Source organism: Cricetulus griseus, assembly GCF_003668045.3.
Source record: "Cricetulus griseus strain 17A/GY chromosome 1 unlocalized genomic scaffold, alternate assembly CriGri-PICRH-1.0 chr1_1, whole genome shotgun sequence".
NCBI lineage: Eukaryota > Metazoa > Chordata > Mammalia > Rodentia > Cricetidae > Cricetulus > Cricetulus griseus.
In genome coordinates, this window is record NW_023276807.1 from 1,893,385 (window position 1) to 1,965,473 (window position 72,089).

Below are 72,089 nucleotides of genomic sequence, written 5' to 3' on the forward strand. Positions count from 1 at the left end.
CACACATCCTAGACAACACACATTATTTTCCTGATAGGAATCCTGTGTTAACTTCCTTAAAAGACTGGTGAGGTTGAGTGTCTCCTCACCTGCTTATAGCCATTCCTGGTTCCAACAACTTGCCCCCCTCCCTTTCACTCATAAAGCCTGTGGTTTCTGGTTGGGGACCGGCCATTGTACAAAGTCACCTGGGACTACAGACTGCACTCATGCCCAAGGTACCTGTCTCTAACTGCCAGATGGTCTCATCAGAGCATCTCAGGAGGCAGGCGCAGGCTGGTATATATCTTATATTAAGTTCTTAATATAAGACATATATTTTCCTTTTAAATTTATATAGTTTTCTTCCTAATTTCTAATCTAGTTGCCAGCACATTGTGACAAAACCATTTTCTGGCCTTGAAATCCCCATTTCCCCTGTAGAATTTGTTGCTCATGTTAATTGGTGTGGGGGTGGGTGGGGCTTTAGTAGTGGAACGGAACCCAAGTGCTCACACATGTTGCTCCATGTCTGAGCTGCACCACCAGCCTATAAGTTGTTCTGCTTGTCTGTTTTTGAAACAAGATCTCTCTATGTAGCCCTGGCTGACCTAGAACTTACTATGTAGACCAGGCTGTCTTTGAACTCAGAGATCCTTTTGCCTCTGCCTTCCAAGTGCTGGGACCAAAGATGTGGGCCACCATGCCCAGCCTGTTTGTCTGTTTTAAAGTATCTTTGACTGCAAAATCAGTGCCGAACTTACTTCTTTGCTAAAATCTTTGTGATGGAATAGTTCATTTTAATACCTACATTTAATTTCCCTGAAAATTAAGAAGAGTCAGAGCCTTGTGTGAATGAAGAATTCCCTCAAAGATATCAAGACCACAAACAGGCTTTTGAATAAGAGAAAGCGTGAGTATAATTATTGCTAAGACTCATAATCACAGCAAGACTGTCTCTGAAGAAAGCGGACTTTCTGTTAGTGTCTCATAGTCTGGAGTGGGCCAGGCAAGCTAGACCCCAAGGAAACGTATTTTGATTGACTAAATGTCTAACCACAAATACTAACCCTAAGCTCTATGTAGTAAAGGAGTAATGTATATTAACCTGTGAGCACTGTTGTTTTATATTTGAATTTAAACATGAAAATACCACACAGAAACATTTTTTAAAAAAGATTTAAGATCATAAATAGGTCACTGTTATAACACGTTTCAGAATTAAAAAGAAAAAAAAAACATTTTGGCTTTTTATAAAAGAGATTTCTTTTTAAAAATCAACTCCCTCACTCATCATTACAAGGACCTGTACATTTTAACTCCCAGTCTCCTAAGGCACAGTGTTTACTCAGAATGCCAACACTACCACCTGCTGTGGTAGGCACAGGGTACTGGCACTTGGAACAACAAGTCTCTGGACATGATCAGTCATTGAAGAAAACGTCTAAGTCTGAGCATCTCAGCTGTGAGGGGCAGTTCTGCTATGCAGGACTTTTTTGAACAAAGTAGTTTTCTCAAACCAGTTGAATTCACCAGTGGTGAGGAGGGAAATTTGGTAAAAATAGTTTCTTTAAATAATAAGAATTATGAACGTGGAATAATAGATGGAGGCAAACCCCTTGGGCCCAGACTAGAGTCCTAGTATATTACTGTCTCAGCAATCCCACAAAGGGAGAGCAGGAGGCTAGGCGTCTGCACCATGCACAGCCTCGCTTGGCCCACCATCTACTGAGAGGTGGCAAAATCTACAATTGGTCGTTGTCGTCTCTTCTTTTTGGTTAGATTAAAAAAAGTCTTTTAAACAACAAAATTAGGATTCTTCATTTTAAATGTCCTGTATCCTGTGATAACTGAACTGCAAAATTTTACATAATGTGATCGTTAATTAAAAAACAAAAAAACCCCACAAAATAAGTGATTGTCCACAGTCAAAACACAGGATGAAGTTCATGACCAAATTAATAATGGAGTGTTAGTCAGCTGTAAACTTCTGAAAGTTATAATCAGCAATTGTGCCAGGCGGATTAGAGAACAACAGGAGCGAGGAGGGGAGCTTGTCTGTCATTCCAATTCTGACAGGGTGCATGGCCTTCGAAATTCTTGTCCACGTTCATGCAGCCATTTGTTGGATACTGTGAAAAGAAAAACAAAAAAACAGTAAGAATCTTCTCTCATCTAAAAGCTAGTCTGTAACAGCTTCAACATGCATTAAAACCTTAAGATAAAGGCAGATATAGGATAAGCATCAGATTTCGTGTATATACACCTAATGTGGCTTAAAATGAGCTACAAATGGAACAGCATGGATCGAACAGAACAAGTCTGCTGCTTCCAAGTACTACCTCCAAACCCCAAAGACAGTAAAGTGAACACATTCTCTCATCAGTGGTTGCCATCACATACTCATACAGTTGTCTTGGTTCCAAAATGTCTTGTTTTTGAGACGGGTTTTTCTGTGTAGCTCTGACTGTCCTGGAATTCACTCTGTAGACCAGGCTTGAACTCAATCTACCTGAACCTGCATCCTGAGTGCTGGGATTAAACACATGTACCACTACATCCATAATATAATATATATCTTATGGGTCCTCTCCCCCAAATTTATTTTCTATCACATTTCTGGTATTATAGAATAATAGAAACTGCTGTGTGCTGAGGAAACAAAAATCAGAGTACGGCTTAGGAAAGCCCCACCAGTTCAGGGAGATAACATGCTCTCCTCTTGCATCTTGGTTATCAGTCTGCACTGTGCCACATTCTGACTGTGCCACATTCTGACTTACCCATGAGTACAAGGTCTCAGACTGTGACCTTTCCAGGGGAAGATCCTAACTTCTCAACCTGGAAGTCAACTAATGTAATGCTTCTTGGAAAATCAGGTGAAATGGAGCACCTACCCTCAAAAACAATCTCACGAAAATGCTCATCCATGGATGCAAATTTGCATTCAGATCAGGGACAGGCTTAGCTGAATCCCTTATAATGTGAAGCCATATGGCAAGTCACAGGAGGAGGCATTTTAGTTTTAAGGCACAGGTTATAGTTTCAAAGTGAAATAAAGAGTTCCTTTGTCAGAGAATACAGGAACCATTTACCCCATTTGTTTCCAACTAGCACGGGACAGGCTGCATGCCGTGTACTGTAATCTCCTTCTCCACTGGCAAACAGATTATACCAGAAGACAGCAGTGCCCTGTGGAGAACAATTCAAAATTATCACCAAGTAAAATGCTGGGTTTTCACTTTTCACAGCACTTACATTTTCCTGTTAGTGTTCTCTAATTCTGCGAGTCTATCGCTTTGAAATGTTTTCTTGATCAGATGGGAGTTAATACCATAAAGGTGGTTGACAAAAGAGTGTTTTAGAGAATAGTCCAGCAATTCAGATAGAATTATATGAAAATCAAATCTTGGAAATTAGAACTCAACTATCACCCTTGTTCCTTAAACCGTGCTTTACTTGGAGATGAATGTAGTCTGAAAACGTATGTAGGGAGACACCCTAGCCCCGCCCAATAGTCCTGGGACAGGTACCAGGTGGACCCGGGACTCGCCCATAAGGGCGTGGTGAAGGAAAGCCGGGGTGACGCAAGGGAGCTTCTTAAGGGCTACAAGTGGGGACCCTATCTCTCTTTCTGGCCACGCTTGCTGGGTTCCTGTAACCTCTCTCTGGACTGCGTTTTGCCCTGGTATTTTCTTGAATAAAGAAACTTTACTAACAAACGTAACTCGGGGCTGGAGAGGTGGTCCATAGGACCCAGGTTCAATTCCCAGCACCCACATGGCAGCTCACCACTGTCTGTAACTCCAGGATCTAACACATACATACAGACAAAAGACTAATAAAATAAAAATAAATAAAAGAAAATGTAACTCACTCCCTGGGCCACAAACTGCAGGTACAACTTACTTCAGGAGAAAAAGACCCAACAAAACCAAGCCCCACAAACAAACTAAGCTTACCTTTTTGGGCCAAACACTGGCTCCTACTTCAGGAAAAACAGTAGCTCCTCCAGCAGACACATCACTCATCTACAAGAGCAAAATTTATCCTTAGATAAAATTTAAATGAAAAATCAGAAGATTAAAGAATGATAAAAGTTATCATAAAGGTAACCTAGACTAAAAACACAAACCTTAATTAACTGAAACAGCACACACACCCAGGAAATCCATGGTAGTGTGAAGATTTTTATATATATGTACAAGCACACAATAGCAAACAAAGCCCAACTATGTACTGTGTATCATAATGCCACCTCTAAAATAAGTGACTTAAAAACACTGTGCTACCATGCCCCGCTAAACCACATATTTTAAAAATGAGAGTTACACTACTATAAAATTGTATAACCAAATGTAATAACATCCCAACTACATAATCCTAACTACATGGGTGGGTTGTTTGTTTTCACTTTGTGTCCGTCATGTTCAAAATTCAACCCAGGATTATGAGTTACAGCTTCAGTCACTACCTGCTCTTTTTATATGACTTGGAATTCATTTTACGTGGTGCAAGCCAATGTTCCCTCACCTCGATGCTGTGCAGAACTGAGGCTATAGCTCAGAGGTGGAATGCTTCCCTAACAGGTGAGATTTAAAAACAGAGAAAGGATACTATATGACTTCTAAAGACAGGCTATAAAAATGTCATGTCCATGAAAAAAATTTCTTTGGGAGGCTGACTGCTCTCAAAGCGTGAGGATGCGCAGGCCACATGGATGACTAGAACTATTAAGTATGGTAGCCAACAGAGACCCATCTACCTAAGTCTTCCAGAAGATCCAAGTGCTGGACAAATGACTACAACTATATTGAGAGATCTGAATAGATACCTTGGTGTTATAAACCCAATTAACATCTCTACTCTAGAAGGAAATAGTAACTATTATTTAAATCCATTTAGAACATGCATGAGACCATGAGTTTGACACCTCCCCCCAAGGAAAAATTATTTGGGAGTGATTTGTCCTGTAACAGAAAAGCTTGACAAAGTGAAACAAATGTTAATTTTGGGGTTGGGCATGTAGCTCAGAGGCAGAGTGTTTGCTTATATTTTAGGACCTGAGTCTAATCCTTGGCACACACACACAATTCTAACAAATGTAATTTTGCTGTTTTGAAACTTTAACCATGTTATGTTATGTCCTAGTCTGGGTGCTGATTACCAGACATGTTCAGTTTATGAAAAACTGTAAAGTTACACACATTTATACTGTGTGCATTTGTAGATAATGTATATATGGAAATAGCCCATATTCTAAAATACTGAACATCTCCAAGCACTAGGACTATCAGTAATTTCTTGTTGTTGGGTTTTGTGTTTTGAGATGGGGGGTTCTCTGTGTAATAGTCTGACTGTCCTGGAACTCACACTGTAGACCAGGCTGGCCTCGAACTCAGAGATCTGCCTGCTTTGCCTCCTGAGTGCTGGGATTAAAGGCAGGACCACCACCACCACTGGGAAATTTTTAAACAACACCCCTTCCCCTTTGATACAAGGTTTCATAGTCAGTGTTGGCCTCAAACTCATTATATACCCAAGATGACCTGATCCTTTTGCCTTCCAAATACTGGGACTGCAGGTATGTTCCCTCATGCCTGGCTTACATCAAATCCAGGTCTTCCTGCTTGTTAGACAAATCATGGAGCCATACTCCCAGCCCTTTTTCTATTTTTGAGACCCAGGCTGGTTTTGAACACACTATGTAGTCAATAGGAGTCAAATCAACTTCACATAACATACCAAAATCAATGAGTCATGCAATCAAATGTTAAAGCAAAAATTTAACTGTAACTTACATAGAACAGCCATGTAGCAATTCTATTTCCTGTCCCAAGCTCTTGGAAAGCATCTGGCTCGTCTTTCTGTGGATAAAGCAGTTAATGATATAAAACTCAGTAATGTGAATAACCCCAGGGCACAATAGTAGTAAGTTAAAAGAATATACCCCAATACTGCCAGTGTGCTGTGTCCACACTAGCCTTAAGTGCTCAACACAGCCTACATGTTGGATACTTTTGGCAAAATTATTGGAGAAAACAAACTCTAGCTCTGTTTTCAGAATGAATCAATAGTATGTTTTTCTATGTAATGGTGTTACAGAAATTAAAGATGGGGGAAGGGAAGGTGAGTGTAAGAACAGAACAGTATTGCAGGGAGGCTGTAACACAATGATAGCCTCGAACATGACAGGAATTACATAAGTCACATGTATCAGAGTGCAGAGCCATCTGCAGAAATAAGCAGAATTGGTAAAGCAATAGTGCGTGCTGTGTGAACACACCGATGGTGCGCTTCTGGTTTGGAGCTGTGCTACAGTCATATAAGACATCAACCTTGGGGTGAGGAAGGTACATGTAAGTGTCCTGTACACTTATTTGCTACATCCTAGGAAACAATGATTATCTCAAAATAATACGTTTAGTTTTGTAATGTGGGGTTTTAACCTGACACCACCAAAAGCCCTGACATGTTTCAGTATTGGGAATAAGACAAAAGGAGACAAAAGTGTTTTTGCAGAATTCCACAGAAAAAGCTCATGGGACTTGAGATAAACCAGTAAAGAGCTACTCCAGACAGGACTGTTTCTACCCTGGAGAGTGATGTAGAGGAGTCTGTGGAATCACACAGCATAGTGTTGGAAGTGTCAGCGATTATAGTCAGACCTGATTAAATGAAGAACAGTCTCATGTTTGCTCAGCTCCTGGACTCCAGTTTGTTTCTCTTTGTCAAATGTGTTCTGTTTCACACTTACTGCCCAATTCAGTTCACTAATCTCTCATCTTTTTTTAAAAGTTAGTGTATTTTTTTCCTATTTAGAATTTGCCTTTGCTTATCTTTTAAGGACCTCACATATGATATACAGTGATCCGATTCAGTGTGTGTCTGCCTGCTGCTTCAGCTGCACCTTATCCACTGATTTTTTTTTTTTTTTTTTTTTTTTTTTTTTTTTTTTTTTTGTGGCAGGGAGAATACAGTTTGCTTCTGCCACACTGTGGAACATCACCAAACCGAGTGACTTTAATCCTTTTCATGAGGCCAGATATATGCTTTCATAAAACTCCCAGAGAACAGCTCCCCTCCCAAAGCAGGTATTTCAAGCTACTCTTTTCTGCACTGACGATGGAATCTGACCACAGGTTTATGGCCACCCTCTCTCTGAGCTGTAACCCAGAGCTCTAGCTGACAGCAGTGCTGCTGCCTTCACGCCTCATCCCCACTGTCAGTCTCCAGACACACAGTTCTGTGTGTCTGTGGGGAATGAAGAACCTTTTGATTCTTCCGGGCTCACCAATGCTTTGAACTAAACGTCTTCAATGCCTTTTTTTGTTTGTTTTTTTGAGTGGTTTTGTTTTCTGCAGCAACTTTCCAGGATCTTCTGGCACAACTTTCAAGGAGGCAACTGGGTTTTTATGTGAAGACAGAATCAACAAAGGTACTTCCTGACCCCATTTAACCAAGTTCCTCTGAGCTCTCTCTTCATCTGGGCCCCGATGACTGAGTTTTTCATGCTCACCTCCCTACCCTCAGTATCTCATCTCTCATCAGGCTCCTGTCCCTACTTCAGTGAGTCAGTCAAATTACTGCTCAGTTATCGTCTACATATTGCCCACTGCTCCATAACCTGGAGTTTAGTTTTGTCTCTCACTGAAATCCTCATTACAGTTGCACCCTCCCCACTCACCAATAGTCTGCCTATCTTAAGCATCATGAAGATGTGTCTTTAAACACAGAACACCTAAACTTAAGTGGATTTTGTTACAATTTCACATACCCGTGCAAAGTCAAAATGGGGTTCATACTGTCCTCCAACTCCATAGTTTGCTACCTGAAGGAAAGAAATAAAATATGAATAAGAACTATTAATATTATCACTCAAGGGCCCAGAGTTTGCAGAGCATGGCTGAGGTTCTGAGTCCAACCCATAGTATCAAAAAGAAGGGGGTCGGGAAACAAGATTACCATACAAAAAATTCTTAGGAGGCCTAATTTTGACCTCTTACATAGTAAGGTAGAGAGAGAGTGTGTATGTGTGTGCGCCTTCATGATATTTGCATCACATGTGCTGGAACCTGTGGAGGCAAGAAGGTGGCATCAGGTCCTCTGGAAAGAGTTACAGGAGATTGTGAGCCGCCATGTGGATGCTGGGAACTGAACCCTGGATCCTCTGGAAGAGCAACAAGTGCTCTTAATCACTCAGCCTTCTCTCCAGCCCAAATAAGTTTTTTACATAACTTTTATCATTTTATTTAAAGGGAAGAAGGCCACACCACTGTGTATTCCTGCAGTAGAGTCCTTCCTAGTACTTCAGATGGTCACCATGACACCCCAACAAAGGAGGCATCTGGTCTAAGTCCATGTCACAGGTTCCAACACCCATGTTTGTAAAAGCAGGGCACAGCTGGGTACAATGTAAGCCCAGCACTGGGAAATAGGGGTTTGCAGCAGGGACAGGAGGATCACTGGGGCTCACTGGCTAGCCAACTTAACCTAGTCAGTGAGCTCTCCAGCTTCAGTGAGACCCTGTCTCAAGGGAGTAAGGCCAAGAGTGAGAGAGCAGGACACCCAACACCTTCTGACTTCCTCATCGGTGTGCAAATACATGAACCACACATGAATTAAAACTTGTGTTAATGGACACCACTAAAAAGTAAAGACGGGGCTGGAGAGATGGCTCAGAGGTTAAGAGCACCGACTGCTCTTCCAGAGGTCCTGAGTTCCAATTCCCAGCAACCACATGGTAGCGGCTCACAACCATCCATTATGAGATCTGGTGCCCTCTTCTGGTGTGCAGATATACATGGAAGCAGAATGTTGTATATGTAATAAATAAAATCTTTAAAAAAAAAGTAAAGACAGGTTACAGAACAGAATTTAATATCTACAAGTCATTTATCTGATAAGGGACAAGTATCTAGAATATATAAAGAACACAAATTAACAGAATAGAAATGATCAATAAGTCTGAACAGATGCTATTCATCTGGAATTATTCATCATTATTCATCAGGAATAAGTGAACCCAGGAAACAGCAGTTTAAACTCACTGTGCATGCTGCACTAACGCTGGGAAAGGGAAGTGTTAGGGAGGCGAAGGGCTTTGAACCTTCATGGGTTGCTACCACACCCACTTTGGAAAACAGCTTGAAAGCTTTTCAGATGTTAAGTGCAGGGCTACCACATGAGTCCACTCTCATTTGTACATACACTCACAAAACACACATGGGAACTTCCCATGTTTGGTCGTACAAAAACTTGTATGCAGAATTAATCACAGTAGCAAAAAAGCAGAAGTAACTGAGATATCCACCAACTGATGAGCAGACAGATAAAAGGTGACTCCATAAAAGGGATCATGCTGTAAAAAGAAATAAAGTAGGGATACATACTTCAACATAAATAAACCTGAGCAACATAATGCTCAGTCAAAGAAATCTGTCATAAAAGCCACATAAGTAACTGCTATATATAAAATAGCCAGAATAAGTCTATTCATAGAAGCACCCAGTAGCTAGTGGCTTGGGAAGGGGGCTAGGAAGTTACTGCTCAGGGTATGGACAGTTTCTCGCTAGGGTGATGAAAACATCTGAAATTAAATCATGGAGATGAGGTCACAACCAAGTAAATCTATCTAAACCAAGGTAAAACATTCGACATACAAATTATACATCAATTTTAAAAATCCAAAATTTACCCTAGCCATTCAACAAGTAGACTGGGCCTAGAAATTAAAAAGAAAAATTAAGAACTAGTGGGATGGCTCAGTAGGTAAAGGCACCTGCCACCAAGCCTAATAACTTGAGTCCAATCCCAAGGACCCACAGCATATGCATGAGTATAAATATGATAAAAATATAATTTTGAAAATTTAAAAGTTAACAGTATGCTTAATATTAAGTTTTATAATATGTATCTTGTCTTTTCAATTTCTGCAGCAGATTACTTTGAATGCTTTGAATTCTTTGAATGCTTTGGCTTAGAGGGTCACTTACAGTCCTCACAAGTATTACACAAGTCAAGCACTGCCTGTTCCATGCCAGGAAATCTAAAAGGAAGAGCCTCTTGGAGAAGTGGGAATAACTTTAGATACTGCGGTTGCTTACCTGTAATTCCTCTGCTGTGGAAACATCCAGTCCTGTGAGGTCTTGTATTCTCATATTAATTCTTGACACCACAGGGTCTTCATAGCCAGACAGCCAAGCACTAGGTCAAGAAAATATTAGTTTATGGCTACTGTTTCATTAGATAAAAGCTCAATACCTGCTGTCTTCAAAACCACATAGAGGACATTAAACTTCTTTAAATACAGTGTTAGAGTTCAAATTTATCCAGGACACTGTGCATGCTAAGCCAATGTCCTACCATTAAGCTTCCTTCTCAGCCCTTGGTTTTCTCCAGTTTCACTGTGTAGTTCAGGCTGGTCTTTATCTCCAGCTTCCGTTGACTCAGTCTCCAAGTACTAGGATAACTAGTGTACACTACCACACCCAGCCAGGGTAATAAATTTGCAGCTTATCTGCTTGATCTGCTCATAGTCTGATGAGATTTTTACTAATACAGTTTCTTAATGGTGACACATTCTGCAGTTAGAGGACATAAGCATCTTGCATTTCTATGAAATGTTGCATTAATATAGGGAAACTATTAAAGCTACTAACTGTATCAAGAGTCTTCCTTCCACCCTACCCCCCCTTTTCTCTCTCTCTTGAGACTAGGCCTCATTTTACTGCCTCATCTCCAACTTCTGGGTTTGAGAAATTCTACTCTCCCAGTCTCTAGAGCAGCTGGAACAGCAGAAGCACATCACTATTTATGCTAGAAATTTCTGCACATTTCAGAAAAATACACATTAAGCTGGAAACAGTTATTTTGTCTAGATGAGTAGAGTAGGTCAAAGGGTTTGAGGGCTCCTCTACGATGATACTGTGTTATTGCAAACAAATTCATGCAATATTTGCTTAAGTAAGTTTTATATGTACATAGCTGGCAGGAAAAAAATGGTACAGTCATTGCAGAAAACAGTTTAGCAATTCCTCTAAATGTAAGACACAGTTACATTACCAGCAGTTTTACTTCTATTTAGATACTCAAGAAACATTAGTCATAAAATTCAGAAATGTTCATAGCAACGTTATTAACAGCCAAAAGTAACAAGCTTAATGTTCATTAGTTTATGAACAGACTCACTACAAATGTGGTGCATCTAAAAACAAGAATTATTGTGCCATTAAAGGGGTAGACTAACCAAATTGGCAGACCCAAGTTCAGCAATATATCTTCAGTTTAAAAAAAATTACAGAAAATGAGAGACTCCTGACATCAACCTCTGGTCTCCACATGAATCATACATATGTGCCTACACATACACACGCACATGGACATACACATGAAAAACGAAATCAGTGGTTAGTGAATGTTACTATATAAAAATATCTAGAATTAAATGACAATTGCACAACTAAAACTTTTAAAACAACTGAAATACATACTTTAGGAAAGGTGAATTTGACAGATGTGGCTGAATTAGATGCTTCAATCCCAGGATTTGGGAAGTTGAGATAGTAGTCTGAGTTTGAAGCCACCCTGAACTACAGAAGAAAACCCTGCCTAAAAAATTAAAAAGTAAAAAATGCTGGGTAGTAGTGCATTACACCTTTAATCCTAGTACTCAGGAGACAGAGGCAGGTGGATCTCTGTGAGTACAAGGCCAGCCTGGTCCCCAGAGCGAGTGCCAGGATAGGCTCCAAAGCTACACTACACAGAGAAACCCTGTCTCGAAAAACCAAAGCAAAAAAAAAAAAAAAGAGTATTCTACATTAAAAATTAAATAGCCAAATATCTTCCTTTTAGATTCATGATGGGGCTTGTACTTTCAAATAGTGTTCCTACATTTTTTAAAAGCAAGATTCCTTTATTTGAAATAATCCTGACTGACTTTTAGCATACAAATCTTAAGAGCATCACAGGGAAGTTGGCTGAGGAGGAAGCAGCATTCTCACACTTGCAGAAGGTAGGCAGGCTAAATTGAGGTCATTTTGGAGACAGTTACAGACCTCCACAGGAAGATGTTAACACTGTCACAACTCCTACCATAACAGATGTGAAAACTAACATGTTATAATTAGCTAACATAAAGTCAATATACTGTTCATTTGTTAAGCAAATGGTAATTCTGGGCTTAAAGTACTAGTTCCCTAGAGCAGCATTTCTAATTTCTAATAATTCTTCAAGTGCTTGGTGGTTAGCAAAAACTAACTAGCTAGACTGAGAATTCTATAGTCTTGGTGGGATAGTTAAGCAATAATACTATACATCTGTCCAGTTTGATTCTCTTCCTTTGGAAATCACTGTTTAACCCATTAAAGGGCAGTGTTAAACATTTGGACAGTTTAAAACAATTTGAAATCATTCAAAATTATGCCATTCTGGCAGGGGGCCGGGGTGGGGTGGTGGTGCACACCTTTAGGCCCAGCACTCTGGAGACGGAACAAGGAGGATCTCTGTGAGTTTGGGGGCTAGTCTGGTTTACACAGCAAGTTCTAGAATAGCCAGGATTACATAGAAAGACCCTGTCTCAACAACATATCAAACAAAACCCCAAAATTCTGCATATTTGCCTTAGTATTATAAAAATACTTTTGATTCTTATAAGCAACACAAGCAAACTAATTTTAGGTATAAATGTCATATTATGTTTATGACATTATAAATGCCAGTTATCAGAAATCATTACTTTGGAGTGAAAAATTGAAAATTATTTCCAGGAATAATCCACTAAAAGCAAAGATCCTTTCTCCTAATTTAGCAGATTATTTGCTTTTATAATCAGGATTTTTGTTACACCAAGCTGACTTCAGAATTCACCCAACTTAACTGTCTTTACACAGAACATAACTGAATCTTTCAAAAACTTAAATTCTATTCCCCTCATCTAGCTACTTATCCAACCAGCAATAAGAGGTAAGTTTTGTTTTGTTTTTGTTGGGGGATGGGATTTGGTTTTCATATAGAAAAAGACAGGCATGATTTACCAGATCAATGGTACATATAGTTAGTGCTATAAATAAAAACTTAGGCTAACTTTGAATTCTTGCATCCTTAGCCTCCCAGGTAGCTGAGACCACATGTGCCCACCATGGCCAGCCTCAACTTTTTTCAACAGTAGCAAACTTCCTCCATGTGTGCTCTGCCAAAGAAAATCCCATTTGCTGAAATGCTGGAACCTTTCCTTCTACACAAAATGATATAGTCACTTATAATTCTTTTTTGGAATGTTACAAAATGCAGATGTTTCTAGAGTAAAAGGGATTATTATATTAACTGACATCGGAACACATATTTTCTTCTATGAAACCTTTTTCATATAATTTATAAGGGAAACAAATACTGGTTTTCTTTTAAGTTGAAAATGTAATATAAACTTCAAAATTCAGGTTTTGACAACTATGTCTAGTGGTTCAGACCTGTACTAGTGTAATCCCAAGTATTAGGGACGCCGAGCCAGGAAGATCATATGTTCAAGGCAAACTTTGCATCAATAATTTTAGTAAGACCCTGTCTCTAAATAGAAAGTAAAAGTCTGGGGACACAGCAGGCAGGGTCGAGCACTTGCCAGGCACACAATGCCACAGGCTCAATCCTCCATACCACAAAGAGAACTTGATTTCCACTGGTAATAAGTATCTGTATCTATCCACCTATCTATCCATCCATTTATGAAATTCTTCCTCTAATAGTAAAAAACCTTATTTGTTAAAATATACTCAATATTTCCAGTGGGAAGCTTCTTTAATAACTAAGGTCTGTCTCTCAAAGCATATTCTTATTTTGATACATTTCTTTAAAAATAAATATTAAAGTCACTGGAATATAAAGCTAGTTTTTCACTAGTTTGTTTAAAACATGCCATACTTTGCCAAGACTGGTCAAAATTATTCTCAGGCATCAATTGTTGTAAGTCTTCTGTTGCCACTTAGGATGTATAACATCAAGTATGACTATGCCTCTCTCAAATAACCCAATAAAGCTACTTCTCAGGGTTATAAAACTAGAATACTTAAAAAGCAAGTCTGAAATGTTTGGGAGTAGTTAGCTTTAAGAAAACATTGTGGATGGTTCACTTTTAACAGAAGTTGTGTGAAACTGGTTAAGAGTCCAATGATGTACTTGGCTGGGGATTCCTTCATCTCATCACATCTATTTTATATATAGAAAGCTCTCAAAATGTAATCCAAAACACTTCATTCATGAAAGTTTTTTTTAAAGATTATAATAGAACCACATTATTTCCCATTTTTTACTTTGAAGTTTTGTTTTAAATGTTTCCTTGAATCATCCAAATCAGGAGAACTTAAGATACTAGCTTATGACTGTAAAAATGTCAGATCCACAAGTCTCTGATACATGGAGAGGGATGTTTTGAGACAGCGCCCCCCTCTGTACACCAGGCTGACCTTAAACCACCAGATTTCCTGACCTCAGCCTCCTGAGTGCTGGAGTTACAAGCATGCACAGCCACACTTGACCAGAGAAGGTCATTTGTATAGATTCAGTAACAGAATGGGAAATCAGTAAAGGTTTAGCCTGAAACTGAGATTGATTACAGTTCACAGAATCACCGTAAATCATGTCTTAGAACAAAGTCACCCAAATTAGTTCCTGCAAATCCTCACTATCTGTTCATGTTCCTTAAGGATAACTGCTCTGATTATGAGTAGATCTAAAGTGGGCTACGGCAAAGTTTAATTCATCCATGTCTCTGGTAAGTTTCAGGACCTACTCTCAAATGCCGCAAGCAGGCCACAGAATTCTGATCACCGTGAGACCGGGACACAGAAATGCCAAGTGTTTGAAGAAGCAGACCCAGCTAATGTCCTCCGGTTTATTACTGTTAGATCACATCACCATAACTCAACTATCTGTGTTATCAAAATACAGTTTTCTGTTTTCTTTGGGTCTTCATTTCTAAAGTTTTAAGTCATTAAATTTGTCCACTTTTCTTGGTAACCTATCTTTTGTTAGAGAGGTTTCAGCCATGAGCACACTAAAACACTCTTTTTTCCCATATTCTTTTTGGCATAAGAGTCAAGGAATAGTACAGAGTTAAACAAAACCAGAACATGTATGTGCATTTATGCTCATGGTTAAGACATGGAGGGAATCTTACTTTGTAAAACAAACAAATACATAAATGAAAATAAAAGGAGTACGACAATGTTGAATTTGCTCACCTAGCTAGCCTCTTTGTTTTTGCTTTATCAATAATCTTGGATCAGAGAACCTCTGACTTCTACATGTCCACTGTGGCACACACGTGTACACACACACACACACTCAAAACACCTTTAAAACACGTTTAAAAAGTAGTAGTTTCAGATTGAGTTATTTCAACTATTATTAGCATACATTATCCTAAGCAACTGATTACGCAATTACTATTAAATCTATTTAAATGTTTATAATGAGATGGGTAGGGCTTTTATTTATTTCTGTAATTGTTGCATCTGTGGAAAAATTTTACTTAGGGTTAGAAGCAAACAGAATTCAGTGCAATGACATTCCTGTTTTCTTTTTCTGATCTGGGAAGCCTTTATCACATAGGTGAGTCAATGCTGTACTAACCTCACTCAGCCCTTAGTTATACAGCTAAGCTGCACCATGGTTCTCTCTTGAAAGTTACTTCGATGTTGTAAAGAGCAAGGAATTGGAAACGAACTTGTTGACCTTCTAGGCATTTCTTTTACAGCTACTGGTGACCCAAAGATAAACTCACAGTAGAGTTTGCCTTGGGCCTTGCTCTTTGCAGAGTCTTTAGGAAGTTCTCTCAACACAAGATACCCCATGTATCAGTTAGCATTGTCAGAGCCTCACCAGACATTTTATATTTAGCAATGATTTGGAAAATGTCTGTAACTGCCTGTATTTACTTATTGGTACATCATGAAAAAAAATCAAGCAGAGACATCAAAACCTTCACTGACATCTATGTCTTAAAAACAGTATCATATACTTTGTCAAAATTAGATTGTCAAGAAAGAACATTCCAACTATGCCTCAAGTTCTCTCCATTGCTCCCTTACCTCTTAGATACTCTGTACTGTGCTGTGGTCAATTTCCCCGTCTCAGGGTCATGTACTGTAGCTCGGCTCAGCTACAAAAAGAAAAAAGAGAAAGGACAAGGGCTTACACTCCAGCAGGCCATTTGGGCTTTGTTCACTTAGTTTTGTTTTTTGCCAAGCCACAGGTGATTGGAAGGATTCCGATTGGTCTGCATGGCGGGTAATGGTTCGAATCAGCAAAACATTCAGAAAGGTGGCAGAAGAACAGCCACTTTCTAAGTCAGGAGAAAAATGGTTGGCAGAATTTGACTGTAAATGTATTTATTGTCCTTTCACTTTTTTAAAACTGAAGTCATTTGAGACTGTATGTAAATGACATGCGGCAGTGGGTTTCACAGGAACTTTCCCCAGGGCTACAAGTTTAATGTTCTTCAAATACACTTTTTAAAGTACTCCATATTAGTTCATCATGAAAGTTTTAAAACTTTCATCAGGACAAAACTGTTTTTCAGTCTCTGCATCATCCAGGACAACAGAGATCACAAGTCATTTGGAAGACTGAGCTCAGAAGCAGAACTGCTCTTTCCACAGCCAACTTTTGGGCCGGTGACTTGTTTTAAGATGAAAAAGTCCAGTAAGAACAGATTACTCCATGATGACAGTGACAGATTAAAGGAAAAGACAAACATGGACAAGCACTACAAAGAAGGGTGTGAGGCTCTGCAGCACTCTACCCCAGGTTACCCACCACTTCTTTTTCTTTATTTCCCACTCTCATAACAAAGGGAAAAAGAAAAAGACCAGGCAATTTCCTGGGTGTTTAACACCAGATCTTAAAAATACAAAGCACTGAATTCCTGAAACATGAGCCCAAACAGAGATAAAAACAGAACTTGTAACTAAAGGGAAAGCCTGTGAAACACAAAGCATGCATCCATGCGTTACTCTTCTCATGTGTAAGGCGGCCACTTGAGCTGGAGACTGGAAATGATCTACTTCTGTAAATGAATAAGAATTCTGGTTGGATGTTCAAAACACTCTTTAGGAGGAAAAATATGCAGCATACAATCTCTTACCTTTTGCTAATTCTGTAATGTACCGTCTCCAAGTTTCCTGTTATTGGGTTTGAAATGGTGGCTCGCCTCAGCTGTGAAGCCAACCATCAAAATAGTTGTATTACAAGACAAAAAATGAATCACATTTACCTAGTCAGTCAGAACTCTTGGTTTCTTTTTCTTTTAAACAAAAGAGGGTGAATAGAGAAAATAACTCAATACCCTTCCAATCACCTTGTGTTGAGCCTTGAAAGCCAGTTAGTTTTTTGGTGTTTCTTAAAAATTATTTTACCAGACAATTTCCTTGGTGTTTAATACCTGATCTTGTTGTACTGCATGAATACAGGACACACAAACAGAAAAGATTAGAAATTAAATTTCTTCGATAGAGAATGTGATGAGAAGAAAATTTCCTAAAATGTAAAGTACAATTTATAGTTGTAAGAATGGCTGTTTGTGTAGGGAGATGGTGGCACACAATTTTATCCCAGCACTTGGGAGGCAGAGGCAGGTGGATCTCTGTAAGTTTAGGGCCAGCCTGGTCTACAGAGCTAGTTCAAGGATAGCCAGGGCTACATAGAGAAACCCTGTCTGGAAAAAAACAAACAAAAAGGCTATCTGTAATTGTCCACTCTAAAACCTAAGATTGTAACTCCATTGAGGCATGTTTACAAAGGATAATATTGTCTAAAATTTGTTTTAAGGGCATTTATCTTTTCAAGACATAGTATGTACTCAGTACAGCAAAAGAGCCTTTCTGCAGCGAGGTAGAAAAGCAATGCAGATAGGGTTAGAAGGAAAGATGACAGCCAAAACAAGCATTTCAAGACTTTCTAAAACAGGAGGGTAATTCTGAAATGACTATTACCTAGTGCCACTGAATTTATTGATCAAAAACAATCCCAACTAAAGAATTTTCTTTGGAGACCGAGGCCTTCCATCTCAAAAGTGAATTCTTTACAAATATCCTACCAAGAAATACTGGTAAACTGAGTCTGACTACAAATAAAGGACTTAATTAGGAATTCAAACGAGAATGAAAAAAATATGGAGTCATTTTAAGAGAGATTCTGCTTAAGGGGTCCAGACCAGGCTGGTGAAACCCACAGAAACAGCTGACCTGAACGAGGGAGAGCTCTTGGTGCCCAGACTGATAGCTGGGAAACCAGCATGGGACTGATCCAGACACCCTTAATGTGGGTGTCAGTGAGGAGACCTCGGAAATCTATGGGGCCTCTTGTAGTGGATCGGTACTTATCACTAACATAGGAAATGGACTTTAGGATACTCCCTGAGCCTAGACACACGGGGGTAGGCCTAGGCCCTATCCCAAAGGATATGACAGACTCCGAAGACACCCTATGGAAGGCCTCACCCTCCCTGGGGAGCAGAAAGGGTATGGGATAGATAGGGTGTTAGTTGTTGGGGGGGGGGGCAGGGGAGTAAGGGAGGGAGAGGGACCTGGGATTGACATGTAAAATAATCTTTCTAATTAAAATAAAAATAGAGACATTCTGCTTAGCAGCTGATTTTCGAGAATGTTCCTGGACAGTACCTCATCAACCTTTGTAGTCTTTCTTTTTTATAAAACCAAAAAGGGTCGGTTTGGAAAAATAATAAAACTTTAAAAATTTCAAGTTTATGTGGACAGCACAAATTGGACTTGGGTTTTCCTTCTTTTTTGGGAGGAGGTCACAAGGGTGGGGGGCACCTGGGAGGACTGGGAAGTGTGATCAGGGTGTGTGACGTGAAATACTCAAATAATCAATAAAAATATGTTAAAAATTAGAAAATCTAAAAAAACAAGAAAAATTTATCTGAGTACAAATATACACAGCCAGCAAACCCTCTAGCCAAAACCAGCTGCCACCAACTTTTAGAATTAAAAAGTTGATGTACAATAACCACTGCATTTATTCATGTGCTCTGGCTGTTTTTACACCAGATGGCAGACCTGAGTAGCTGGGACAGAGACCACACAGCTGACAAAGCCCAAAACATTTACTACCTTGAACTTTATAGAAATACATTGACCTCTATGCATTATAAAAGAAAAAAAAATCTGAATTTATTTAATAATCTCTAAAAAAGCTTCTATTTTATTTTTAATAGATGTGCTGTTTTAAAGAACAAGATGGGGAAAGGCAAGGACAGAGAGATAGTCTCCACATTCTCACACAAAAGACAAGTTTCTAAATGTGTAGAATTAGGCATAACTCACATTCCACTATGTTTCTTATTAAGATAGATTAAGGGGGCTGGAGACATTGCTCAGCAGTTCTTCAGAGCATTTTGTTGCTCTTGCAGAGGACTAAGGTTCGATTCCCTTCACCCACATGACAGAACTCAACCATTTGTAATCCCAGTTCCAAAGGATCTGATACTCTTTAGCCTCCATAGGTACAGCACACACATGCAAACAAAACACCCATATACATAAAAGTAAAAAACATATACATCAACTAAAATTAGGAAACTATAGTACTATTTTAAAATTAGCAAGACACCTATAAAAATACACTATGTATGAAAAAGTTTAGCTTTGAGTGGTACTGAAGGCTATAAAATATGTAGGAAGGTCTTCCAGTAAGATAGCAAAAAGCAAATTATGAACACAAATCTGTGGTTTTTATTACTTACTGTTTAAAACCCAGGTATAGCTTGTGTTACTTGTTGTGTTGATAACAAAATGAGACAACTAGCATAAACTATAACTTAACACCATTATGTTGGGGCAATCATACTTAAAACAATCTGAATTTATAGCCACCTTAGTTATCTTTCCTATCAACTTGCAAAGAAAAGATTAACACAAACTTTCAGTAAACTGAGAAGAAAATAAGTTACCCTTGGTTTTGCTAAGTCTTTGACAATCTCAATTTCTGCATCAGAAATAATGTCATGGAAACGAATAATACGAGGCTTGTCCCACTCATCCTCCTGTTTGGCTGGTGCCAAAATAAATTTAGGATTCCGGTTTCCATCGTGGTATCGGCAGAACAGCTTCTTTTGTCTCCGAGGAGTCTAAATATAAAAAAATAATGAATATATTAGAAGAATACCTGTCTATTCCTATATGGGTTAGAAACAATTATGCTTGCACACACATACACAGATGATCTCTGGAACAGCACACAAACAGCAGTATCCTGCAAACGTTTTGCATCAAACCAAACATTTAGGATCTTTAAAATTTTATTAGTGATTCTTAGTGTCTAGGGGTGCAGCTTGGTGACAGAGTGGTTACCTGGCAAATGAAAGGCACTGGGTTTAATCCCCAGGACTGAAAAAAAATAAAAGATTATTTTCTGGGGAAGAGGGAGGCCTCAAATAAGAAAAAAGAATGTTTCTTGTTTCCACCATTCTCTTATGAAATAAAATTTAGGTATTGTAAATATCAAATAACATCTATATGCTTATTTCAAAGAAACAAAACGTATGTCCAGCATTGCTCCAAAGTCCAAAATAACCAGGAGGTACCCAGAAAAATGCAGTTTCAAAAAGGAGGGGAACTCCTCTCCCAAAAAAATCCTAAACTAAATGAACTTTTTCTAATTACTTCACAGTTAAAAGCTTATGGTAAAAACAGCAGTTATGACAACACTGTGCGTTCATCTTTACCATGTGTGTATGTGCACATTGTGAGTGCAGTGCCCGCACTCTTCTTCAACTCTCCTGGAGTTACAGGGAGCTCTGAGCCAACTGATATGGGTACTGGAAGAGCAGCAAGCACTCATAATCAATAACTATCTCTTTAGCCCCAGTAACAGTGTATTTTTAAAAGCAAAAGTGAAAATGAGTAGTTATAAAAAAGAAAAAATAAGCCGGGCGTTGGTGGCGCACACCTTTAATCCCAGCACTCAGGAGGCAGGCAGGCAGATCTCTGTGAATTCGAGGCCAGCCTGGTCTACAGAGTTAGTGCCAGGATAGGCTCCAAAGCTACACAGAGAAACCCTGTCTCGGAAAAAAAAAAAAAATGAGAACAGAACAGACAACAAAGCAAATAAATATTTCCTTCAACTATCTGTGCACATACAAGAATGAAATAAGCTATTGTTTCACTTTTAAAGGCAAGGTTCCTCATAGCCCAGGCTGGTTTCAAAATGAAAACCATTTACCTCAGCCTCTTAGATATTTGAATGGTTTTATACTCATGTGCCACCATGATAAGCTTTTTGTTCTTACCTTAAACATATATGTCACATATGACATTTAACTGTTAGGTAACAAATAAGAATTGTGGTTTTCTCCATGTACTTCAAGAGTCAAATCCAAGGCTTTGTATCAAATAACTCTTTTATAATCATGAATTTAACAATTTGAAAAAGGGATGCTTCTCTGACTATGAGCAGAGCTGACATTCATGGGGCATACTAACAAATATAAATTAGCAGGATCCTATATAGATTCATAATTCCACTTTGCTGGCTTAAAAGTTATTAAGGGAAAGGACTGGTCATGTAGTTCAGTTGGCAGAGTGCTTGACTAGCATGAACAAAGCCTGAGTTGAATCCTTAGCAATGTACTAACTAGGGGTGGCCATATATGCAGAAGGACCAAATGAATAACACACAGAGTTACAAGCCAATAAATAGTCTGTGGTGTAGGAAATTCTGTTTTCAAAACAAAAAGCTTACCATAGAAATCAGAAAACTAACTAGACATTTGATATTATTATGTAACTTCTATAAATCTGTAAAGGTATGATAATGGCCTCTAGTGAGATTGAGTTCTTATCTTTAAAACATACATATTATTAGAGTTTGACTCGAGATTGCTTCTAAATTCTCAGCTTGGTCACTACTAGCCTGTGATGTGGTTGGCAGGTGGTAGATCTTTTAGGAAATGGGGCCTAATGGAAAGTCACTGGGATGTGCCCAGTAGGTGATGTTGGGAATCCCATCCTTGTTGCTCTCTGCTTCTGAGCTGCCATGAGGTAAGCGGTTCTGCTTCACCACATACTCTCTCTCCAAGATGTCCTGCCTTGCCATGGGCCCAATGGATGCAGGGAGTGGCATGGAATATGGATGAAAATCTCTGAACCCATGAGCCTAAATGAATCTTTCCTCCTTTCAAAGCTGTCAGCCTCAGGCATTTCATCAGTGATACAAAGGTGCCTAACACACACACTAGCTTTAGAAATTAAATGAGCAAAAGGATGCAGGAATCTAACAGTCTTCCTATTCTTGCATTGCTCATTGGCTCCCAAAGTAAAAACAAAAACTTGTTGCTAGGAAGTCGTGAACTTGTCCATAATAATGCAATGTCCACATCTGTGGTTAGCGATTAGCTTGTCGACACTCTTCAGTGTCAAAATAGAAAGCCTAACTTTAGTTTACTAGGAGAGAAAGACAATTTACAAATTTTTTTCAAGAGTTTACACTTGGAAATACTTATTCTATGTACATACACATACATAGTCACACACACACATACACACAATTGACTTTTTCCACTTTACCATTTTGATACCCTCCCCACGGCACAGCATTTCGTACTTCCGTCTCTCTGGCAGGTAATCCACAGCAATCCCTTTTTTCTTTGGTGTAGTTTTCTGATCAGATGGGTCATCTGAAGCAGATTTATTGGTATCTTTTTCTTTAGTCATTATATACTCAAAATATCTTAAGTTACCATTAGCTCTCTGATGTTCAGGATCTATTAGAGAGAAAAAAGTGTACACTGTCAGGTTGACAGTTGTTTAATCATCAGAAATCAGTAACATAAACACAGGGACCTAAAGTTTACCTTCCTAATTGAGATGCTTTTGAGAAAGGAGGCACTAATGTAAGTTATTAGTGCCAAAACACGATGTAAACTAGTACTGCCCACGTCAGTCAGGGCATAAAGCCACCCTGTACAGAAACAGCTCTGGTGACAGAAGCAGTTTTGTATCTTTAGGCAGCAATCACTGCTTCTACTTTGAGAACTTTATTGATCAGCCTCAGAACAATGTCCAATTTGATGTCAAATGATACTTTAGAGTCTTACTCAGCTGGGCATGGTGGCACACACCTTTAATCCTAACATTTAGGAGACAGAGGCAGAAGGATCTCGAGTTCTAGGACAGCCAGGGCTACATGGAGAAACCCTGTCTCAGGGGGAGAAAAAAGATCTTCTTCCTCTATATTTTTTAAGTAATAAGAAAGATAATTTTGTGGCTATAAAGTAATCACTAGGTAAAGACAAAGTAGACCCACTTCATAACTAATATTCACCACAGACAGAAGCAGACCAATTTACATCTGAGGGCTAGTACACTGCAGCTCCAAATTTCTAAGTAAGGAAAAAAGAAACTGAAGAGATATAATTTTGAAACTCACCAAAATTCACTAACTGCCCCAGAAATTGCTAGTGATAATTTTTAGCTACTTTCTAGTAAGGAAAAACCAATCCAAACCACCACAGAGACAGAAATAAAAAGAACAGAAATAGAGGCATCACTTGTGGGATTAATCAGAGTGTTCAGTTAGTAAAATATTTTTAGTTCTTCTGAAATAGACCACAATGTACATTATGATATACAATAAGAGAGAAAAGTAAATGTGTATAGAGAGGGACTATATACTACAATGGAAAAAAGTTGATTATTTTTCTGTATTAATTTTCTACATGGAATACAAAGTATAATTTAAATCAGGAGAGAAACATACCAAAAGACAAACAAATGTTATCTGAACTACTATCTTGATTGATTTGTGTAAGAAATAAACCAATTATAAAGTTCACTTCAGATGACCAATTTTTTTGAGCAATCTCACTCTTCGAACATCTATCATCTTAATCATAAACTAACATATCAAAGGCTGTCTGAACTTATTACTTGATACATTCTGAGACTCTGTTTCCAACAATTGTAGCACAGTAGATCTTGGGTAGAAATCAAGGAATTTGGGCAGCTAGAGAAGTAGCTCAGTGATTAAGAGCGATGCTGCACCTGAAAAGGGCCCGGGTTCGGTTCCCAGCACCCACACCCTCTTCTGGCCTTTGTGATCACTACACACACGATACACCTATATACATGGGGGTAAGTAAATACTGATACATAGAATCATTTTTAAAAAATTCTCACATCATTTTTCTAACATTTGAATATGAAATGCAATAAAGAATAATGTTCTTCAAAGGAAAGTGATTAGCAATTACTATGGTCACATGATAAGTAAACATTTTCAACTGAGTTCTTCATTTAGGTTTAATCCTATTTCTTTATTTACTCTCTGAAGATACAAATTTCTGTGCCGCCTAGTCCCACAGCTGTTTAGTCCTAAATAAACACAGAAGCTTATATAAATTATAAACTGTTTGGATGATGGCTCAGGTTTCTTATTGGCTAGCTCTCTCTTAATTATTAACCCATTTCTATTCATCTGTGTATCCCCACGTGGTCTTGGCTTACCAGTGATGCCCAGACCTCTTGCTTCCTCAGCAACTACATGGTGTCTTCCGGACTCTGCCTACTACCTTTCTCTATCCCTGTTTGTATTTCCTGCCTGGCTAAATCCTGCCTGTTCATTGGCTGAAACAGCTTTATTCATCAACCAATAGGAGAAACATATATTCACAGCACAGAGAAGGAATCCCCCATCATTTCCTCTTTTGTGTCTAAATAAAAAGGAAGGTTTTAACTTTAACATAGTAAAATTATATATAACATAACAGTTATCAAGCAAGAACTATAGATAACAATATTTAGTCCACTAATATTTTGCAAAATTTAAAGAAAATATTCATCATCCTATCTTTGTGAGTCTAAAGTTTTATATGTAACTTACCTTTTATCATAACTAAGGAAAATCATAACCATAACTATCTGTCTTCAACTCCGTCAACTCTTTGTTTTTTGTTTTGTTTTGTTTTTGAGATAGGGTCTCACTATGTAGACCAGACTAGCCTTGCACTCATAGAGATTCCCCTGCCTCTGTCTCCCAAGTTCTGCAGATTCAAGGAGTGCACCACTGTTGCCTGGATGTTGCAGTTTTTAAATTCCCAGAGGAAAAAAATGGCAGAGGAAAACAGCAACTGCTGTGACACCATTAGGTGAAAACCTCAGTTACCATTTACTTGAGAATAAGTAGTGAGAAGACAAACAATGTCTGGTAGAGTGAGTACTAGACTTGTGTGATTGGAGAGGCAAGTAAAAAGATATGCAGGTAAAATAATCCCCCATGTAAATAATGTAAATTAGGCAGATAACATACCTAGTTCAAGAAGCTTCTTTGTGAGTGAAAGCGCCTTATCCAGGTCTCCCTGCTGGTACACGGCGTAGCTCAAATAATCTAGGACAGAGACTTTGTCTATGGTAGAAACCTCGCCTTCCTCCAGCTGCATTAGTGCTTGTTCCATCCACAGTTCCGTGTGGTAATAATCTGCTTCTGTGTAGGCCACTTTGCCCAACTCAAAGCAGTCTTCGGCTGTTAGAAAAGACTTGTGTTTCACTCCTAGGAAAAGAGAACACAGGGCATTGACAATCTCCATATTGTACTATATTTACTTAGGGTTACATAAACTTTCCAAGTGCTACTTCACTTTGATTTGTTCTTAGTAATCTGGTGGTAAGAAAAGCAAAAACGGCTGGGTGGTTAGCACACACTTTTAGTCCCAGCACTCAGGAAGTAAAGTCAGGCAGTGAATTGTCTGTGAATTTAAGGCCAGCCTCGTCTATATACTGTAAGATCTACACACAGAGACCCTGTCCCTAAACAAACAAATTCAAAGCAAAAATTGTCCTGACTCTATAAACAAACAGAATAATGCAGCATAATAAGAATTACACAGCTTGTACAGGGGATATGCCTAAAGAGCCTAAGGCCAATGAGATGGCTTAGCAGGTAAGGCCACTGGTCTCCAAGCATGAAGACCTGAGTTTATCCCTAAAACTCACAGTGGAAACACAGAACCGACTCCACAATTTTCCTCTGACTTCCACATGCATTCCATGGCACCCCATAGCACACACAAAATAAATAAATGTAAAAAAATGCAAAAGAACCCAAGATTTAGATAAAATTATGTAGCATATGTTACATGATGATTATTATTAATACATTATTATGTGGTGATATACTATTTATGATCTAATAAAGCCACTGAAGATCAGAATGCAAAGCCAGCCACACTAGTCAACCACAGAGGTTGGCAATCATGGCACATATTTTTAATCCCAGGACTCAGAAGACAAGAGACAAATCTCACACAGGCTCACAGAGATGATCTCAGCACTTCGGAGCCCATGGCTTTAATCCCAGCTCTAGAGAGGAATATAAAAAGGAGCATGATCTCGGATTCTGGCAATTAGTCTCCAGCCACATTGACGATAGGACTGGTAGAGGTAAGAGCTCTCTGGTGGCTTGGCTGCTTTGCTTCTCCAGTCTTCAACTTTAACCCCAATATCTGTCTCTGGGTTTTCATTATTCATATTACATTATTATCAACATCTGTATACAAGATACTGTGTGGGCAGAGGTTTTCATTTATCAAGTATATATGAAGCAGATGAAGTTACCAAAATGAAACATCAATCAAGTTAAAGTATGCTATTACGTAACACAGGAGGAATCATATCTGTCTAGTTCCAAGACAGGCTCCAAAGCTACACAGAGAAACCCTGTCTCAAAAAATCAAAAACAAACAAACCTCACAACAAAAAATCCATTTTCAATAAAAAAATAAAATGACAAAGAAAATTCCTGTCAAATTTATACAATATGCTAGTGAGGGAATGAACCCACCTATTATGGGCAGGTCTTCCTATTTCAATTTAATAATAGCAACAATTCCCCACAGGTAAGCTCAGAGGCCCATCTCCTCCCAGGGCATTCTACTTTGGTCAAATCAACAAAACTAACCAACAAACTGATAAAAGAAATAATCTTGTATTATCTGGTACTTGTACTGGTACCCAAGCTGGCCTCAAATTCATGGCAATGAAGTTTTAATAGCTGGAATTGGCAGAGGACACATTCAACCATAGCAGATATAAATATCCTAACTTAATAGTTGAATGTGGTAAAATTCCAGAAACAAAACAGGCATATTAAATTTTGACCCTTTTTGTTGGGACCCAGCCCCCACGGGTCTCTGTGAGTTGTTTTCCAGCATAACCACAGGTACCTCCTGTTTTTCTAAACCTCACCCACTAACATCCTGTTATGATCCTTTCTTGTTATTGAAACATTATGCCTTGCCCCCATCCCCTTCTTGCTTCACTGGCCGTGGGTGAGGGTTGTGGTTTCCATGTTTATGATAGGGCGTGGGAGTGTGTTCTGCTAGCAGGTGATGTTTTCCCATCTCTTGTATATAAACTGCTGGCTGCAATAAACAGATGACATTCACTTCTACCGAATGACCCGAGTTGTATCCTTCTTAATCTGCAGACTCTCGCCTTGTTCGGTTCTTTGGTCGCTGGTGCTGGCGCCAGTGGCAATTGGAGGTTCCACCGAGATCCAGGAAAGCAGAGGCATCCTGACGGACCGCTCCAAACGATTGTGGCCACAAGACCAAGGAGGAGCGCATTGGGGTTGACAGTGCCGAATCTCAAGTAATTAGTGCTACCATCAGTAAATGACTGTCAGAATGTGGATTTCAAGTTCCCCGTTATTTTGCAGGACCAACTCACTCAGTTATTGAAACAGCAAGAAAAAGAAACAGGAAGAAATAGAGTAGCTGGGTGTGGTGGCACACGCCTTTAATCCCAGCACTCAGGAGACAGAGGCAAGCAGATCTCTGTGACTTCAAGGCCAGCCTGGTCTACAGAGTGAATTCAAGGCCAGCCAAAGTTACACAGAGAAATCCTGTCTCATAAAAGGAAAACATAAAAGTAAAAGAAATAGAGTAATGAAAAAGCCACGTAAAGATGGAAAATACACAGAGAGTCTGGATACTATATGCTCTATTGTTGTCTTTAAATTGTTTGATTGCCAAGGAAACAGCTACAGCTGCTACAATACATTTGATTATCAATGCTGCTAAGTTAGTCCAACTTTTATACATTTTAAAAACATGCTTTGACTTCAAAATTTAAGTCTAGGAAGAGGCTACTTGGAGAAAGATTTCTTGCTTGTGTTTTCACAGAAAATGAAAAGCTGTGAGTTCCTTCCAAACTAATATGGTTTGATCAAGCAAGACCCCCTGAAGCAGTGGCTCAACTGATCCTACATCTAAAACAGCTGAGACGATGCAGCCTTGCAGACTACAAAAACAAGGACCCAACCAGATTTCTATGTTTTATCATGATCCCCATGGTATGGACATCACCCCCAACCAGCAGGAAGCAGTTTGGAATGAACGACGCCCAAATTCCCAAATATTGTTTATTTGATATGGGATTAAATCTAAGACAGGTGCTATCTATAAAACAAAAAAGGGAGACTGTGCTGCTGGTACATATCTAAAGTGAGCACATGGTTCAGCAAGACTAAGTGTTTTGGGGCCATGGAAAGCACATTAGGGGGAGAGTGTATCCATCAACACATGCAGACATCACAGTAATATTCTGAAATGACACAATACTCTGGCAGTGTTGTATGAATAAGCACGATAATAAAGGGGAGAAGATCTTTAGCTATTCTGCTTTGGTAAAGTGATTATGATTGTTTTAGCTATTATCTATTCACAATTATACAGGATATTTCTGGAATTGGGTTTTTGAAAAAAGGAAGTGAAAAAAAATCAACACAGCACCTGGAAATGAGAATATTCCATGGTGGGCATGAAGGAAACAAGAGAAAATAGGCAAGAAAATGGGAGAAATGATACAAGTCCTCTGGCTGGGTGGTGAAGGCAAATGCCTTTAATCTCAGCACCCAGGAGGCAGAGACAGGTGGATCTCTGTGAGTTCGAGACCAGCGTGGTCTATAAGAGTGAGTTCCAGGACAGCCTCCAAAGCCACAGAGAAACCCTGTCTCAAAAACAAAACAAAAAAACTACCAAGCCCTCTAAGGGATGATGTCTGCTTACCTCTTTAGCCTCAAGTCTCACTACTCTCACAAACCAAATTGCATTCCTAACTCATGCACGTTCCACTGGAACTGTGTGTTAAGCCTCACAAAGTATTTGTTAGCCAGTATTTGGAGCACACCATTAATTCCAGCACTCGGGAGCAGAGGCAGACAGATCTCTGAGTTGAGGCCAACCTGGTCTACATCCAGCAAGTTCTAGGACAGTCGGGTCTACACAGAGAAACCCTGTCTCAAAAAGAACTAAAACTGAATCAATCAATCAAACAAAGAAAAGCATATGTACTTATCTGAATATGATACTCTCTCTCCCTTCTGGCCTTCAGACATGTTCTGTCTAGAACACTTTCCCCTTGCCTACACCTGTCCACCTCCTCTCCATTCTCCCGGTTAAAGCATTTTTCATTAGATTTCAATTATTTTAATATGTCTTCCAAGAAGTCATTTTCACTTCTGTGAAGCCTGGAATTAGCATCCCCCCTGTACCCTTCTACTAAAGCTCTCCTATAGCTTGAATTCTAATTGGTATTAACAAAAACCCAGAATCAGATATAGGGGTTAGTGCTGAAGATCAGAGAAGCGATCAGTAGAGAGTTCGTATCTCTACCAGTGCTCAGACCAAAGGGATGATCCTGTCCTCAGACTGCTTAAGACTAACTGCCTTAGACTGTAGGGAGAAATCCTGTTTAGAGGTACTGCTGACCATGCCCACTGGCCTCTATGGTTAACTAGTGTGGCTAGCTTTGTACTCTGATCTTCAGGCAAGCTTTATTTGTTAGAGCATAAACAAAACATCACCACACTCTCCCTTCCAGGCATTCATTGTACCATTATCTTGAGAACATAAGTGCCTTAAATGACAAAGGTACTACCTTGCTTATTATATAATTTTTGTACTGATCTTAGTAACTACACATATGACATAATTAATGTCTGTTGAATGTGGGATTGTAAACCAGAAGCCAACTTTTAAATGCTATTATATTATCAAATGTTGTAATGTAGTGTTAATAGAAATAGAAAACAAAAATCTGAACACCCGATTGTGGAATAATCCTTTTGTATACTGTGAAGATTTGTTGCTGTGATTGGTTTAATAAAGAAGCTGTCAACAAGACAAAATGGCAGCCGACAGATTAGGAAAAGATCTTCACTAAACCCACATCTGACAGAGGGCTGATTTCAAAAATATACAAAGAACTCAAGAAACTAGTCACCAAAACACAAAACAACCCAATTAAAAAGTGTGGTACAGAACTAAATAGAGAATTCTCAATAGAAGAATCTAAAATGGCTGAAAGACACTTAAGAAAATGCTCAACATCCTTAGCCATCAGGGAAATTCAAATCAAAACAACTCTGAGATACCACCTTACACTGGCCAGAATGGCTAAAATCAGAAACACCAATGGTGGAGACGATGTGGAGAAAGGGGAACACTCCTCCATTGCTGGTGGGAGTGAAACTTGTGTGGCCACTTTGGAAATCAGTATAGCTGTTTCTCAGGAAAATGGCAATCAGTCTACCTCAAGATCCAGCAATTCTACCTCATGATCCAGCAATTGAACAACAACGACATCTGTTCAACTATGTTCATAGCTGCACTGTTTGTAATAGCCAGAACCTGAAAGCAACCTAGGTGCTCCTCAACTGAAGAATGGATGGAGAAAATGTGGTATATTTAGACAATGGAATATTACTCAGTGGGAAAAAAAATAATAATGAAATTTTGAAATTCTCAGGCAAATGGATAGAACTGGAAGAAACCATCCTGAGTGAGGTAACCCAGTCACAGAAAGACAAGCATGGTATGTACTCACTCATATATGGATATTAGACATAGAGCAAAGAACTAGTAGCCTACAATCCACACCACCAGAGAAACTAGGAAACAAGGAGGACCCTAAGAGAGAAACACATGGTCCCCCACAGAAGGGAAAAGGAATAAGAACTCCTGAGCATATTGGGAGCACAGAGGAGAGGGGGGAGGGAAGTAGGAAAAAGAGAAGGGGAGAGGAGGAGGGGGAGGAGAACAGAGGGATCAGGAAGACTGAGTCAGGGGAGGAATAGAGGAGAGCAAGAAAAGAGATACCTTAATAGAGGGAGCCAGTATAGGTATAAAGAGAAATCTGGCACCAGGGAAATGTCCACAAAGATGACCCCAACTAAGACTCTACGAAGTAGTGGAGAGGCCACATTTGATGCCCTTCCCTTATAAATGAGATTGATGACTACTTTAATTGCCATCCTAGAGCCTTCTTCCAGTAGCTGATGGAAGCAGAAGCAGGCACCCACAGCTAAGCATTAAGCCATACTCCTGGAATCCAGTTGTAGAGAGGGAGGAGGGAGCAAAGGAGTCAAGACCGTGCTGGGAGAAACAGCTGACCTAACCTAGTGAGAGCATACCAACCCCAGTCGTAAAGCTGAGGAACTAGCATTGGACCAAACCAACTGTCGGTGCCAGTTAGGAGGCCTGGACAGTCAATGGGACCTCCAACAGTGGAACCAATATTTATCCCTAGTGCACAAATGGACTTTGGGAGCCCATTCCCTATGGAGGGATACTATTTCAGCCCACATACAAGCCTAGTCCCTCCTCCAAATGCTGTGACAGACTTTGATGATTCCCCCCCCCCCATGGAAGACCTCACTATCCTTGGTGAGTGGATGGGGGTAGGTTGGGGGGTTCGGTGGGGTGCATGGGAAGATGGGAGGGAGAGGGAATGAGGGGATTGATATGGAAAATAAGATTGTTTCTAAATAAAAAAAAATTAGCCATAAAAAAAAAAGCAGCTGACTATCCAATAGCTGAATAGTATAGGCAAAACTTTCCTGTCTTGAAGTTGCTCAGTCCCTAATACCTGGCAGCCACTTCCCAAATTAACACACAGATGCTTAATATTACTTATAAATGCTCAAACAATAGCTCAGGCTTTTTATTAGCTAGCTCTTACATTTTAAGTTAACCCATATTCCTTATTTATGCTCTGCCTTGTGGCAGTACAGTACCTTTTCTCAGTACAGCATGCCCATCTTGCTCTCTTGGTATCTGGCCAGTGTTTCCTTACTCCACCCTTCTCCTTCCCATCATCCTTAGTTTGGTTGCCCCACCTATACTTGCTGCCTGGCCAATCAGTGTTTTATGAAACCAATTCCAGTGTACAGCAGAACAGGATAAAGTTAGGTGGGAGAGCCAAACTGAGAATGAAGGAAAAAAGAAAGCTGCAGTCACTAGCACAGACAAGGAAGCAAGAGATGAGCTTACCACACTGAGAAAAGGTACCACCATGTGGCAGAGAAATATGGTTTAATTTAATATGTAAGAGTTAGCTAGTAACAAGCCTGAGCTATTGGCTGAAATTCTAATTAATTTAAGCCTCGTGTGTTATTTGAGAGCGGCAGCAGGACTGGAAAACTGTGCCTACACACTCACCTAAATATTCGTTTATTTTTAAAAATATTACTTAATATAAAATAGTAATTTTACTATCCCACAACTCATCCCAAATGAAAGGATATGTACAAGAAAAGCATCTTCAGCCAGGTGGTGGTGGCATACACCTTTAATCTCAGTACTAAGGAGGCCGAGGCCTCTGTGAGTTCAAAGCCAGCCAGGTCTACAGATCAAGTTCCAGGACAGCCATGACTAGACAAAGAGAAACCCTGTCTTGAACAAACAAAAATAAAAACCTATAAAAAAGAGAAAAAGAACGCATTTTCATCAATAACCATCTCTCTGTCTTGCTTTGTTACTGAGAAAACCAACTTCAGTCTGACCACAGTGATAGTGAAAGAAGACAGTGAGCCACCAACTCACAGACAAAGTGACAGAAGCAAATTATAATAAAATCAGACGTAACTCAAATTTTTTACACCATTTTTTGACCAAAATAGTCATATACTATAGCAAATTGCTTCATACTACAGAACCTTTTTTAATTAAAAAATTATCGTGTATGCATATTTTGCCTGCATGTATGTTTATGTACCACATATGTGCATAGTGCCCATGTAAGCCAGAAAAAGCCATTAGATCCCCTAGAACTGGAATTACAGATAAGCTGTCTGCATACACTAGAAACTTAACCCAAGTGCACTGGAAGAACTGCCAATGCTCTTAATCACTGAACCATCTCTTCACCTTCATACTACAGAACATTTTAATATCTGTTCATATTCAGAACATCTTAGCTTTTAGTTAATGAACATAAAAATTCTGATGATAAATCAGCTTATAATTTTATCTACAAAGTATTTAAGTACTATCAGACATTCTAAAAGAAAAACTGGAAAAATGACTTTTCTTACATACTGAAATTCCTTCCTTAGGTTGTTGCTTTCATAGTATCAAGCTAATTGCATTGTCCCCTGCCATTAACTCCTAGAGAAAAGGAGAGTTTTCTTTTGTTCTCAAAGGATACAAAGTAGGGCTACTGAGATGGTCCATCAGTTAGATCACCAGATCCCATGGAAGGAGGAGAGAACCAACTCCCAGACTGTTTTCTGACCTCTAAACATGTGCCATGGCATGTGCATGACCCCATAGACTCTCATAGTCTTGCAAAAACCAACAACAAATAACTTTCATTAAAAAAAGAAGAGGGGGGGGGAAGGAAGGAAGGAAGGAAGGAAGGAAAGAAGGAAGGAAGGAAAGAAGACCAGATGTTGGTGGTACAAGCCTTTAATCTTAGCACTCAGGAGGCAAAAAAAAAAAAAAAAAAAAAAAGGCAGATCTCTGAGTTCCAAGCCACCCAGGACTAGACAGAGAGACCCTGTCTCTATAAAACAAACAAACTACATTTAAAACCTGTAAGATAGAAAGTCAGGTACAGCAGTATATGCTTGTAATCCCAGCACTCGGGAAGCTGAAACAGGAGGACTGCTATGAGCTTGAGTTTGAGACCAGCCTGAACTGCAGGAGACCCTGTCACAAACAAATATTTAGATATAAAAGTACTCACATTTTCCTAGTGGGCTAAAGAGAGCAGCTGGGCGACAACCATTGATGGATGGGAAGAATTCTCTTACCTGGAAGATTGCCCTTTGAGATGGTGTCTGTGTCCAGATTGTAGGTGTCTTGTAGACGAATCAGAGCTTTAGCCGCTCCAACCTGATCTTCATCATTAGGGAAGTATTGCCTCTGAATGGTCAGATTAGAGATAAAGCCTTGAAAAAGAAAAATAGTTGGGGAGGCGAGGCTATAAAAATTCAGTGACTTTTAATCAAAACACACTAACTGTAAATAGTTTTATTGATTTATTGTCAACCATATGTATTTTGATCAGTAAACATCAGATATTTTTTAAACTAATGGAAATCTACAAGGGAATAGTTAGCTGAAAGACTAGCATTCATATTCATATTTTCTATTTTAAAACTACATTTTCCCCATGTTTCGTTTTTGTTGTTGTTGCTTATTCAAGACAGAGTCTAACTAGACCAGGCTGGCTTAGACCTCACAGAGATCCGCCCGCCTCTGTTTCTTGAGTGCTGGGATTAAAAGTGTGCACCATTACATCTGGCTCCTATGTTTCTTATGCATCAAAACAAAACCTAATATACTGCTTAAGTTTTGCCAAAGAAAAAGAGAAAATGTATATGTGATTATAGATATGTTATACTATATATAACATATTATATGTAATATAATATTCTATTGCTATAATTGTTTTATATTATATGTAAAACATAACTATTTACAGTAGTGACTTTGTGTTATTAAAGTTTTAAATCACATTTTGATTTTGTTTTTTTTAAAAGAGTGCTTATAATCCATTCTCCTTAGAAACTATATAGTTATCAAGTAATTTGTTAGTTTGATTTTAATATATTTTATATAAATCCTGCAGTGTTTGTGTCTGTCAAGGAAAGGGTCCTGAGGATAGGACCCAGGGATTTGTGCATTTTAGACAGGTTCTCCTTCCCTCCCCCTCCCCCCATACATATATAGGTTTTCTTGGTCTTTTGTTTGGTGTGTGTGTAGAGACAAAAGGAATATTTCCTTATAAATGGTCTCAGCTGTCAATAGAGTGGGAAAATCTGCTCATGGTAAAAAAGTATCCACCAGCATTTGCCATTATTTTTCATGGTCTTATAGGTAATAGTGTTCCTTACTTACCCACAGGAGACTCACTGCAAAACTTTTAGTAGTTGAAAACTTTATAGACTGCTTTTTCTTTTACATGCATATACACAAGTTTAGTATCTTTTCTAGCTAACAGAGATGCTCATCATGCATCATGAGCATAGCTTTTGTAATCTGTGGTGTAACAGCAATACTATGAAGAATTTTTTTCCTTGTTCATAATTTAATGAATATAAGACCTTTAATCCCAGCACTCGGGAGGCAGAGGCAAGCGGATCTCTATGAGTTCGAGACCAGCCTGGTCTACAAGAGCTAGTTCCAGGACAGCCACCAAAGCCACAGAGAAACCCTGTCTCGAAAAACCAAAAAAACTTATTCTTACCAAGGATCCTAGCGCTATGTTTTTTCCTTCATTTCTAAGTCAAGAACTATCACTTACAGGAACATACTATTGCTTTTCTCTGACACATCCAAATTGCAGCATCATTATGCTTGCACTTGTGGATCATGTGCTCCAAGGCTACGTAACACTATGAAATGTGAGACCACAACAATGCTCTGAGAACAGAGGGCTCCGAAGGACTAAAGGCAGGGATATGCTGCAAGGAAGGTAGCCTCACATCCCAGTGAACAGAAGAGTTCATCTCACAGTCAGAAAGCCACAAAACTTGCGGGTTCTTGTTTAGTTTTGAAGTTTTCCACACTTTGGAAGGGTGGCCAACTGTAACTACCATGGATAAAGAGACTGTAAGGTTTCTTTACTGCTCACTAACACTGATAAGCAGTCTAGAGAGTATTTTATCTACATAGACAGTTCAGCTTGAATCTTTTTTCTTTCTTTCTTTTTTTTATCAGTCATGCATTTAAAAAATAGTTGAGCTTCTACAGTACACTACAAAATCCCTTTACCTCTTTAAATTTCAGGCTTGGTTTTTTTGTTGTTATCTAGAACACCAATACTCCAGCTACAATTTTATTATTTCATGTACAAAGACTTTTGAGTATTAATATCTATACTTTCAGTTTTGAAAATTTATTGCCTACGTAAAGTAAAATAACCTAAACACAAACTACTGGTTAAATCACAGCTAACACTCCTCTTTGTAATACAACTACCAATGTTTTTACTCTTAGAAGTGAAGTTATATTCCAAATAATTTAATCATTTCTGTAGATCAAAAGGTAAAATCACCCACGCTTGTCACAAGTATTAAAAGTTACTATTTTTTTAAATCAAATGTTCCAGATTTCAATATCTGTGGCCAAACCAAACATACTTGCAATAATTCAATTACAACACAAGCACCTGCTATACTAGGCACTGCATTAGTTTGGTCCTGAAGTCTCTTTAAACTTACCATCTGACATATCCTTGAGGACCAGATTCTCCAGCTCGCTCCATTCAGTGTTCAGACGTTTCATTAACTTGAATGCATTTACAGGATGCCCAACAAACCCTTCTGGATCTTTGGTTGCTGTATTGGTCAGTCGGTCTAACTTCTCTGCCCATCTATAGACGTAAGACATAAAAGTAGTGTACTAAGCCAGGCATGGTGGCACATGCTTTTTCTTTTCTGAAAATAGACTTTTTTTCATACAATATATTCAGATTATAGTTTCCCCTCCTCTAACTCCCCTCCACTTCCCTACCCACCCAAATGTGGCCCATGCCTTTAATCCCAGCTCTCAGGAAGCAGAGGCAAGTGGACCTCTGTGAACTCAAGGATAGTCAGGTCTACACAGAAGGTCCCTCTCCACCTCCTCAAAAAGAGTGTGCCAAGGAAAATCACAGTCAAGTAAAGAACTTAAGCTTTTCATTTAAAGCTACTGCCTACAACTCCTTTTTAAAGTAAAATTATAAAGACTCTCTAAAACACAAGATCTTATAGATAAAAATCTAACTTAACAGAATCAAAACTACAACTATACAACTTTTCTGTTTTATATTATTTTCCCAAATGGAGTATCATCTTAGTCAAAGCTAAAATTTAATCACTCAAAATTTTCATTTCCCTGTAAGTCCTAAAAGGCTAAAATTATTATTATAATAAAAATGAACTGGCCTGCCTAAATTCTGTTACGTATGAAGGTAAAACAACTTAGACTCTAAAACCAAATTTGTATTTCCTCTTGTTTCTTGGTTGTGTATGAGTGTTTTGCCTGCCTGAAGGTATGTTTACCATGTGCATGCCTGGTGCCTGAGGAGGCCAGAAGAGGATATCAGATCTGGAACTGGAGTTACAGACAGTTGTAAGCCACCATGTAGATGCTGGGAATTGAACCTGGATCCTCTGAGAGAGTAGCCTGTTCCCTTAACTCCTGAGCCATCTTTCTAGTCCGGTACACATTTTTTCTTAAAAAATACTGCATCTCACTATGCTGCTACTCAAGCTATCCTTGAATTTCTGGACTCAAGAGATTTCCCTGCTTCATCTCCTGGAGTGTATTGATGCATGCCACTGAGCCTAGCCTCATTTATTATTATTATTATTATTATTATTATTATTATTATTATTGCTTTGTTTTGCTTTTTGAGATAAGGTCTTCCTGTATTATGCAGTCTAGATTGGCCTTCATTGTGATCCTCCTGCCTCTACCTCCCAAGTGCTAGAATTAAATGTGTGCAACCATGTTTGGCTAATTTATAGCAAATGTTTAAACTCTATGTAGAAAATAAGTTTTAAAGCAGAAACATCTAGCAGGTGCACAACTTTAATCCCAGCACTACTCAGCAGGCAGAAGAGGGTCAATCTCAGTGAGTTTCAGGCCAGCCAGTGCTATATAGTAAGACTCTGAAAACACACACAAAAATCAAAAACATCAATACTAAACATTCATTAAACAAAGCACAAATTCTCAATTTAGGATTAACTATAAACCTAAGTCAATAAAATTAACACTCAAGAAAAACCACATGGTTTTTATATTAGACAGCATTAATCATGCTTATCACTGTAAGCTGTACAATGGACTCCCATGAGTAGAACTGGAAAACTACTCCAGCAGGGGGCTTATTTGGGAGATTATGAAAGATACTGGCATGACTTTTCTTCTACACTGTGATGGTTAATCTTGACTGTCAGCATCATTAGATGGAGAAGTACCTCTTTAAATAATAGTTTTGGGTGTACCTGTCAGGTGTTTCCAGAGATGATTAACTGAATGCAGACAGCACCTACATAGGCTAGGGAAGGAGGAAGCCTGCTATCCCCTCCACACTCTGTCTCTGCTCGCTACTGCCAACAGTGGTACGTGCCTGTAATTCTAGTGCTGGGGAGGTGAAAATCAGAAGATCCCTGAAACTTACTGGCTAACTAGCCTTGCCAGGTTAAAAGATCATCTCAAAAAATAAGAAGACAGCAATAGAAGAAGGCATCTACTGTTAACCCTTGGCCTCTACACACAGGTGCACTTGCACCTGCAAACATAAACATGTAAACATAGCTGACACACATGAACAGTGACCCTATGCTTCCTCATTGCATTAGACATTTTAACTGGCTTTCATTTCCACTTGATAATTTAGTGAAGAGGAGAACTAGAGCTATAGTAGAAAAACACACTTACTGTTTTATTTGTTCTAACTTGTCCTCTTCTGCTTTAATATAATCTTTGAGTGATGTCACCAGATCTTTCTCAGTATGGATCAAATCAGTCATCTGGCCTAAACGAGAAGAGAAAGGTATTAAATATCCATCAATACGAATCTTTTAGCTACAGAAGGATTTAACTGGAATAGAACAGATATGTTGTAAAGGATCATTTTCCCCTTTTTTCTCACCAGATAAACCAAAATTAATCCAAATAAAATGCTAATCATGAGATCCAGTTCTAGTTTCTATAACTAATAATTTTGTAAGCTTAGACTATGTTGGAAAATGGTATTTTCATTTACAAATAACACCACTTTCCAAGAATTGCCATTTGCTCTTTACTGCCTCCTCTCTCTTATACCTTACCTTTTGTATTCAAAATTAGTCGGGATCAAATTTTTGATCAAAACACTTAAAAAAGTTGCAAAAATGTTTTAAATTTTTTATTTTTAAAGAGTAAGAGGACTCATTATTTTATATATGGAAATCACATGTTAGAAATATTTATACTTCTGTGTTAGTTCTACAATTTTAAAAGGTTCAAATGGTTAATAGAAAAAAGGGAAACATCTCAACACTTCATTATATATATGAAGTATATAGAGAGGAAATTATAGAAAGCCATAGCTCAAACTTTAAGGCCAAGGGAGCATGGGAGATCTTACAGTCTATGCACTTGGCTCTTTAGAATTCCACCACACACACAAACCCTGTTTTAAACCACATATTTAAACCACATAGCTCTGGCTGTCCTGGAACTCAGTCTGTGTAGACCAGGCTAGCTTTGAACTCACAGAGAATCACCTGCTTCTGCCTCCTTCGTGAATGCTGGGATTAAAGGAGTGGCCACCACTGCCCACCTTTAGCACAATTTTTATAATATTTTTTAAAATTATGATGTGGAAAAAATAACATGTTTACAGTGAAGTAAAAGCAGGTTAGAAAGTAATGTACAGGCCAGGGGTGGTAGCATACACCTTTAGTCCCAGCACTCAGAAGGCAGAAGCAAGCAGATCTCTGTGAGTGCAAGGCCAGCTTGACATACATAGTGAGTTCCAGGACTTCCAAGACTGCACATAGAAACCCTGTCTCAAACATCCAGAAAGAAAGGAGAGAGAAAGTAAGGGAGACAGCGAGAGAAATAAATGTGCAGAATTACTGTGTATCTGCATTAAAATTGTATCTGCATTAATTATGTGTGGAGATTATCACTTTCTTTTTTGTTTTGTTTTTAAAATAGGGTTTCACTATGTAGCCATGGCTGGTCTGGATCTCAGTATGCAGACCAGGCTCAGCTTCAAACTCATAGATATCCACCTGCCTCTGCCTCCAATCCTGGTATTAAAGTCATGCACTGCCACACCCAACTAACAATAACTCTTTGGTATGTTTTTTTCTAAATTTTCCTATGTTTCTAAGCATAAAACACCACTTTTGCAATCAGGAAAAATTAATTTAAAGGAAACAAAGTCAGATAGTACTATAGTTGCTGCCCAGGCACTGGACTCTTACAGTGTACTCAATAAACTATTTTTTTAAGAAGGAAGAAAAGCAGACAAACATAACTGAATCTTTTTTTTTTTTTAACTGCCTGTTTAGACAGGCAAAGGGTAAACCAAGGTTAGTCTTCAGGAATATAGTGCATTAGTTTTACTAATTTAAAACCACAAAAGTGCCGGGCGTTGGTGGCGCACACCTTTAATCCCAGCACTTGGGAGGCAGAAGCAGGAGGATTTCTGTGAGTTTGAGGCCAGCCTGGTCTCCAAAGCGAGTACCAGGATGGGCTCCAAAGCTACACAGAGAAAACCTGTCTTGAAAAATCAAAAAACTACAAAAGCATTTAAATTTTAAAATGTAAAGCACAGTAAGTTATAAATGGCAAAGACTTACCAATTGAAGTAAAAAAGCCTGGATGGGCTGAAGACTGAGGAAGTAGAATCCCTATCATTAAAACACACCAGATCATCTTGGAAGACTTCTCAGGTTCACACACCTACAAGAACAACATGGCAGTTAGTCTCCAGGCTAGAACTGATGCTGATTTTTATAAATCAATTTAATAACAGCTAATTTGTGATTTTAACAGTTAGATGTCCCCATTAGAGAAAAACTTCAACCCACTTGTTTTCCTGTTACTATTTCAAGTAGAGCAACTAAACAGTTGTGGTTTTGTTTTTTTTTTTTATTTTTGGTTGTGAGCCTAGCCTTTAACAGCTTAGCCATCTCTCCAGCCCTAGTTGTGGTATTTTTTAAAGATTTATTTTTATTATCCTTAATTGTATGTGTACACTGTATAGTTATGCATACAAGTATGGGTGTCCTTGCAGGCCAGAGACATCAGATTCCCAAGAGCTGAAGTTACATGCTGTTGTGAGCCACCAGATATGGGTGCTGGGAATAGAACCTGGGTCCTCTGGAAGAGCAGAAAATGTTCTTAACAGCTGAGCCATCTCTCCAGTCCCAGCTGTGGCTTTTTAAATGGCATGAAAAATAGTTTTCCCTTTGATCTAGATCTAAAACATGAATTTCCCACAAAAACATACTTTAAATATCACCAATATATTACTGCATAGACCAAGCTGTCCTCGAACTCAGAGATCTGTCTGTCTCTGCCACCTGAATGCTGGAATTAAAGGTGTGCACCACCACTGCCAGGCTCCCAAGTATGGTTCTAAACTTTAAATTCAAAGTTGTGGATTTGGAGGTGATAAAAATGTTCTAAAATGGAGGTGACTATTTCATAACTCTGAAAGTGCTGAGTCATGAATGATGAAAGAGAATTGTATGGTATATTAATTTAAAACAGATGAAGCTATGTTATTTTTTGTTTGTCTGAGACAGAGTCTCATGTATCCAGGCTGGCCTTGAACTTACTATGTAGCCAAGAATGATCTAGAACTTCTGATCCCAATAACTGGGCATGTACCACCATGCCCTGTTTATGTGGTGCTGGAGATGGAACCCAAAGCATAATAAGTACTGCATCAACTGAGCTTTCCCCCTCAACCACAATGCTATTATTTTAAGTTGTGGAGAATACCAGGAGAATTAACAGCCCTATACATTTAAGTTAGTAATTTTTCTTAAAGACACAGTTTTGAGGGTTAGCTTTGGAGAAAGGTAGTTTTGCTGTTATTATTTGTTTTGTTTCTATTGTTAGGAAAGGCTAACTTCTCTTACTACTACCGTGTTCTATGTTTAAAAAAAACAAAAACACCCAAGCCTAGCACACAGCTAGCTGTGACTTTCCTCTAATTTCAACCTTGTAACAAAGCCCTTGCTTTTCTTCTTTTGTATGTGATGCACCTGTGTGCATGTGTAGCCTGAAGTTGACACCTGACATCTCTCTAATCACCCTCTACATTATTCATTGAGGCAGGCTCTTTCAACCAAACCCAAAGCTCACTCATGAGGCTAGTCCCTGTAGCCAGCTTGCTCTAGGGATCAGGTCTTTGCCATCTAAGGTTGAAATCACAGGCAGACTGTCACACCCACTTGACATACTACCTGCATTCTGGGATCTGAACTCTGGTCTTCACAGTCTTTAAACAGAGTCTCTCACCACCACTGCCTTCTGTCTTTTTTCACTGTCCCTGAGAGCAAATAATCTTCTCTAGTGAGGACTACTCATGATAAAGAGGGTATTAAGTAACCACTGAACGGTTCTGCCTTGCTTCACCAACTGCCCTAGCACTCTTCCTCCTCCCCTACCAAAAACATGGGCTTTCTCATTGCTTTACAGCCCAGTACATTACATCACTACTTGCTTCAGAAGCAGGTTCCCATCACTTAGGCTGACTTGGCAACCTGTTCTTGTAGGCATTTCTCTGATCTTTCCCATGTGAATTTGCCTAAACCAACAGGCTTTTCAGAGGCCTAACAAAGCCCCTATTTCATAAAAGCTGAAAAGTAACTTCACCCTTAAGTTGAATCTCAATAAAAATATATCATCCCCATAAAATGGCATTCTGGAAGAACTCCTATATCTCCTCCCTTAAATTTGCTACAAATTTCCAGATACTTCCAGAACCACACAGTGGTGAAATACAGTTTTCTTGGCTGCCTTACAGTGATCTGGGGAAAGCTTCTAGAATGTAGCAGATGCAGGCACTTCCTCTCTTGGGCTCCTGCCAACACACAAGGCGTTTTCAAAACATCAGGCTGTCTGAAGAGTCTAGAATTTTCTCAGTGTTTAATGATTTCTGCCATAATTTTCTTAATGAGTAAATGCTATTTCCAGAAGAAAATTACACATGCTTTGATTATATTAACAGAAGACTAATCACAAGTATTGTGTACATTTTTAACTCTTATGATAAAGTTTCGATCTGTCAGGTAAGATATTTTTCATTACTAAGATATTTTGTCATTAAAGACTCTTTGTTACTTGACATTGTCTTTAAACCTCACAATAAATCGAGTCATTAGCTTACAGAAACAACTAAAAAGCAGCTTTAAAATGGCATTTTTCTTCCAGTAACTATTTTTTTAACTTTTCCATTTAAAAAAAAATATATTGTTTTAGATTTAAATGTATGAATGTTTTTCTGTGTGTGTGTGTGTGTGTGTGTGTGTGTGTGTCTGTCTGTCTGTCTGTCTGTCTGTCTGTCTGTCTGGTGTGTCTCTGTGTGTGTGTGTGTGTGTGTGTGTGTGTGTGTTTGTGTACCATATTCGCACATGGTGCCCTCAGAGGCCAGAAGAGAATGTTGGGAGTCCTTAAAACTGGACTTATGGATGGTTCTGAGGCACCATATAGATGCTAGAAATCAAACCCTAGTCTCCTGTAAGAGTGTCAAAATGCAATAAATTGCTGAGCCATCTCTCCAGCCCCTTTCCCTCTTATTTGTATACGGGTCTTTTGCATGTATGTCTGTGTCACCTGTGTGCAGTGCCTGCAGAGGCCAAAAGAGATCAGCAGATCACCTGAAACTAGAATTTACAGCTGGGACTCAAACACCAGTGGCTCTGGAAGACAGTGCTCTGAAGCCCTGAGCCATCACTCCAGCCCTGAAAAACTATACTTTTAATAACTTTAGAGTCCATATAAAACCCCAAAGTACTAGCAATATAAAGAATAAATGTCTGCTTCTTCAAAATAAATTTTACAAAGATCAAATAGCTACAGTCAAAACAGTGTAACAAAACGAGCTATAAGTTCTCTGAAAGCCAGGAACTTCTAGGCTTAAAAATATGAAAACAGGTGCCAGTAAAATGGCTCAGCTGGTAAGGGACTTGCAGACAAACAGATGACCTGAGTTCAATCCTCAGACCTCACATGGCTGAGAGAGAACTGACTCCTATTAGTTGCCCTCTAGCCTCTATACAAATCACAATACAAGCCTTCTCCCCACAAATTAATTAAAAAATGAAAAGGTGTTAGGTGTGGTGGTAGCACCTTTAAATCCTAGAACTCAGGAGGCAGGGGCAGGTGGAGCTCTGTGAGTTCAAGGCCATTCTTGTCTACATGGTGAGATCCTGTCTCAAAAATAAGGGGCTAGAGGGATATAGCTCAGGGTTTAGAGTTATGTACTGCTCTTACAGAGAATCTGAATTCGATTTCCAGCACCCACACCTGGTACCTCACAACCACCTATAACTCCAGCTCCAGAGAATCCGACTTTTCAGGTCTCCATAGCAGGTACCTGCATACACACACACACTCCTGGGGAAACAACTCAGTGGACAACATGACTTGCCTCACGTGAGGACCTGAGTTTGTTCCCAGAACTGGCGTCTGTAATCCCAGTGCTACTACAGTAAGATAGAATACAAAGACAGGAAAATCCCAAGAAGCTTATAGGATAGATAACCTGTGCACACAACAGCAAACAACAGAAGTCAGGTTACAACACCTGGAGTTATCCTTTGACCTTCAAAACACTCTTGCCTTCGTATACACACACTTGCAGGAACACACATGGGGGAGAGGGCGAGGGAGAAAGGAGAGAAAACACAATCTATCAAAAACCAGATGCTATAAAAATGAATGCTTGTATGGGGCCACTGAGGTAGCCTAGTGGATAAAAGCTGACACCAGCCTGAGTTCACTCCTCAGGACCCACATGGTGGAAGAAGAAAAGTGTCCTCTGACCTCCACAGAAGCACCACGACGCGCACGCACGCACGCACGCACACAAAGTAAATGAAGTGCAATAAATGAAAAATTTAAATGAAACTTTTTTAAAAAATAACTCCTAAGGAGTCCAGACTAAAAAGATGCTAATAGGTAAACTGATAAATTAGAAATTCAAAAGGAAAAACTATGAGTAACAGGGATCATTTCTATAGTTTGTTGCTTAACAACAACAACAAAAAAAGTCAAATTTGTACATTTGTAATTCCAGTGTTTAGGAGACAGAGGCAGAAGAATCAGCAGTTTAAATCCAACCTGAGTTATAAATAGTGAGAAAATTATCAGTATAACATAGTTGTAACTGTTTGTAAGAAGATATGCAGAAGGAACTCATGAGAACAACATTAGGCAACTTTTTTCATATACCCCTGCATATCTTGTTATCATGTGTGTATATATGATGTATGTGTAGGAGTGCACACATGTGTAGGTCACAGGATAACTTGGTGCAATTAGTTTTCTCTTTCAACCTTTACAAGGATCCTGGGGTTCAAACTCAGGTGCTCAGTGCTGTGTGGCAAGTACTTTACTTACCAAACCATCTTGCCACCTATCTATATATTTTTCAGATGTCTTATAGTGTAAATCTATCTGAAGGCAAACCAACTATGAAGTAGTGAACTACACTGTCATAGTGGCATACCTGCCCACATTCTCCTCCTTCCTAGAAACAGAGTCGTAGCCCAGAGCAAACCAATTACTGACCCTCATCCTCACGGACATAATTAAGAAATGGGCTTGTGAATGGGAGAAAGCAGGTCTCATATAATTGCTTAACTCACATATCAACTGGGGCTGAACCTCTGACTGTTTTACCTAGTTCCAAAGGATGTAATCTAGCTTATAAAGGCAAAGTAACACAGACTCAAGTATTTCTAACCACAAGGTCTCTTATTCTTTACCACTGGTGCACTGAATCAGTGAGATAACCCCAATAACTTCCCAATACACCCAAGGAAGCCTCTTATATAACTTTTTTTCCAGGCTATTTTAAATTGGATTTGATCATTTGCAATATAAAGTTCAGGCCTATACAGTATCACTCCAAACAATCAGCAAGACAAGCTAATTATTGTTATATAACTATGGCTCTCAAACTGCCATATAAGAACCATCTAAAGGTCTAAGATAGGCAGGTAATTTTTAAATATATCCAGGTTGCTGGTCTGATGACACTACTCTGAGAGCCACTGGATACAGAAAAACAGAGACCATAAAAACAGGACTCTTTGTTTAAAATGGGTTTTACACTTCAATTTATCTTTCGGAAAAACAGACTCACTCTATGGAATGGTTCTAATCTATTTCAATACTATGTCCCATTTACCCACACTCACTCAACAACCTAAGTGGCATGTTAATAGGTAGCCATAGCTTTATTAATCACAGTTTTTTTAAAGCATAATGATTTTCTTAATTATAATGTCCTACATTTATTTCTACCCTTCAAGTCTGCAAAAGCAAATCACTATAGAGTACTTAAGAGTCAAGCTTCCCAAAGATAATACAGCATTAAGAAAAAGTGGGATGTAACTGTCTTTTGCTCTAAACCTTCAAGTGTAGAATAGAATTTAAATTAGCCAAAGTAAATGTACATCTTATAGTATTTATTTGGTTTTTTAGAGACAGAGTTGTATTATGTAGTCCAGGCTGGCCTTGAATTAATTCTCAGAGATTTCCCTACTCCTGCCTCTGGAGTATTGAATGTATCTCTCCTTAAAAGGAAAAAATAAGTGTCAGGATTCCTGAAAAGACCTGCAAAGAGAGGAAAGAGAGGAGAAGATATAAGGGACAGAAGGAGGAGAAAACAGAAAAGAAAGCCCAAGTAGATTCACATATGCCAAGATAAATTTGGTATTGTAACAATATGAATAATTTCTTGAAAATAATTTATGGGCCTGATGTAGCAGTGCAGACCTGTAATCACAGCACTTATGAGACTAAAGCAGGAAGACTGTCAATCTGAGATCAGTCTGGACTACCACAAAGAGTTCTAGTTAAGTCTAAGCTACATAGCAAAACCATGTATCAAAAAGACAAGGGTTTGATTACTGGTTAAACAGTAGATACATAATTTTTATCACACAATCCTGTAATATACATGTATATTGTATGTTTAGTGTGAATGTTGTATTTTTAAAACAGTTGGGGGTGGGCAGAATAGAAGCAACCTTACTGACGGGCACATTCTCAGGTAAGCCTGAATAAAAATACACTGCTATCTATCTAACACATAACTCTTCTACCATGCTTCTTCCAGGAAAAGTCCAGCTCCATCAGGTCAATCAAACCTATGAAAAGTTTTGGAAAGGTTTTGGAATAATTCTACTACACTGTAAACATTTACAGTGTTATCCGCAGTGATTGAGTTTTCAAGTACAAGTTATTTAATAGATTACTAGAACAGGGCATCTGGCAGATATTTTATTATCCTTTCAGCCTCATATTTTTCTTCTAAAAAAGTTGCAACATTTTAAGAAAATTCCTCTTTCCCAGACACATCACCCAAATCTTAATGGAGATAAAAGAATGCTTGATATTCTAATCTAAACTTTGCCTGACATTAAAATTTTCCACAAGGCTCCTTTTAAGTCTCTCCATGCCTCCCATACTTGTTTCAAAGCTTTTAGAAAGCTCTAGCAGATCTCATGCTAACTGCTCATTCTCCTGGCTTCTGTGTTCACCTTTAATCTTGTGATAGTTTTCACAATCAACAAAAACTCTGCTTCCTAATGAGGCTGCTACAATGTGCTGTGCAATTGGTCTTGGCATGTTTTCCTATTCAAGTAGGACATGTTTCCTAAAACAGCTAAGCAATTGCTAGAAGAACTAGTTGAATTTCTAATCTTCCTTGTAACCCTCATCGAACTGTCATTTGTCTTAACTTTATTCTATAAATTTCCATCATGCTTCTGATTTTTTAATTAAAAAATTTTAGGAATCATTATTGAGTTGGTATTGTTCTTTTTTTAGACTGCCTATTTTATTTTATTTTATTTTATTTTATAGACAGGGTCATTCTTTGTAGCCCTGGCTATCCTGAAACTCATTCTGTAGACCAGGCTGGTCTTAAACTGTGTCTACCTGAGTGCTGGAATTATAGGCATGTCCACCACATCCGGCTTAGACTGCCTATTTTACTTTTTTCAGATTTTTTTTATTTGAATTAGAAACAAGATTGTTTTACATGACAATCCCAGTTCCCTTCTCCCTCCAGTCCTCCCCTATCATCCCACCCCCCAACTAAAACCCTACCTATCACATATTCTTTCTGTTCCCCCTGGATGGTGAGGCCTTCCATAGGGTGTCATCAGAGTCTATCATATCCTTTGGGATAGGGCCTGGGCCCACGCCTGGGCCGACTGCCTATTTTAAACTAAACAACAGATTTTTGTCATTGTTTTAAGCACCTTAGGAACACAGGTATTTCCTGCCAGGTGTGGTGTCACTCACCCACAATTCAAGTATTCAAGTAACTAAGATTATGAGGAGTTCTAAACCAACCAGCCCAAGGGGGGGTGTGGGTGTGTGTGTGTGTGGGTGGTGGGTGGGTGGGTGGGTGGGTGTGGGTGTGTGTGTGTGTGTGTGTGTGTGTGTGTGTGTGTGTGTGTGTGTGTGTCCTATCTCAAAGCATACCTTTCCTAATGTAGGAAAAAAGTCAGACTTGTTTTTCCGGGATAGAGAACCTAAAAAAACTAAGTAGTATTAGGAGCATTCTAAATAAATAAGATCCATCAATAATGTCTACTTTATTTGGTGGCCTTTTAATAGGCAGGAGAATTAAGTATGATGTTAAAACATGAGGCTAAAAATGACCATCACCAAATAATTTAAAAAGCAGTACTTCAGGGCTGGAGAGATAATTCAGCAGTTAACAGCACTGGCTGTTTTTCTAGAGGAACCGGGTCTGATTCCCAACATCCATATGACCACTTGCTGTTGTCTGTAACTACAGCCCCAGGGGATCCGACACCCTCTTCTGGCCTTTTCAGACACTATACATATGGTGTACAGACACTGACACATAAAATAATTAAAAATGCCTTAGGCTTATAAAAACAACAACAAACCCATGTAATTTAAATTAAGGCACTTAGGATGGTGTCAGGCACACAGAGGACACTTAAGAAATGCCAACAGTAGGGCAGAACTGACAGCTGAATTTGTTACCAAGGTGTCTTGAGGGACACAGAACGGAAAAACAAAGAGGCCAACTCAACACTCACTAGAAGTCAGATGTAGACTCTACAAAGAGTGGAAGGAGGCTGTGGAAAGGAAGAAGGAAAAGAAACAATTACATATGCAGTATCTGACATTGCTTATGACCTGCTATATAAAAACAGTAACGTCTTCTAAAATGTCTTATACAGATAAAATAAAGATGCCAGGTGCTGTGGCACACACCTGAAATCCCGGTCCCAGGAGGTAGAGGCAAGAGGATCAACCAAGAGTTTGGGGCCAACCTGGTCTAAATAGTTAGTTCTGAGCCAGTTGGAGAGACACAGTTGAGACCTTGTCTCAAAACAACAAACAAAAACACCAGCAAATAAGAAAATAAGCAAATAGGAAAAGAGCTAATAATCCCTGTGCTCAGAACATTGAACCAGTAGACCTGAGTTTGAGGTTCACCTGAACTACAGAGTCCACAGTTGCCAGCCTGAACTAACAATAAGATCCTGTCTCAAACAAACAAACAAACAAACAAAAAAACCCTACATACAAAGACCCCCACACACACACACTTTTGCATATGATTAAGCAACTGTTCCAGACTTCCCAGTATTGATTTGCTGTTTAGTTTGCCAAAACTGAACTGAGCTGAATGTGGTGCCATTTAAGCAGCTGAGACAGGATAATTTTGAGTTCAAGGCAGTCTGGTCTATGACTCGGTCTCAGAGTTCCCTTTTTTTTTTTTTTTTTTAATTGGCCATGTTTGTGTGTGAAGTCTATTTTGTTCACTGACTATCTTTTTCTAATGCCATACTGTTTGGAGTATGGTGGCTCTTCTCAAGTGTTTTCACTTTACCCAACAATTTCAGATCAGCTTGTCAGTTTCTGTAAGCATACAGCTGGGATATAGGTTGGTGTGAGAAGAATGAGAATCTTAATATTCAGTCTTCCAATCCATGAAGATGGTATAACCAAAGTTTTGTAACTATCATATACTCACCTTGTACATAATTCTGTGAAGTTGCAAGTTTCTGGTATTATTAAGATGGTAATTTTTCATTTAATCACCAGTTGCTCAGTACAAGTTAATACAACTGACCATTGTATATTACAGGACTTTCTATCCTGTAAACTTGCTGAATGCACTCATTTGGAGGACTTTGCTTTTTGTAACAGAATCACATGTAGCCCAGGCTGACCTCAAGCTCACCATGCAGCAGACAATAACCTTGAAACTCCAAATCTTCCTGCCTCTCCTTCCCATGTGCTGGAATTGCAGGCACAAGCCCTCTAAAGCTACTTAAAATTATCTTTCAGATCTTTTTTATAGCTATGTTGTCTAAGAACAGTGACAATTGTTACCTCTTAAAGCATATTGTTAAAAAAACAGACAAGCCAACAACTGGAGGGAAACTATTTCCTTATGATTTATATTCTAGTTTTTCTGCTCCTAGATATTAACCTGGGGAGCAGAAGCATATGCCTCTAATAATGATGTTTACACAAAAGCTCACGCAACACAACACAAAAAATGAACCAACTGTCCATCAAAATACTATTCAATAAAAAGGAATGTACATAAAACAACATGAATAAATGCCAAAACAGTCAATGCTAACTGTAAGTAGTCAGACTCACACCTCCCCCACACAAAATTACTTTACATTAATACCCTAAAACCCACAAATGAATCTTAAGTCACATAAAGGAATGGTCTCTAAGATCAGGAAACAGAGAGACCTCAAAGATTGAAAAGAAAAGAAAATTCAGAGAACTGGGTATAGTAATCCCAGCACTTAAGAGGCCTCAGCAGGAAGATGCTGAATTTGTGGTCAGCCTAGGCTACATATTGAGAGATTCTGTGTCAAGCAAACAAAAATGGACAAAACAAAAACAAAAAACAGTCACTCACTACATTTCAATACAGTGCTACAGCATGTGGCCTACATTCAAAAAGAGGTGAATTTTCTTTGTAAAATAAAACAATCTGAGGACTAAAAAGAGATTAAGGTAAAGCTCTAGGCAGCTGGCATCACAATTGCTAACTTGAGGCAACTTTGTCTTTTGAAGGAGGTGCAAAATAATCCAGATAACAATTCATGATTAGAAAGCTTAATTATTCAGACAATAAAATCAGGGACTGAGGTAAAGAATGTTATAAAAATGTATAATCAGAAAAGCAAAATAGATTAACATAAAAGATAGTGATAAAAAACTTACATAGGTTACAGTTATTCACTTCTCTAAAGTCCTTATAAAGCACCTTCTTCCAACAATTTGCTTATAGAATTCATTTCTGTAATTATTGTAATTAAAATTCAGAATTGCCAGGCAGTAGAGGTACAGGCCTTTAATCCCAGTACTGGGGAGGCAGAGGCAGGCAGATCTCTTGAGTTCGAGGACAGCCAGAACTAAATTGAGAAATCCTGTACAGAAGAAAAAAAAAAAATCAGTTTTCCTTCCTTGGGTCTACTTTCTATGGTTTCAGTCACCTATGGTCCACTGTGGTTCACAAAGATTGCCATAGGGCTGGGAAGATGGATCAGTAGGTAAAGGAAACTGCCATCAAGATCCCACACGGAGCAAGAAGAGAGCAAACTCCCAAAATTTGTCCTCTAAGGTCTGGAAAGAATTTGGCAAAACACTTCTGTGAGTTCGAAGCCAGCCTGGTCTACAGAGCGAGATCCAGGACAGACTTCAAAGCAATACAGAGAAACCTTGTCTCAAAAAACCAAAACAAACAAACAAACAAACAACCAGTACATCACCTGAAGTTTCTGATCCCCGCCCACTGGGAGTCTTGAAAGGCAGCTCCTATGGACAACTACGAAACGTTCTTCTAGTTGATGCATCATGCAATACTTAATAAAGCTTCTTTTCTCTTTGAAAAGATCCATATATTTTTATTCTATATGCATTTTGTTGGTGCACATTGTGCATGAAGTGCCCTCAGAGGCCAGAAGAGGGCCTTGTATCTACAGATGGCTTTGAAAGTTTATAGGGTGCTACAAAAGAAATCTGGGTCTTCTGGAAGACCAGCCAGTGTACCCAACAGTTATAATGACTTATAGTTATCAACTGTTTGTCCTCTTTTTCAATCAAGTTCCCAAGATGAGGAAAAGACACAGTTACTTAAGAACACATATACTAGTACTAAACACATAATTCAGCATCTAAGAGCATGTTGCTCTTACAGAAGACCAAGGTTTGATTCTCAACACTCATATGGTGGCTCTGTAACTCCATTTCCAAGGGTTCTGACCGCCACGCCTTTTCTGGCCTTTGCAGGGACAGCACACAAAGATATTTTTACAGGCAAAACTCCCATACACACACAATAAACATAATACATTTTTAAAAGATCACATATACTAGAATAAAAGAAAATGAATTCAGTTGCAAAGGATGTGAATGACTCCAAATATGTAGATTCATTCAGAACTTAATTCATTTTTAATATGGAGTAAAATAACAGCATCATGTTGGCAGATGACATAACTTTCATGTTTTATGAAACACTTTCTGTAACTAATGATTTTCCCCCAGGCTACCAACAATTTAACAATGTTCATTAGGCTGAGGATATAGCTCAGTAGCAAACTTCCAGCTTGTCATGTACAAGGCATTAAATTTGATACCTAACAACACCAATTTTTTAAATTAAATAATAATGATCAAGTCTATTATAACTACTAAGACCTTCAGTGCAATGCTGAAATTATTTCTAAATATGCTGTTTGCATTACCCCAGGCAGGCAGACTAGTTATCAAGGATAGAGTATTATGAAACCATGAATCAAGAGGACAGACAACCTGCAACCAACCCACATCCAAGTCCTAGTTTTGCCACTTACTATATTAACTAATAGATGAGACCTTTTTGAGTCTTTTATTTATAAAATGGAGCTGGCCATAAAAGTACCTCACAGAATTTCCTTAAAAGCGAAGTTCTAGGACACAGGGAATATGGCTCAGTGGAAAAAGTACTTTCTTAGCACGCATACAATCTGGGTTGGATCCCCAGCATAGAGGAAGGAGAGCCTAGCAGTATAGACAGGTTATATATGTGTATATAAAACTACATAGTGATTTCCAGGACAGTCAGGGCTACACAGTGATGAGACTTTGTTTCAAAAGTAAATAAAAAGTATTTTCTGCAGCACTTTCTACATTATTTTAGGACCCAGTACAATTATTGATTTTTGTGATTTGGATATAGTTTTATACCCAAAAGGTTCATCTGTTGGAAGCTTAGTTCCCCAGTGTGGTTGTAGAAGGGGAGTGAGTGGGTGGAAAGACATAAAGGCATGCAAGTGGGAGGTGCAGAATCACTATCGGGAGTCAGGTCTTTGTCCTTCTCATATGTGAACTCAGGTTTCTAGGCTTGGTGACAAGTGTCTTTACCCCCTGAGCTATCTCATCATCTGAATGGTAGAAGTTTTAACGTGTCATTGTTTAAATTTCATGTGTATGAACATTTTGGCCACATGTATGTATTGCAGCACATGCATGCCTGGCACCCACAAATGTCAGAAGATCTCTAGAACTGCAGTTACTCAGCCCCCATGTGGGTGTTGGGAATCAAACCCAGGTCCTCTGCAAGAGTAGCAAGTGCTCTTCACCACTGAGCCATCTGCCCAGCCCTAGTGGCAGAACTCATAAGAGGCGAGGACTAAATGGGGGGAGGTCAGGTCACTGGGGACACCATTCTCAGAAGGGACTAATGAAGTGGCTAAATTACTGGAACACCACTCTTAGAAGGGATAATGCTGCTCCAGGGTTCCCTCCGACTGGACTGTTAGGGAATGCGAACCATACTCCCGAACCTACCTGGCTTCCCTTTTTATCCCATGACAACTTTCAAATACACTCTTACCATCGTGAGGCCATCACTAGTGCTGATCACAAGTCACAGCCACATTTGTAATACTTTCAGATTCATGAGCTAAACAAAACTCTTTTCTTTACATATTATCCAGCCTTGAGCATTTTGTTATAACAATAGAAAAATTATTAATACAAGGCTGGGCATGATGGAATATGCATTTAAACCCAGCATTTGGGAGGCAAACATAGGCTGATCTTTCTGAGTTGGAGGGAAGTTCCAGGTCAACCATGGCTACAATAGTGAGAACCTTTCTCAAAAATACTTAATTAATTACAGAGATGAAAAGAAAACCAGGTAAAGTTAACTGCAACCATCCAAATAAATGAAACAATCACTAAATTATAGTCTTCCCTTTATACTATTTATAATAAATAGCTCAAATGTACAATACCAGAAGCATGATATATTAATTTGATTTAATATTACTGAGAAAACTGTAAACCACCAAAACATGGACACATTCACAAAAAGCAGGAAGCAGAAGGAATCTAAGGCAGAATTTATTCTGATAATAGTTACGTAAGAAGCATGAGTCTTAGTACTGTATTTTTAGCCGACATCCAGCTAATTATACCAACAGTCATCCTGAGCATCCAAAGGAAAATAGAAAGAGGAATTTGCTTCAAAATTAGGGTACTATAGAATAGTATCCTAAATGAGAATCTTTTTAAATTTTCTAGATTTTTATTCGGGCATAATATCTATTTGGCTAAAAGAAAACTAATGATAGGATAGCTTCAACCTATATAAAAACATTTCACCAAATATAAACACAAGTGTTAGCTGATTTCACATATGTAAGTACCCATTTATTTGGCTTGTATCATATATGCATGTATTTACACATACAAGCCACAAATGGTTGAATTGTAAGATTTAAGATCTTACCACAAGAGAGGCAATAAAATTCAATGTCAAAGACCATTCGAGTTATTTTGCTTATTCCCATGCTTACATCACCTTCAGAGCATCACAATATTGGGGGGAGAGGAAGGACAAGATATGATATACTTTCATTGACTCACAAAATTCTGAGGACCTATTTTGTTAAAAACACTTTCAGCAAAAGTTTACTAGAGCCATCTACATACTTGAATGAAGCTGACACATGCTCATTTCAACTTTCTGAAATAGTCAAGAAAGTCTGCCTCAAGAAGCCTAAATATTCTTAAATAGTAGCTTCACATCTCTTATTTTTTTAGGGATTCTTATAATGGAGTTAATAGATGGGGCATAAAATGGTATATAAAGTTATACAGAAACATGTGTATTTGTATTTTCTTATTTAGGCCCCCACCTTTCTCTAGACTTTCAAGGGGTTTCACGGCCTCAAAATAGGTTGAAAACCATTCTGGATCTCATAGATTATTCTAAGAATAATAATTATACCCAGGTTAGTCATTTATTAAAAACAAAGCATTCCTTCCATAGAAACTAAGGTTCACAAACTTTATGGCTGTCCCAATTCTTACCACATCCCTGGCATGAAAAATACTGCTTGTCAATATATAACTCATTCTGCAGCTACAGAAAAATAGTAGGATCTCCCTACCAAAGCTAAGATTCATCTTCAACATAGGTGACCTGAAGCTTTTTCTTTCAATATTTATTCTTTATAATAATTGCAATACCTACTTTTCACCTTCTTTGCTAGCTTAGTTACCAATCAATAAAATGGCCAATCCTTTTTTTATCACAGTCCCTGTTTCCAGTCCTTCCAAACAAAACTCAGTTAAGTATAACAGTGGAAACTGCTTCACCCACCTAAAGGAGGAGCAGCCCTTTCCTCAGTCAGTAAATCCAAAAGGCATTTGCCCTCAGAAAAGCACCAGACACAAATTCCAAAGCCAAACTGCCATAATCTTTTAAAGTAATAATAATAAAAAAATCCAGCTTCCTACAGAAAGAAAAGGTAAAACTTCAAATTCATATTTAAGGTTCTGAAATGACTCAGTCTAAGAAAAATCAAAGGCTAAGGAGAAAAAAGAAATCACGGCTATTCATATTTCAAATTAAGACAAAAAATTCAAGTTTGTTCACTCTCAGCTTCTTCACTACTTTCTGCTTTAAAAAAATCTTATTTTCTCCATAGAAATAATCAAAATAACCCTTTTATGTGTTTTTAAAACTAATTTCCAATGCAGGCTTGATTTTTTAAATGTGACTATTTTAGGAAAAGACTAGCTCCATTCATAAGCTACATCTAAACCTGAGAAGGGAAATACGTTTTTTCCCTCAACCTTAAAAAAAAAAAAAAAAAGGCAAAAAGTTGATGAAAGAACACTACTGCCACGTCTCCCCCTTCCCCCACTCACGTAGTGGCTATTCCATCCCTCCAGAGCGCATTCCAAGGAAAAGTCCAAGAGCCACAGCTCTCAGAGAAACAGTTAAGTTGAAATTGCAAGTTCCTTTTAATTTTTTTTTCCATATCAATTCCTAAAAGAGGACCCAGAAGCTTCTCCGTTCCTCATAGGCAACGGTACAAAACTCCAAGTCCTCATTCTGTGCGGTCCTCCGCTCAAGATGTTGGCGTCTCAAAATCGCATCTGTATTAAGTTCCCGCTCTTGACAAAGTCTCACATTCGTCGTACCATCCTCACCCTCACACTAAACATCCATCTGGGGGCCAATCACAAAACTCAATTTAAAATTCTCACACAGCCCTGGAAGGTTTGACTGAAATGGACTGACTTTTCGACCCTACAGAGGGAGGACGAAAAAGGGGGTGGGGGGTGAGTGAAACGAAGGGGAGAGAGGGGGATATAGAGACGGGATTCATGCCTCCTTAAGTGATTCACCGGGATGAAGACGGAAGGAAGAAGCCAGCTTCCCCAACAGTGTGTGTGAATGACAGCCGCTGCTCAGCTCCAGCAACTAACCTCCCCGGGCTATGTCTATCTAACTGCTGAGACAGCACCGACAGCGACGCGCCGCAGACAAGTTCAGCCCTAACTTTTCAGTAGGTCCCGCTTCCCAAAAAGCGAAAAGAAAAGGAAAAAGCAAAAGCAAAAAAAAAAAAAAAAAAAAAAAAAGGCCGAGTGCCTCGGCGCCGCAAGCCTCCCCCGTGGCCACATGCTAACCATCTGCGGCTGTGGCAGCCCCAGACCCCGGCCCGCCCTCGCCTTCCCCCAGCTTTGGAGGGAGGACCAGGTGCCGCTGGCGACACCAGTCAACAGGGAGGCTGGCTGCCCGGGATGGAACATTCAAGAAGGTCCTAGTCCCGGGGCGGGGCAGAAGCTGCTGCAGCCCCAGCCAGAGGCAGGACGGGGGCGGCGAGGGAAGCCGGGGGAGCGGCGGGGAGGCTGGGCCTCGGGAGTCCGCGCGGGGCCGAGTCCCCTCGCAGAGAGCCGGGGGGCGGCGGTGGGAAGGGCAGAGCCCCCGCCGCCAAGAGGGAAGGGACCCCCCGGCTGCTCGCGGGGACCCGGCACCGCTCCCCAAGGTCGGAGGAGCGCCTCACCTGGACAGCGGGCCGTGAGGGCGGCGACAGCTCGGCTCCCGTTGGTCCTGTCGGGTCCTGTCGCCTGCGCTCGGGCCGCTACCACCCCGTTACCCACGGCCTGCCGGCGGTGCCACTGGGCGGCAGAGGGAGCCCGTCAGCCCTTTTATATCCCCAGGCTTGCGCCGGCGCGCCGGGAACGGGGCGGCCGCGGCCCTCGCTACGTGCGCTCGGTCACACCCGCGCCCTCGCCACTGCGCAGGCGCGCGCCGCCGGTCTCCCACCCACCCGGAGTCGCCCCGGACCGGGGAGTTCCAGGCCCAGGCAGGCCCACGCGAGGGCGCAGTGCGCCTGCGCAGAGCTCCCGCCACGCCGCCGTCACCGTGGTTACCACGGAGGGTTTTTTTTTGTTGTTGTTGTTGTTTTTCACCTCCACCCAGTTCCCATTCGATCTAGCGCCTTCACTTCAGGGTCTGCTGTCGAAGGTGTCAGGACAGACGTGTCTGGAAAATTAGCAGAGGCTTATAAGAGTGTAGAAAATAACGCGGATTCGTAGAGTGGGAAATAACACGATGCGTCCCGGGCGGCTGTCAGGGCTTTCTTGGCCCTTACGGCTTTTGGGTTTTAATCAGCGCCTATTTACACCTTGAAACACGAGGATTTTGCTCTGTCTCCCACCTGTATATTTTATCAGTGACTAACAGACTGAACTCGAGCTTCACCTGGGTTCAAATCATAAGGCAGTGTTGTGTAAGGTTGTGCTTTAACCTGCCTGTGTCTTAGGATCTACATCTGCAAAGGAATACCGTATTATTTATTATGCGTCTCCTAGGATGACTGAAAGAATTAAATACGATAATGAATGAGAAAAGCGCTAACTTAGCACAGGCCTAGGATTCAGGGAGAAGTTGGACACTTACATAATGGGAGCTGGTGTCGGGAGAGCGGGGGTTGCTGGGCTGTTAGTTCTTGAACCATTGCCTAGCATGGAAGAAGGCCTTAGATTTTATTACCTACACCCAAACAAACCAACACAAAACAAACAAGTGTCGACAACCATAAAATAGTTTGGAGATGTGGCACAACAGCTAAGAGTTCAGTTCCCAGCACCCATGTTGATCTGATCAAAACAGCCAGTACGTCCAGCTCCAGGGGATCCAGACACCTCTGGGCCTCCAAGAGCACATGTATTTACCCACACAATACAACACACTCTCTCACATTCTCACACTGCGCCCTCGCGTGGGCCTGCCTGGGCCTGGAACTCCCCGGGCCGGGGCGACTCCGGGTGGGTGGGAGACCGGCGGCGCGCGCCTGCGCAGTGGCGAGTTAAAATTAATAAAACTAAATCTTAAAAAAAAAAAAACATTATTGAGCATGCTATATGAGGTAGTAAGTATTGTGTCTGAGCTTAGTGATGGTTTTAAAGAAAGCCTAATTTAATTGCTAACTGGAAGTACAGACAATGTGAGAGATAATTTACCCCTTGTCAGTGAAAGAGTAACTTCTCTAAGACTTGTTATTCATTAAAAATTGTCTGTAAAGTTTTCCTTGTTTGCTAAAGTATGGAACTGACACTTATCTGAGAGGCGGGGTTGACTATAGAGATAAAGAGTTTCAGGCACCCAAAAGTAATGATTTCTAAATTTGTGGTTCTGCAAGTCTAGTCAGGGTCTATAAAGCCAAAATTAGTTTTGTAGGGAGATTTCGCTTTCTTTCACTATAATGACAACACAACTGAATTTTCCAGAGACTACAGCACCTTTGTAATAGTTTAAGGGTAGAGCATATCCCATCCAAGCCAGAAGTAAGAGAATTTACAGAAATCTAAACAAAAATACCACACATATCTCACTAATACTTTTTAACTATCTTTATTAAAATGTTATTTGTGTAACTTAATATGCTTGTCTTAAGATGCATTAATAAAATGTTTTACATGTTTTTGAACTCCCACTACAGTAAGTGCTGACAGATATGACCCATATAAAAGCTCCTTTGATCCTTAATATGTTTTATGAGTCAAAGACAAAAGGATGTCTCCAGACCCTGAAATTAGTCAGTGAAACTTCACTTTCAGGAATTTGCCTTGGCAGTGCCCTTCCACGACCTTAGAAGGGATCTTAGCAATATGTCTTCGGGACCATATACTTTTATAAACTTGGTAAAAAAAAAAAAAAAAAGTAAGATATTTTTACTGTTCTCCTTCATCCTCAGTGACTTCCTTTCTGCTACAGTTCCTCTTGACAATAGGTGTTGGAGTAGCTGGCAGGCATCTAAAATTTTTTGCTAAAATTGAACTAGCGTTACATTTGGTTTGAGTTTAGTAAGATTTATTTTTGTAGCCTGGAGCCTCTTTTATATGTGGTTAGGATATTGCCAGCTGTCCCAAGCTTCCAAAAATACTCTTCCCACTCATTGTGCTGGCCCTCGAAGGATTATGAAAGAAAGGTGCAGAACCAGGCCTCTTATCGTTGTATGAATGTATGCTTTGTTCTAGAGTCAAAAATGTGTGGCTTGCAATGTACACCTTGGTAGTGGAGTGCTTGCTAGCATGTGTGATACTATTGGTTCAGACCCCAGCACTGCAAAAAATGAAAAAAATTAAAAATTAAGATGGTGGGGGGGGAGGGAAGCAAGATTGATTTAAGGAAACATGACACTAATCTATGGCAATTTCTCTCTCTCTCTCTCTCTTTCTCTCTCTCTCTCTCTGTGTGTGTGTGTGTGTGTGTGTGTGTGTGTGTGTGTGTGTGTGTTTGGGTGTTTTTGAAACAGGGTCTCATAATATAGGCTATGATTGTGGGAAATTACTATGTAGCTAGCCACAAAATTGTGATAATCCTCTTGTCTCAGCCCTTAAATTGGCAAGTTCCTTTTAATTTTTTTCAGATCCAGCAGCTTTTCCATTCCTTTCTGTGGGAGGCTCTGCCCTATAACCAATAGTGCAAAACTCCAAGAGTCCTCATTCTGTGCAGTCTGCCTAAGATGTTAGGGCTGGGATTATAAGAACTGCCACCAATCCAGACTTGATGGATACTATTTTAAGTTAAAGATTTAATGTTTATCAGTGCTCAGTGTAAAAGGATGTTCTCTCCTGTTAGAATTTAATGGACTTTCCAGCAAACTAGAATGCTGTCCATTTGGAGAAATCCGATGTGCCCCCATTTTTTTTATTTTTTTTCTTAATTTATTTTTTACATTCCAATCCCAGTTCCCCCTCCCTCCTCTCCTCTTGATCTCCCAACTCCCCTCTCCTCCCATCTGCTCCATGGAGAGTGTCAGGCCTCCCCTAGGAAGTCTACTAAGTGTGTTCCATCATCTAGTTGAGACAAGACCAAGGTACCTCTCCACCTCCACAGTGCCCCCAATTTTTTAAATCATTAGATTAAACAAAAGGTTGTCAGTGTCTGCAGATTTAATGGCAATCCTAAAAAGTTATATGTCATTAAGAAATTATAAACAGAAGCTATCGAGATGGCTCGGCAATTAAAAATCACTGGCTGCTCTTTCGAAGAACTTGGGTTTGACTCGTAGCTCCCACACAGTGGCTCATAACCATCTGTAAGTCCCAAGGGATCCAACACCCTCCTTGGGCCTCCAAGGACATCAGGCATGAACATCATGCACAGATTTGCATACTTTCCAAGCTATCTCTATAGAAACTTGTAAACTTGTTGCCAGTTATCATATTAAGAGACAAAGAGGCCAGGCAGTGGTGGCACAGGCCTTTAATCACATCACTTAGGAGGCAGAGGCAGGTGGGTCTTTGTGAGTCCCAGGTCAGCCTGGTCTACTGAGTGAGTCCAGTATAGCCAAGGCTACACAGAGAGACACTGTCTCAAAGAGAGAAAGAGAGAGAGAGAGAGAGAGAGAGAGAGAGAGAGAGAGAGAGAGAGAGAGGAGAGAGAATATCAATATCTCTATCAAATGACAGAGAAAGAAAATTAATACAAATTTGTGCCCAGCAATTAATTTGAAATTTGCATTTTTCTGTAACCCTATCTTTGAGGAGGTTAAGGCCAGAAGAATGAGAATTCAAGACCAGCCTAGGCTACATAGTGAGAGCATGTCTCAAAAAGAAGAAAATTATTTTCTTCTTTTTCATTTTGATGATGATTGTCTTAGGGCACTGATTGTTGCTGTAACAGTATTTGAGGCTGAGAAGATCATAAGTAAAAGAGACTGATTTGGGCTCACAATTTTGAAATGCTTAAGCTCAAGATCAACTGGCTACAGCTAGCAAAGGCCTCGTGCTGTATCGTAACATGACAGATGGCATCACATGGGATACGGAGGGGAGGGAGAAATATAGGGAGAGGGAAGGGAGGGGATGGAAGGAGGATAAAAGGGGGAGATATCTCTCTCTGCCTCTCTCTCTCTCTCTCTCTCTCTCTCTCTCTCTCTCTCTCTCTTGATTTTTCGAGATAAGGTTTCTCTGTGTAGCTTTGGAGCCTATGCTGGCACTCGCTCTGGAGACCAGGCTGTCCTCGAACTCACAGAGATCCGCCTGCCTCTGCCTCCCGAGTGCTGGGATTAAAGGCATGCGCCACCAAAGCCCAGCTCTCTCTGGTTTTCAAGACAGGGTTTCTTTCTCTGTGTATCCCTGGCTGCCCTGGAATTCTATAGACCAGAGATCCTCCATAACACTGTTATACTGGGCTTTAACACTGTTATATTGGATTCTAAAACTCTAATATATGACTTTGGACGGACAAAATATATCCAAAATAAAGCAATGATGTTTGTAATTTTTTTTGAAAATACCTGTCTTTAGTTTGCCCAGAAAAGACATTTCCTATTAAGTCTATGCTTACTCAGCCTGATTATTTCTGCTCTGCTAGAATGAAAATGAAAGTTACAGACAGGATAATAAAATGATATGACCCCGCCTGAATTCTCCAGCCTTACTCTAAACCTGCAAGAACTCCAATCGTTTTGAATTTAAGAAGTTGGATACGTTCATCAGTCAACCACTCCTTGAACTGAACGTTTAAAAGTTACAAATATTGTTTTTTTTTTGTTTTTTTGGGTTTTTTTTTTTGTTTTTTTTTTTTTTTTTTTTTTCGAGACAGGGTTTCTCTGTATTATCTTGGAGCCTGCCCTGGAACTAGCTCTGTAGACCAGGCTGGCCTCGAACTCACAGAGATCCGCCTGTCTCTGCCTCCCGAGTACTGGGATTAAAGGCGTGCACCACCAACGCACCGCTGCCAAATATTCTTAGAAAGAATCTTTTGTAACCATGATTGCAATAAACAGGAATGATTTTAAACTGAATAGACCAATAGCAACTCAAGTTAGTCCAGACTTGAAAAGAATCCCCCAGTGTGGTGATGTTTTGTTTGTGCTTTAACAAATAAAGCTTGCCTGAAGTTCAGAGTGCCCAACTAGCCACTGGTTAGCCTTAGAGACCAGCACCTAGGAGGCAGAGGCAGATGGATCTCAGTGTATTCAAGGCCAGCCTGGTCTACAAGAGATTGATCCAGTCTAAAAGAGAAACAGAGCTGGGCTGTAGTGGCTCACACCTTTAATTCCAGTACTTGATAGTCACATGCCTTTAATCCCAGCACTAGGGAGGTGGAGACAGGATTGATATGGCTGGGCAGAGAGAGGAATATAAGAAAGGAAGAGACAGGAGTTCATTGCATTCAGTCTGAGCATTCCTAGAGACAGGATCTTGGTAAAAGTTATGACTAGCGACTGCCTGCTTTTCTGATCTTGCAGCATTAACATCTATATCTGACTCCAGGTTTTTATTACTAAAACCAACTAAAATTTGTGCTACAGTCCAGTGACAAGCTTCCTAGTTTTTAAAGTCAGTCTAATAAGAAGTCTTACCATCACAGCCCATTGCCAGCTCTCTCTCTACCCCAGGAATCATGCTTCTAAGGCTATCTACCCACTCCTACTTTTGAAAGTTCATCAATCCCTCCATTCCTCAAAATACTATGAAAGGATAGCAGGCTGGGCAATGGTGGCACATGCCTTTAATCCCAGCACTCAGGAGGCAGAGGCAGGTGGATCTCTGTGAGTTCGAGGCCAGCCTGGTCTACAAGAGCTAGTTCTAGGACAGCCTCCACAGCCACAGAGAAACCCTGACTCAAAAAAATCAAAAACAAACAAACAAAAAACAACAACAACAAAAACGGATAACAGATGTGGTAGTCCATGCCACTAACCCCAGGCACCTGTGGCACTGGGCAGGCAGTAATCCATAAGTATTTGTCTTCTGATACAAGACAGACTGTGCTAAATGTGGCTGTGTGAATCATCCATGTGGACTCCATCTAAGGAAACCAGTAGTATAGGAAATGAGGAAAAATACACATTTAAAAAAATATTATTTTGGGCTAGTCGGTGGTGGCATATGCCTTTAACCTCAGCACTTGGGAGGCAGAGGCAGGCAGATCTCTGTGAGTTTGAGGCCCAGCCTGGTCTACAGAGTGAGTTCCAAGGACAGCCATAGCTACACAGAGAAAACCTGTCTCAAAAAAACATATATATATATATATATATATATATATATATATATATATATTTTGTACCAGTGTATTAGCACACACCTTTAATCCTAGTACTTGGAAAACAGAGTTGTAAAGTTTGAGGCTAATCTGGTCTATGTAACAAGTTCCCAGCTAGCCAGGTACATGATGAGATCCTGTTTAAAAAAAAAATTTTTTTTATTTCTTTTAAATTGTGTGTGCATGTATATGTGTGGGGGGGGGGGGAGAAGATGCCAGAGGAGGCTAGAGGATTGGATTTCCACGAAGCTGGAGGTACAAAGAGCCCTGAGCTGCTGGTATGGGTCCCAAGTCTTCAGCTAGAGCAGTGTGCTCATAAGCACTGAGCTGCTCTCCAGGCCCCTTATGCATATTCTGATTAGTAAAAACATTAAGGAAATATCGGGGGCTACGAGAGAAGATAAGGGCCACAAGGAAACTGGCTCAAGAAGTGACATTTAAACTCGGGCCTGAATATGTGAATAAAAACAGTCTAAAGGGGGGAAATAATGGATTTGAGGATCATATCACAAGAAAACAGTGGAACAATTGAGAAATCAAAAAAAAAACTTCCGTATAACTATAGTATAGTAAAGAGGGAAGGAAGTCCTAGGAGAGATTAGAGGTATAAAAGGCTTATGAACATTGCTTTTTGGTGCTGTAACAAGTATAATGAGAAGGCATTGAAGTATTTTAAGCAGCAAGTAGCATAGTATTTACTTTTGACACAGGAAAATGTAAGAGAGGCTTTGGTGGAGTCTTTCTCCCCTCTCATGAAGGTCAAGACATGAGGGATGTTAGAGTTTAGCTGCCATGGGGGAAAATAGTAACATCCCGGTGCTGTGACATGGAGAAAAATGGCCGCTGTGCTGGAACAGTGAACTCACCACATAATGTGGCCTCAGCAGGAGTAAATGCCACTGCAGTAGCAATAATGACTCTATAAAAGTCACTTTCTAGTCCCTAGAACCTGTGAGTGTGCCAGCATGTGTGCAAAACAACTCTGCAAATGTGATTAAATGAAGGACCTTTGAGCTGGGACCATTAACCTAGACTACCCTGTGGAGCCAATCTGAGCACAGGGTTTCTCAATAGCCACAGAGACCCAGCTGTGAGGAAGGAAGCAGGGTCAGACTGATACTCTCTCTATTCCTGACTCTGTTTGGGGTTTTTGTTTTGTATATCTGAGACAAGGTCTAACTCTAGCCCATGCTGTCCTGGAACCCATGGCAGTCCTCCTGCCTCAGCTTCCCAAGCACCAGGATCACAGGCAAGATCAATGTACCTGACTTTGAATGTGGAAGAGAGTCATCAGCTAAATAGCATGGTAGCTTCTAGAAGCTGGAAAGGCAAGGAAGTGTATTCTCCCCTAGAACTTCCAGAAGGAGCTGTCTTGCTAAGGTTTTTAAATTTTTATCTAATGGGAATTGGGCCAGAGATGTGGTGTGCAGAACTCTAAGAGAGTAAGTAGGTTTGTATCAAGATACCAAGTTTGTGGTGATTTGTTGTATCACCAATGAGAAACTAACATTGTCACTTTTGTCACCATGACTAAAACAAGGGCTGCAGATATTTCTGAAAGTTGTAAGTGACTTTCCTATTATGCTCTCCTGGACATAAATGCCATAACTAGAGCTAACCTCAGACACTGGAGAAGTAAGTGCCTGTGAGTTTATGGGAATTCATGAGGAAAAGGACCTTGAGAAGAAAGAGACCCTTTTATAAATGGGACAGGAGCATTGAGACCTTTGACAATAATATTCAAATGTATATGACTTCATGTATCCACAAGCTGATACACCAGGACATGTTGATTATGTAAGAATTGGAAACTGGCAGAATAGTGGTGTCAACTCGAACATAAACAGTTAGCACAGTGAGCCAAATTGTGCCAAATTGTCAAGACATTAAGGAGCTGGTCTCTAATCAGTTATATTCAGTTTGAAGTGACAAAGGTTTTTCCAGGGATGAAACATACTCTGACAGTTTGTCTGTAAGAAGCAGATTTCTACTTCACAATAGAAACTGATTGAAATGCTAAAATTCTGACTTAAACTTTAGTCTTTCTTAAAACTAATCCAACCAGGCATGGTGGGTAGTACATTCCTGTAAACCCAGCTACTAGGGAGCCATCAGAGATAATCTTGCAAAGCGGGCTGGAGATGTATTTCAGTAGTAAAGCACTTGCTGGGCATGCAGGAGGTCCTGGGCTCAGTCCCTAGAGACGAAAAAGATCAGTCGGTGATTTGTTTTGTAAATGTCTTAGTCAGTGTTCTATTGCCATGAAGAGACACCATGACCAGGGCAACTCTTATAAAAGAAAGCATTAACTGGGGCTTGCTTACAGTTTCAGAGGTTTAGTCCATTGTCATAATGGTGAGAAGCATGGCAGCACACAGACTTTGTGCTGGAGAAGCAGCTGGAAGTTCTACATCTGGATCAGCAGGAAGAGACAGACACTGAGCCTGGTTTGGGCTTTTGAAAAATCTCAAAGTTCACCCCAGTGACTCACTTGCCCAACAAGGCCACACCCCCTAATCCTTTCAAATAGTGCCATTCCCTGAAGACCAGGCATTCAAATCAATGAGCCTACAGGGGCCATTCTCATTCAAACCACCACAGGATGTAACCGCCCAATTTGAATTAACTGCATTTCTGGTCTTGGTTGTTGTGGCAAGGCCGCATCACCAAGGAAGTCATTAGTGTTATTCATCAGATGTGTCTAGGGTTTTTCTCTTCTAGACATGGCTGTTCTTATTGTCTTTAAAATTAGCTGGGGTCAATTAATTTGTTGTTTTGGTTTTTTTTGCGTGTGTGTGTGTGTGTGTGTGTGTGTGTGTGTGTGTGTGTGTGTGTGTGTGACCTCAAAGCAGCATGTCACTGAGGAGTCTCATCCAAGTATGGTTTTTGTTCTTTAATTTCGTGTGTACAAGTGTTTTGCCTGCTAGGTATGTATATCACATGGATGTCTGATGCCCACAGAGGCCAGAGCTGTGCTAATGGAAGCCCTCCTCATAAACTTCTACACTCTGTATACTCTGGTGCTTCAGGAGACCACTCAGCCACGCACATCATCTAAGCAGAATTAGATACAACTATATGTATGCAGAATTACATTCATACTCCTTACCTTGCTGTCCTGACCTGCAGGACATCAACCTGGGGCAAGAGAGTCAGGGAGAAGGAATGGGGACAAGAGACGCAGAAAGAACGACCACAAGACAGGATTCTGATCAAGTGGCAAACTTTACTTTTCTCAGGCTAGCTATAAGCTAGTCAGGATATGGGGAGGGGCAGAATGGGTTGTTTGTGCACCAGGTGTTAGTATAGGCAGGATATTAGGAAGCCACAAAGAGGATGTTTGACAGGGTAAAGAGTTCATGAGTAAGAGGTCCAGGAAGGGTTGCCTAGGTGACTGAGCCTGTGGGTGGAGGACTGGATCAAGTTGTGTATTTTCTTGAGCTGAGGTTCTAAGGAGTCACATAGTATGTAGCCTGCCAATCATGGCCTAGTATCTCATGCCCAGCCCTGAGATTTGGCTCCCAACACCTTGCCTTGAGGTAGGCAAGGGAAGGAATGGAGTCTCAGGTAAGGTTTACCTGGAAGTAGTCGTAGCTGCTCTGAAGATGGCAATATTGCCTGTTATGATCAGAGAGTAATGTTCTACACCACTCTGAGGCAAACAGACAAAAATAAGATGAAGCCACCCGTTCCACCACTGAGCAGTAAACAATAAACAAAGCCTAGAAGATAACAAGACACTTCCTTGATAGTCTCTACCAGACATAGAGCTTGAGTGAAAAATAAAATCATGTTAAGGCACTAAAGTTTGGGTTGTTTATAGATGCAGCATTGCTTTCTCTGTTTTTAAGATTTCTGTTCTTTAATTTCATGTGTACAAGTGCTTTGCCTGCTAGGTATGTATATCACATGGATGTCTGGTGCCCACAGAGGCCAGAGAGGACATTGGATCTCCTGGGGCTAGAGTTACAGACAGTTGTAAGCCAATATGTAGGTACTAGAAACTGAACCCAGGTCCTCTGTAAGAGCAGCCAGTGCTCTTAACTGCTGAGCCATCTCTCCAGGCCCACCTTGTTTGTCTTGACCTACATACTGCACAAACAAAGAATTGCTTCTATCCTTAAAATGTAGGTAGGGTGCAATGATTATTTTGAGCATATAATACACCTGAGGCCACAAGATAACCATATCACCTGAGTTCCGAGAATTGGAACACATGACCTAGACTTTAGAAGAGGAACAGGAAGTCAGCAGAGGTTTTAATGAACTGTTGATAGTCAAATGAAGGCTTACATGTCCATTTTGAGCTTCCTGAATATCCGGTACTGTAGGACCACACCACCATTTGCAGCTCCTAGGACTCATACAAAGAGCCGTGAGATAGTGGTGTCTTAGGGTTACTATCATGATGGAACACAATGACCAAAAGCAGCTCGGGCAGGAAAGGGTTTATTTGTATTTGACCTACACTTTCACATCACTGTTGATCATCAAAAGTAGTGAGGGCAGGAACTAAAACAGGGCAGGAACCTAGGGGTAGGAGCTGGTGCAAAGGCTATGGAGGGGGGCTGTTTATCAGCTTGTCAGCCTGCTTTCTTATAGAACCCAGGACCTCTAGCCCAGTGGTGGCATCACATACGGTGGGATGGGCCCTTCTCTTGTGGGATATTTGTACACAGGGTGAAGGTGCATTGCTGTGTTTGGTGTAATAAAAAGCTGAATGGCCAATAGCTAGGAGGACTTCCAGACAGAGAGAGGAAGGAGGAGGAGGAATGAGAGACACCAGGACACACGGAAAAAGCAGAATGGGCAGTGTGTGACAGAACGTAGATTAATGGAAATTGGTTAATTTAAGTTATAGGAACTAGTTAGAAACAGACCTAAGCTAAAGCTGAACTTTCATAACTTATAATACGGCTCCAAGTCCTTCTTTGTGAGCTGGCGGCCCAAAGGAAAGTCTGACTACATATGGTACCCACCACAATGGGATGGGGGTGCCTCCCTCATCAATCACTAGTAAAACAAACAAAAAGAAAAAAACCACCTACAGCTGGATGTCATGGAGGTGTTTTCCCAATTGAGGTTCCCTCCTTTCAGATAACTCTAGCTTATATCAAGCTGACATAAAAATACCCAGGACTGACTGTATTATACTCATTAATTTTGGAGATAGGGTTTTTTTTGTATAGACAAGGCTAGTCTGTGCTTTCAGCAATCCTCGAGCTTCTGGCTCCAGAGTGTTAGGATACAGGTGTGCACAACACCCAGCTGCAAATGCAACAGACCATGAAAGGAGGGGTACCTGTTTCCCAAAGGGGAAATGGTGGTGGCAGGAGCATACTGCCTTTTACAAAACAGTTGTTACTACGAGGAAACCTATTTTAATGATTCATTCATTCAACAAATATTTGAGCACATACAATGTACTAGGACTTGCATCAGTATTATAAATATATTGGTGGTAATATTGCAGGCATTTATGAAGTTTGGTGTATGACTAGTGTGAGAGCCCTCAGCAGACTCATTCCTCCCCTACCATCAGGTTCTGCGGTAATATAGCACCCTTTGAAAATAAGGAGTCATGGATATTAAATAGTCAAGTTCTATAATTAGCAGGGGACTAACAGCTATTCTATCAAGTGTAGAAAATTCTAACCATAAAACATTTTGGTGAAAACAAGTTACGTTTGAAAAGAATAGTTCTGTTTAGAAACAGAATCTGACTTGGCTGTCTGAAAGATTTGTAGAGCTTGGCAGCGCCACGCATTCTTCCACCCAAATGAACTTATCAAGAGTTCAAACTCACCCAGCAAGAATGCCAGAAATCTCAGCTTTTTATTCAGCAAAGTGAAACTGGAAAAGTCTCAGACAGGAAGGTGGCTCTTGGTTTGGAGGGCTGAGAATCAGTGTGCTCAATGCCTGGTCTGCCCAGAGCGTGTAGTGGAGTGGCCCTTCATGACCCACCCTCTTTTAAGCTGAAATTTCTTTTCTCAGATGTTTGCAATAGTCTGCAATGTGCTAAGAAGATCATGCATTCACATTTCAACCTTGGAATGCATTTATTGCTCTTTGTCATCCTGACCTCCAGCTGAGTATCACTGTAATCTCAGAGTGTTTGTAAAGATTACTGCCTGTTTGGAGAGAGAGTGCAGGGACAGAAACCATTGGATCCTACCTTTAGGTGGGATTACATGGCCCCAAGTACAAAGCCTTGGTTCATAGCCCAGGCTGCCTTCTAGTTCTCCATCACCTCCTCTGCCTCAAGAGAGGTGGAGTTACAGGTGTTTACCACCAAATTTGGTCCTGCAATTTGCTTCTGAAGAGAAGTATAGGAGTTTACCAGTGTTTACATTGCTAATAGGCAGGACTCTTTGCCAACGGCCTTGAGTTGTCTGGCCCTCAAGTAAACCATTTCCTACCCAATTGGCTAAGAGCTATTTCTTGTCCTACATAATATAAAACAATATCCAGCAGTCTGCTTAAGGCTTACTGAATAAGCTTCCCATTTTCCAGTGCATGGTAATGTTTTTGTTTTTGTTTGAGACAGGATCTATTGCAGCCTAAACTGATTTGGAATTTGCTGTAGATAACCTTGAACTTCTAATCTTCATGCCCCTTCCTTTACAGTGCTGGGATTACAGATGTGGGCCACCATGCCTAGTTTATGTACTGCAAGAGATAGAACCCAAAGCCTCCTGTATGCTAAGCGAATGCTCTTCCAGCTAACCTACACCCCCAGCCTTCTGTGCTGATGTCCCTTCCTGGATTTGATCAAAGGCTGCATAAATAAGCTGTGCTCTCCCAGACTTGAATGCTCACTTAGCTTTATCTGTCTGCACACATACCACACATATGCAAACACAGCTTTTTACGGTAGAGACAGTTATTCACCAATGGATCTCCAACTCTACAATAATGTATGGCATGAAAGTCTTCAATAAGTATCTGTCCAATGAATGAATAAACACATCTTTAAATACATGATTATCTCTCTTTAACCACCAAAGGGCTAGTCTGGAATTCAGTGACTTGAGTCTCTCTTTATGCCCTTAATAGAGTGTACAGGATTTGGATTGGATGTTGCTTAAGAGGAGAACTGCTAGTTAGTATACCCAGATTTTGATCTCCAGAACCACAAAAGTAAAGTATGTCCAGTGTTATAGTTTAGTACACTATTAAATCCTGTTGCTTTGAACTTGTGCATATCTAAGGAAAGACAATGTCCACTTCCTAACCTAAAATTTGAAATATATAACATTTGTCATTTATGCTAACTGTGGACTAGAGTTGTTTAATATAATTAGTAATTTGTTGCATTTTTTAAAGTTTTGCTGGCATATAATTAAAATAATATGTGGTTTATCCATCTAAAGTGTGTGAGTAAATTTTCTTTAGTAGATTCCAAGAATTTCACAGTCTTTATTACAATCAATTTTAGAACATGCTCACCACACACACACACACACACACACACACACACACTCATAAAATAAAACCTTGTCCCCACATCTTCTTCAGGCAATCATTCATCCACTAACCAGTTAACGGACATAGTGTGTTTTCACCTTCTTGGCTGTTTAGAAAATCCAAATTTAAGTTTTTGTGTGAATGTATCTTTGCTTCATGATGGGTCTCAGGTACACAGGCTAGCCTCCAACTTGCCATGTAGCCCAGGCTAGCCCTAAACACTTGATACTCTTGCTTCCATTTCTCAAATGCTGGGATTATAGGTGTACACTATCATACACTTAAAAAAATTCTTTTTATTTGAATATGGGTGTTTTGCCCACATGTATGTCTATGCTCTATGTGCATGCAGTGCCCATGGAGGTCCAAAGAGGGTGTCACATCTTCTAGAACTGTTAGCCTGTGAGAGCTGGGAACTGAATCCAGGTCATCTGGAAGAGCAACAAATGCCCCTAACCACTGAGCCATCTCCAACAGCCTCCCCACTCTCTTTTTATATTTTGGTATAAGTTCTTTAAGATAAATCTTATTTATTTATTTATTTATTTATTTATTTATTTATTGAGACAGGGTTTCTCTGTGGCTTTTTGGAGGCTGTCCTGGAACCTCCTTTCTTCTTGCTGCTCCTTTTCTTTCCCCTTTCTCCCCTTCTAAATGGAGTCTCATTGTAGCTCAGGTTAGTTGGGAACTCAGTACATAGTTCAGGTTGGTCTCAAACTTTCAGTAATCTTCCCACCTTCCCAC

The 72,089-nt window shown here is 39.8% G+C and overlaps 1 protein-coding gene across 2 annotated transcripts; it reads right to left on the reverse strand.

Moving 5' to 3' along the window:
* Positions 1-1,092: 1,092 nt before the first annotated feature.
* On the reverse strand, positions 1,093-57,514 carry P4ha1 (prolyl 4-hydroxylase subunit alpha 1). Of its 2 annotated transcripts, none has more exons than XM_027388332.2 (15): positions 57,379-57,514; positions 40,621-40,723; positions 38,705-38,801; positions 36,496-36,647; positions 34,081-34,218; positions 25,297-25,536; positions 22,557-22,753; positions 19,943-20,119; positions 16,062-16,132; positions 10,086-10,185; positions 7,757-7,810; positions 5,781-5,846; positions 3,942-4,010; positions 3,075-3,171; positions 1,093-2,111 (listed from the first exon to the last, which is right to left on the reverse strand). In XM_027388332.2, the coding sequence occupies exons 2-15, from the start codon at positions 40,694-40,696 to the stop codon at positions 2,041-2,043; spliced, it is 1,605 nt and encodes a 534-aa protein (XP_027244133.1). In that variant the 5' UTR covers positions 40,697-40,723; positions 57,379-57,514; the 3' UTR covers positions 1,093-2,040. The 2 variants fall into 2 exon arrangements, with proteins under 2 accessions (XP_027244133.1, XP_027244134.1); XM_027388333.2 differs by lacking the exon at positions 16,062-16,132 and adding an exon at positions 17,117-17,187.
* Positions 57,515-72,089: the final 14,575 nt, after the last annotated feature.

What these genes read in the sequence shown, in the direction of transcription:
- P4ha1 (XM_027388332.2), bottom strand. Translation starts at nt 40,696, where the DNA reads ATGATCTGGTGTGTTTTAATGATAGGGATTCTACTTCCTCAGTCTTCA. An exon ending in AAGACTTAGCAAAACCAAGG is followed by an intron (nt 16,133 to 19,942) that starts GTAACTTATTTT and finishes TTCTTTTTGTAG; the next exon opens with CTGAGCCGAGCTACAGTACA. An exon ending in CCACAGCAGAGGAATTACAG is followed by an intron (nt 7,811 to 10,085) that starts GTAAGCAACCGC and finishes TCTTTCCTTCAG; the next exon opens with GTAGCAAACTATGGAGTTGG.